The sequence below is a fragment of the Triticum urartu genome, chromosome 6 (assembly GCF_003073215.2).
Source record: "Triticum urartu cultivar G1812 chromosome 6, Tu2.1, whole genome shotgun sequence".
NCBI lineage: Eukaryota > Viridiplantae > Streptophyta > Magnoliopsida > Poales > Poaceae > Triticum > Triticum urartu.
Genome location: NC_053027.1, coordinates 79657091 through 79729179, shown reverse-complemented (window position 1 = coordinate 79729179; position 72089 = coordinate 79657091). Strand labels below are relative to the sequence as shown.

The following is a 72089-nucleotide window of genomic DNA, read 5'->3' as shown; positions in this document are numbered from 1 at the left end:
CATTAGTTGCAATGCTTGCAAGGCTTATAGTGATGTGCATTACCGAGTGGGCCCAGAGATACCTCTCCAACAATCGGAGTGACAAATCCTAATCTCGAAATATGCCAACCCAACAAGTACCTTCGGAGACACCTGTAGAACACCTTTATAATCACCCAGTTACGTTGTGACGTTTGGTGGCACACAAAGTGTTCCTCCGGTAAACGGGAGTTGTATAATCTCATAGTCATAGGAACATGTATAAGTCATGAAGAAAGCAATAGCAACAAACTAAACGATCAAGTGCTAAGCTAACGGAATGGGTCAAGTCAATCACATCATTCTCCTAATGATGTGATCCCGTTAATCAAATGACAACTCATGTCTATGGTTAGGAAACATAACCATCTTTGATCAACGAGCTAGTCAAGTAGAGGCATACTAGTGACACTCTGTTTGTCTATGTATTCACACATGTATTATGTTTCCGGTTAATACAATTCTAGCATGAATAATAAACATTTATCATGATATATGGAAATAAATAATAACTTTTATTATTGCCTCTAGGGCATATTTCCTTCATCTAGATCTTTGTGCTTGCTGCCGCAAGTGTGGGAGTGGAGGGAGGGGAGAGTAAGCGGGGAGAGAGAGTGACGGGAGTTATGACGACGCTTCGGGAAGCAATGCGACGTCTGAGCGTGGCTCCTCGCGTGCGACCTTGTACGTCCACGTGCCTCGAGTTGCATTGCTCGGGCCTGGCTGTGAAAAAATGGCCGATTCAAGCATTCCTACTCAGCCAGGTTTGGAGGTGCTTTAAATATCGTGCGACTGAGATTTAGGCTCAACACAAACAACTAAACGGGCCGAAACACCCACAATCCTTTTTCCTCATATTCACAACCATGTCGGATGGTTGTATATGCAAGAACACCTCGAGATTGATGTCGTCAATACATTTTCGAAAGTGAACTTAACATAGCTCAGATGGTTAGATTCTTTGTGGTGGATCCAACTCATCAGGGTTCAATTACTAGACTTGGCACTTATGCTCGTATTTTTCTAGATTTATTTCAAACTTTTCGGCGGTGTTCGTTTGGTGGGAGTATACATTCCATCGACTACGGAGGGGCATGTGGTGACTACGTCAATCCCAAGGTGATGTATCGGTTCAGTCTCTCGGAGATGCTCATAAGGATAGGATATGCGTGCGTGCATGCATTCATAGGAGTGAGTGTATGTGCGTATATATGAGCATCCACGTCTGTAACGTGTTAAAAAACTTTGTATTAGATTTTTTTGTGCAAAAAAATAACTTTAGATTTTTTTGAGCAAAAAATAACTTTAGATTTTTTGAGCAAAAAAACTTTAGATTTTTTTTAGGCAAAAAAACTTTTGATGAAGGAAAGCAACAGGGCTGGATATGGGGTGGCCTTTGGGCTTGGCCACTAATCTATGTCGGCGCACCGGCCCAACCGTTCGGCCGGTCGCGTCGTAGCCATTGGACTTGAGTCGGGTGGGCCGTTGGATCTGGCGAAAAAAGCGGTTGGCCCGCTGCTTCTTCTTCCGCACGCTGAATCGCATCTCCCGCTCGGTGCGCACCTCCTCTCCCCTGCGGTAGCCATCCTCGTCGCCGCCCTTCCCCCTCCCCAGTCGCCGGCCACCATCCCTCGCCACCGTCCCTCGCCACTGGACGTCGCACCTCGCCGGCGTCGTCTTTTGCATTTCTCGCTGGCTACGTGATACGTCTCCAACGTATCTATAATTTTTTATTGCTCCATGCTATATTATTTACTGTTTTGAATGTTTATGGGCTTTATTATGCACTTTTATATCATTTTTTGGGACTAACCTATTAATCCAGAGCCCAGTGTCAGTTTCTGTTTTTACCCTGTTTTAGGGTTTCGAAGAAAAGGAAAATCAAACGGAGTCCAATTGACCTGAAACTTCATGGAACTCATTTTTGTAAGGAAAGAAGCCCAGAAGACTTGGAGTGCATGTCGGGGAACCTACGAGGAGGTCATGAGGCAGGCCCCCCTGGGCGTGCCCTCCACCCTCGTGAGCCCCTCGTGGCCCCCCTGACGTATTTCTTCCGCCTATATATCCCCATATACCCTAAAACATCCGTGAGCACAATAGATCGGGAGTTCCGCCGCCAGAAGCCTCCGTAGCCACCGAATACCAATCTAGACCCATTCCGGCACCCTGCCGGAGGGGGAATCTTTCTCCGGTGGCCATCTTCATCATCCCGGTGCTCTCCATGACGAGGAGGGACTAGTTCTACCTCGGGGCTGAGGGTATGTACCGGTAGCTATGTGTTTGATCTCTCTCTCTCTCTCTCGTGTTCTTGATTTAGCATAATCTTGATGTATCGCGAGCTTTGCTATTATAGTTGGATCTTATGTTTCTCCTCCCCCTCTACTCTCTTGTAATGAATTGAGTTTCCCCTTTGAAGTTATCTTATCGGATTGAGTCTTTAAAGATTTGAGAACACTTGATGTATGTCTTGCCGTGGATATCTGTGGTGACAATGGGATATCACGTGATTCACTTGATGTATGTTTTGGTGATCAACTTGCGGGTTTCGCCCATGAACCTATGCACCCTGTTCAAGAATTCATCCGATTAACCAGTTAACTTGCCGATTAATCCCTACTTGTAGGGTCACCGAGTAGCCGATAAGCTGTAAAATCGCCCGATTAATTGATTAAATGGCCGATTAACTTGCCGATTCACCGATTAATCCCGTACTTGCCAGCCAACCGAGCAGCTACCAGTTAACGATTTCCTCAACAATGCCTATGCATATGGGTTGGCACACGTTTTCGTCATGATTCTCCGGTAGAACTTTGGGGCACTCTTTGAGGTCCTTTGTGTTGGTTGAATAGATGAATCTGAGATTGTGTGATGCATATCGTATAATCGTACCCACGGATACTTGAGGTGACATTGGAGTATCTAGGTGACATTAGGGTTTTGGTTGATCTGTGTCTTAAGGTGTTATTCTAGTACGAACTCTAGGGCTGTTTGTGACACTTATAGGAATAGCCCAACGGATTGATTGGAAAGAATAACTTTGAGGTGGTTTCGTACCCTACCATAATCTCTTCGTTTGTTCTCCGCTATTAGTGACTTTGGAGTGACTCTTTGTTGCATGTTGAGGGATAGTTATGTGATCCAATTATGTTAGTATTGTTGAGGGAACTTGCACTAGCGAAAGTATGAACCCTAGGCCTTGTTTCAACGCATTGCAATACCGTTTACGCTCACTTTTATCATTAGTTACCTTGCTGTTTTTATATTTTCAGATTATAAAAACCTTTATCTACTATCCATATACCACTTGTATCACCATCTCTTCGCCGAACTAGTGCACCTATACAATTTACCATTGTATTGGGTGTGTTGGGGACACAAGAGACTCTTTGTTATTTGGTTGCAGGGTTGCTTGAGAGAGACCATCTTCATCCTACGCCTCCTACGGATTGATAAACCTTAGGTCATCCACTTGAGGGAAATTTTCTACTGTCCTACAAACCTCTGCACTTGGAGGCCCAACAACGTCTACAAGAAGAAGGTTGTGTAGTAGACATCAAGCTCTTTTCTGGCGCCGTTGCTGGGGAGGTGAGTGCTTGAAGGTATATCTTCAGATCTTGCAATCGAGTCTTTTAGTTTCTTTTTTTATCACTAGTTTAGTTTATAAAATAAAATTACAAAAAATGGAATTAAGTTTTCCTCATACGCTTCATCTTTTTAATATCTTTCGTGAGTATGATGGAAAGGATAATTGTGCTCAAGTACTAGAAGAAGAAATCTATAAAATGTTTGGCACTAAATATTTGAATGATGAGCATTATTGCAATGTTGTTAGTACGAATTCTTTGAATATCCATGATGCTAATGATATGCAAAGCCACAAGCTTGGGGAAGCTATGTTTGATGAAGATGATATTTTTTGTCCCCCAAGTTTTGATGAGAAAATTTATTATGATGAAAGCATGCCTCCTATCTATGATGATTATTGTGATGACACGTATGCTTTAAAGAATAATAATAACAATGAACCTTGTCATCTTGATCTTAATTTTCAATCACATGATAGTTATTTTGTTGAGTTTGCTCCCACTATTATTCATGAGAAGAATTTTGCTTATGTGGAGAGTAGTAAATTTTCTATGCTTGTAGATCATGAAAAGAATGCTTTAAGTGCTGGTTATATTGTTGAATTCATTCATGATGCTACTAAAAATTATTATGAGGGAGGAACATATGCTTGTAGGAATTGCAATAATTTCAAGTTTCCTCTCTATGTGCTTAAAATCTTGAAGTTATGCTTGCTTTACCTTCCTATGCAAGTTGATTCTTGTTCCCCTAAGTTGTTTGCTCACAAAATCCATATGCATAGGAAGTATGTTAGACTTACATGTGCTAGTCATATTCTTCATGATGCTCTCTTTATGTTTCAATTCTTATCCTTTATGTGAGCATCATTGAAATCATCATGCCTAGCTAGGGGCGTTAAACGATAGCGCTTGTTGGGAGGCAACCCAACTTTATTTTTGTTCCTTACTTTTTGTTCCTGTTTAGTAATAAATAATTCATATACCCTCTTTTTAGATGTGGTTTTATGCTTTTAATTAGTGTTTGTGCCAAGTAGAACCTTTGGGAAGACTTGGGTGAAGTCTTGTTGATCATGCTGTAAAAAACAGAAACTTTAGCGCTCACGAATTGCTGCCATTTTTATTTGGAGAGTGCTATTTAGTTAATTCTTTTTGCAGATGATTAATAGATAAATTCCTCAGGTCTGGCAATTTATTTGAGAATTTTATGAGTTCCAGAAGTATACGTTTGATCCAGATTACTACAGACTGTTCTGTTTTTGACAGATTCTGTTTTTCATGTGTTGTTTACTTATTTTGATGAATCTATGGCTAGTAAAATAGTTTATAAACCATAGAGGAGTTGTAATACAGTAGGTTTAACACCAATATAAATAAAGAATGAGTTCATTACAGTACCTTGAAGTTCTACCTCGGGGCTGGGGGTATGTACCAGTAGCTATGTGTTTGATCTCTCTCTCTCTCTTGTGTTCTTGATTTAGCACGATCTTGATGTATCGCGAGCTTTGCTATTATAGTTGGATCTTATGTTTCTCCTCCCCCTCTACTCTCTTGTAATGAATTGAGTTTCCCCTTTTAAGTTGTTGGAAATATGCCCTAGAGGCAATAATAAATTAGTTATTATTATATTTCCTTGTTCATGATAATCGTTTATTATCCATGCTAGAATTGTATTGATAGGAAACTCAGATACATGTGTGGATACATAGACAACACCATGTCCCTAGTAAGCCTCTAGTTGACTAGCTCGTTGATCAATAGATGGTTACGGTTTCCTGACCATGGACATTGGATGTCATTGATAACGGGATCACATCATTAGGAGAATGATGTGATGGACAAGACCCAATCCTAAGCCTAGCACAAGATCATGTAGTTCGTATGCTAAAGCTTTTCTAATGTCAAGCATCATTTCCTTAGACCATGAGATTGTGCAACTCCCGGATACCGTAGGAGTGCTTTGGGTGTGCCAAACGTCACAACGTAACTGGGTGACTATAAAGGTGCACTACGGGTATCTCCGAAAGTGTCTGTTGGGTTGGCACGAATCGAGACTGGGATTTGTCACTCCGTGTGACGGAGAGGTATCTCTGGGCCCACTCGGTAGGACATCATCATAATGTGCACAATGTGATCAAGGAGTTGATCACGGGATGATGTGTTACAAAACGAGTAAAGAGACTTGCCGGTAACGAGATTGAACAAGGTATCGGGATACCGACGATCGAATCTCGGGCAAGTATCGTACCGCTAGACAAAGGGAATTGTATACGGGATTGATTATGTCCTTCACATCGTGGTTCATCTGATGAGATCATCATGGAACATGTGGGAACCAACATGGGTATCCAGATCCCGCTGTTGGTTATTGACCGGAGAGTCATCTCGGTCATGTCTGCATGTCTCCCGAACCCGTAGGGTCTACACACTTAAGGTTCGGTGACGCTAGGGTTATAGAGATATTAGTATGCGGTAACCCGAAAGTTGTTCGGAGTCCCGGATGAGATCCCGGACGTCATGAGGAGTTCTGGAATGGTCTGGAGGTAAAGAATTATATATAGGAAGTGCTATTTCGGCCATCGGGACAAGTTTCGGGGTCACCGGTATTGTACCGGGACCACCGGAAGGGTCCCGGGGGTCCACCGGGTGGGGCCACCTGCCTCGGGGGGCCACATGGGCTGTAGGGGTGTGCGCCTTGGCCTACATGGGCCAAGGGCACCAGCCCGAAGAGGCCCATGCGCCAAGAGAGCAAGAAAGGAAGAGTCCTAAAGGGGGAAGGCACCTCCGAGGTGCCTTGGGGAGGATGGACTCCTCCCTGGCCGCACCCTTCCTTGGAGGAAGGGCCAAGGCTGCGCCCCCTCTCTCCCTTGGCCCTATATATAGTGGGGGGAAGGGAGGTGTAACGCCCGGATAATCAAGCTACAGTGAACCTCTGCTAATGATGCCACGTCACCTCGGTTACTGTTCCTAATCTCGTGTTAGTCCGAAACTGATTCAAATTCAAATTCAAAATCAACCAAAGAATAAAAACTTTTCAAAATTTAAGACAAAATGTTCGGGGTGTGCAAATAAATGCCTAGGAATTTATGGTGTGGGATCCATGCCTTTATAAAAGACCTAAATACTTAAAGTGAATTAAAACAGAAAAGAAAATAAATAAAGAAAAGAAATTGCAAAAACAGAAAACAAACAAAAAAAATATAAAAGGCCCCCCCCCCCACTGGGTCAGACGGCCCAGCCGGCCAGGCCACCACCCGGCCCAACTGGGCAAAGGCCCAGCCGGCCACCCCCCTTTCCCCTTATCCCCCCCGACCCAAACCCTAACCCACCCATCCCCACTCCCCCCCCCTCCCCCCCCCCGCCCCCCCTCCCTCCCCCGATCTGGATCGGGGGAACCCCCCGATCCCATCGGCCCGACGCCGCGTTCACCATCGCCACCGCCGCAGCTCCCTCCTCCTCGCCCCGTGCCGAGGCCGCCGTTCCAGCGCCGCGCCCCCCGACCTCGTCGCCCGCCGCCCTCGTCGCCGGACCGCCCCGTCGCCGCCGAACGCCTCCTCGTCCTCCTCCTCGCCGGTCTTCCCCGACCGCCCCCGAGCCCACTGCCCCGTTGCCCTACCCCCCCCCGTGAGCTCCCCCTTCGCCCTCCTCTCCCCCTAGGTCGCCTCGGCCGTCGCCGCTCGACGCGCTCCGGCGCCACCGTCGCCCGCGCCGGGCCGTCCCGCCCCCGGCCCCTCCCCGCTTCCCCGTGCGGCTCCCCTGCCGCGGCCGCCGCGCCCTCCCCCCCTGGTCGCCTCGGCCACGTGCACGGGCACCACCCCGCGCTCCGGCGCCCGCGCGTCCACCGCACAGCCCCGCCGCTCCCCCCCCACGCGCACACGCCGCACCGCAGCGCTGCTGCCGCTGCCGCACCTCCTCGCCGCATCGCGCACACGCCGCACCGCAGCGCTGCTGCCGCTGCCCACCACGGCTTCGCCCCGGCGCGCGCCTCCTCCCCTGCTGCCTGCCCCGCGCCGTCGCCTGGACCGTCTCGGGCGCCCGCCACCCATGCCCGTTCGGGCGGTGCCCGTGCTCGCACCGCCCTGTGCCCGTTAGGCCCTTGGGGCCACAGACATGTGGGGCCCGCCCCAGAACGTTTTAATAAAAAAAAGAGAATAAAATAAAATATAATAAATTAATTAATTAAGGAATTAATTAAGTTAATTAATTATAATTAGATTAACCTAATCACTAATTAACCTAATTAACTGTTAGTTAATTAAAACAGAGTATGACGAACGGGACCCACCTGTCAGGTTGACCTGGTCAACTGCTGACGTCATGCTGCATGTGACGTCATGATGACGTCAGCAGACACTATTCTGGATAATGTTGATTAAATTAATTAAATAAATCCTAAAAATGATTTAAATCTTTTAAATATATATAAAATAAACCGTAGCTCGGATGGAAAAACTTTGTACATGAAAGTTGCTCAGAACGACGAGACGAATTCTCGGATACGCAGCCCGTTCGTCCGCCACGCATCCCTACATAGCGAACTCGCAACTTTCCCCCTCCGGTTTTCCGAGCGAAAACGCGAAACACCGGGGATACTTTCCCGGATGTTTTCCCCCTTCACCGGTATCACCTCATACCGCGATAGGGCACCTCTAACGCCGTTACTTGTCATGTCATGCATCACTATGCATATGCTTGCATTATATTTATTGTTTCTTCCCCCTCTTCTCTCGCTAGACACCGAGACCGACGCCGCTGCTACCCAGTACGACTACGGTGTTGACGACCCCTCTCTCTTGCCAGAGCAACCAGGCAAGCCCCCCCTTTGATCACCAGATATCGCCTACTCTTCTCTATACTGCTTGCATTAGAGTAGCGTAGCATGTTACTGCTTCCCGTTAATCCTATACTGATGCATAGCCTGTCCTTGCTACTACTGTTGTTACCTTTACCTGCAATCCTAATGCTTAGTATAGGATGCTAGTATTTCCATCTGTGGCCCTACATTCTTGTCCGTCTGCCTTGCTATACTATCGGGCCGTGATCACTCGGGAGTTGATCACGGGTATATACTATATACTTTATACATGATACATGTGGTGACTAAAGACGGGTCGGCTTGAGGAGCACCCGCGAGTGGAGTTTTGAGGCGGAGCGGCAGGGCAGGTTCCGACCACCTAGGAGAGAGGTGGGCCTGGCCCTGGTCGGCGTTCGCGGATACTTAACACGCTTAACGAGATCTGGGTATTTGATCTAAGTCTGGCCATTTGGTCTATACGCACTAACCATCTACGCGGGAGTAGTTATGGGTATCCCGGCGTCGTGGTATCAGCCGAAGCCTTCGTGACGTCAGCGACCGAGTGGCGCGCGCCGGATTGGACTGGAAGGCCACTAGGCTAGGTCTGCTTTCGGCCGCGTTCGCAACGTGCAGGTGTGCTAAGGGCGATGGGCCCAGACCCCTGGGCGCTTAGGTTTAGACCGGCGTGCTGACCTCTCTGTTGGTAGAGGTGGGGCTGCGACGTGTTGATCTTCCGAGGCCGGGCATGACCCAGGAAAGTGTGTCCGGCCAAATGGGATCGAGCGTGTTGGGGTATGTGGTGCACCCCTGCAGGGAAGTTAATCTATTCGAATAGCCGTGATCTTCGGTAACAGGACGACTTGGAGTTGTACCTTGACCTTATGACAACTAGAACCGGATACTTAATAAAACACACCCTTCCAAGTGCCAGATACAACCGGTGGTCGCTCTCTCACAGGGCGACGAGGGGAGGATCATCGGTTAGGATTATGCTATGCGATGCTACTTGGAGGTCTTCAGTCTACTCTCTTCTACATGCTGCAAGACGGAGGCTGCCAGAAGCGTAGTCTTCGAAAGGATTAGCTATCCCCCTCTTATTCTGGCATTCTGCAGTTCAGTCCACATATGATACCCTTATTCCATTTGATACCCATGCATATGTAGTGTAGCTCCTTGCTTGCGAGTACTTTGGATGAGTACTCACGGTTGCTTTCTCCCTCCTTTCCCCCTTTCCTTCTTCCTGGTTGTCGCAACCAGATGTTTGAGCCCAGGATCCAGACGCCACCGTCGACGACGACTCCTACTACACCGGAGGTGCCTACTACTACGTGATGCCCGCTGACGACGACCAGGAGTAGTTAGGAGGATCCCAGGCAGGAGGCCTGCGCCTCTTTCGATCTGTATCCCAGTTTGTGCTAGCCTTCTTAAGGCAAACTTGTTTAACTTATGTCTGTACTCAGATATTGTTGCTTCCGCTGACTCGTCTATGATCGAGCTCTTGTATTCGAGCCCTCGAGGCCCCTGGCTTGTAATATGATGCTTGTATGACTTATTTTATTTGTAGAGTTGTGTTGTGATATCTTCCCGTGAGTCCTTGATCTTGATCGTACACATTTGCGTGCATGATTAGTGTACGGTCAAATCGGGGGCGTCACAAGTTGGTATCAGAGCCGACTGCCTGTAGGAATTCCCCTTCCACACTCCTTGGCCGAAGTCGAGTCTAGACATTGCAAAAACTTTTACTAACTTGGCTGTGTGCCTTATGGGCCCACGTCGCCATCGGGTGGTACTAGGATCTTTTACTCCTCGACCTTTACTCTGGGACTCTGAACTCTCTTCTACTTGGGTTAAACGAAATTACTAACTCTGACACTAGGATCCCGTTACGACATTCACCCTAAAGTTGGATAAGCCCTAGTTATTCTTTAGAGTAGTATTTGAACATTACCCACATTGTCATTTGACTCCTGTGAAAACATCTTTGTTTTCAGATGGAACCCACGAGGCAGGTCGTGCGCCACACGACGGCCATTGGTGCCTCAGGGTCACCTGCTGTGTTGGTTGAGATGATGACCTATCTGGGTTATCGCTGGCACCCTGAGTACACCGTCTATGAGGAGTATCAGGACTTCAACCAGGAGCAGTACCGTGCCATCGTCCACCTCTACTCTCGGGAATATGACTCCACTACCGTGCTGCACACTGCTCATGGTGTTGGAGTGACTATCGATATGGCGGTCCACGATGCTGCTTATGCTGCTCTGACACGTCTTCGTGGAGAGTATCAGGAGTTGGGCACCTCCCCCTTCAGGCACATTGCTATCGCATCCGATGTTGGTGCGGAGGGATACTAAACTGCTGCCTACTCCACTGTCACCCGAGAGCCCTTCTACCATCAGAACCAGGTTCTGCATGCTGATGGGCTGGATAGAGCTAACCGAGCTCTTCGCCACGAGTTGTACACCACCCGTCAGCACCTGTATCGTGCTCTGACGATGTTGCACCCCTCTGTCCGATCTGGTGATCTGTCGCGTTCTGCGGTCTACCCTGCCAGGACCGTGATGCCTCAGGGCACCGGCTGGCCAAATGTGGGAGGCTACTCTCCTGCACTTGGTCCTCTTCTGCCACTTGAGCGTCAGGTTCTGCACCAGAGTACCCGCGGACCCCAGGTTGCCGACGTGGTGTACCCGATGCCACACTACCAGCTTTCAGGCTACAGCTACCTCCGCAGTACCGCGTGGGACTGACGTAGACTTGCTTATTAGTGTTAGCTGCATTCGCCGCGAGCCTGCGTGCCGCCTATGATGTCTTAGTCTATGTACCAAACTCTGTGTAACGAACTCCATGCATGATCTCTTTTGTAAGATATGCCGACTACTATGTAGTATCTATCGTGCTACGTTCGTTGTGCATGTTTCATCATGAATGATTCTTGTTTTTACAATTCCTCAATGCTGAACTACCCCTGTTAAATATTAGCAGGATGGTTAGACCAGGTGGTCGTGGTCATGGTGGCAACGCCCCACCACCGCCTGAGTACATGGCTGGGATGATGCAACAGTTTGAGCTGAATCGTCAGTTCATGGAGAATATTATGGCTCAGTTTCCTCGCCCCAATATGAACCAGCAGCCAACCCCAGTAACTCTGCAGGATTTCATGCGCCTGAACCCAACTGTGTATCGCAGCTCAACTCAGCCTCTGGATGCTGATGACTGGCTCCGAGACATCACCTATGAGATGGAGTCTGCTGATGTAGCCCCTGCCAGCTATGTCACTTTTGCTTCCTTCTTCCTGAAGGGACCCGCAGCTCAATGGTGGGACAGCCACAGGCGTACTCTGCCAGCTGGAACAATCATCACCTGGCCAGACTTCCAAGCTGCCTTCCGTGCTCGCTTCATCCCTCAGGGAGTTATGGACCGGAAGAAGCGTGAGTTCCGCAACCTCACCCAAGGCAACAAAACTGTGGAAGCTTATCAGCGGGAGTTTCTGGACTTGTCCCGCTATGCTGAAGAGGACATTGCAACTGATGCACGCAGACAGGAGAAGTTCCGGGATGGCCTTCAAGCTGACATCAAACTCGCACTTCTAGTGCATGATTTTGCTGATTTCGCCACTCTGGTGAACAAAGCCATCAATGTCGAAACTGGTCTGCAGGAATACCAGAGCTCTCACAAGCGCAGCCGTGACACGGGCTCATCTTCGGGCCCGTCCTCGCAGAAGCGCAAGATATGGATTCCCAACAGCATGTACCAGCCAAGTGCACCTGCCCCAAGGCAGTCCTATGCTGCACCTCGTCTGCCTACGGCTCCAACTAGGCAGCCAAGGCTTCCAGCTCCACCACCCCAAGCTCCTGTTCCTACTCCCGAGAATGGTTTGTGCTTCAGGTGTGGACAACCAGGGCACCGTGCTAGGGAATGCAACCAGAAACAGAATCAACTGGCCCTTCCAGCAACTGGCCGTGGAAGCAACCAGCCTCGCAACAATAGTGCCAAGTCTTATGGTCGTGTTCATGCCAACCATGTTGATCTCAATGAAGTTCTAGACCAGCCTGCTACCGTGATGGGTACACTCCTCGTAAATTCAGTACCAGCATCTGTTTTATTTGATACAGGAGCATCACATTCTTTCATATCAGCTGAGTTTGCATTCATGCATGGCATCAAATACGAAGAGATGAACACTGCGATTGTGGTACACACCCCTGCGGGCCAGTGTCAAACCTCTATGGTTAGTCACAACGTTCCCGTTGAAATTGAAGGACTGGAGTTCCTTGCCTCCCCCATCGTACTAAAGTCCTGTAGCATCGACCTCATTCTGGGAATGGATTGGTTGAAAGCGCATACTGCTTCTATAGTTTGCGCCACTAAGGTCGTCCATCTGCTACACCCTTCTGACGAAATAATAGCTTACCAAGCTCATCTAGTTCAGAACGCCGAGGCACGACTTTATGCCTTGAACGCGTTGAACGCTGCACCACTCGAGGGCATTGAAAACATTCCCGTCGTTCGTGAATTCCAAGACGTCTTCCCAGAAGAACTTCCAGGGATTCCTCCTGCTAGAGCTGTCGAATTCATCATCGACTTGAAACCCGGCACTACCCCTATAGCTAAACAACCCTACAAGATGCCGCCGCATGAACTCATTGAGCTTAAGGAGGAAATCGACAAATCTCTTGTCAAAGGTTTCATTCGCCCAAGTTGCTCTCCTTGGGGAGCACCTTCTCTTTTTGTTAAGAAGAAGGATGGGACAAACCGATTAGTCCAAGACTACCGTCCTATAAACCAAGCTACCATTCAGAATAAATATCCTCTTCCTTGAATCAATGATCTTTATGATCAACTGGCTGGCTCATCAGTGTTCTCCAAACTCGACTTGAGGTTGGGTTACCACCAGATCCGTGTTCGTGAGGAGGACATCCCAAAAACCGCCTTTGTGACTCGGTATGGATCATACGAGTACACCGTCATGTCATTCGGCTTAACGAATGCTCCAGCCACCTTCTCTCGTCTGATGAATTATATATTCATGGATTACCTCGACAAGTTCGTCGTGGTTTATCTGGACGATATCCTTGTATTTTCCAAGAACGAGGAAGAACATGCTGGACATCTGCGTCTTGTGCTAGAGAAGCTTCGAGAACATCAACTGTATGCTAAGTATTCCAAGTGTGAATTCTGGCTCCCCGAAGTAACCTATCTTGGGCATGTCATCTCCAAGGATGGTATTGCCGTCAACCCTGAACGAGTTCAGGCTATTCTCGATTGGACTCCTCCGAAGAATGTGAAGCAAGTCCGAAGTTTTCTCGGTCTCGCCAGCTATTGCCGTCGATTCGTCGAGAACTTCTCCAAGATTGCCAGGCCTCTGACTAATCTGTTGCATAAGGGCGTCGAGTTCGAATGGACAGACAAGTGTCAGGAAAGTTTCCAGGCGCTCAAAGACAAGTTGACCTCTGCCCCCGTGCTTGCTCCACCTGATACTAAGAAGGACTTCGTCATTTACTGCGACGCTTCCCGTCAAGGATTAGGCTGTGTCCTAATGCAAGAGCGCAGAGTGATTGCTTATGCCTCTCGTCAATTGCGCCCTCACGAAGAAAACTACCCAGTTCACGACCTCGAGCTTGCTGCTGTCATTCATGCACTGAAGCAGTGGCGACATTACCTTCTCGGTAATCGTTGCGAGATCTTCTCCGACCATCAAAGTCTGAAGTATCTGTTTACTCAGCCAGATTTGAACCTACGCCAGCAAAGATGGATGGAGACTGTTGCAGACTTTGACGTGGGTATATCCTATACCCCCGGCAAGGCTAATGTAATGGCTGATGCCTTAAGCCGCAAGTCTTACTGCAACCACCTCCAGGTCCACAAAGTTCAGCCCTCGCTTACCGAAGAATTTAGAAGGCTGAACCTCCATATTGTTCCCCCGGGATCACTCGCTCCCCCTCCCGAAGGTTTCCCCAAACAGAACCTCCATGTTGTTTCCAAGGGTTCTCTCAATACCCTGGTTGCGAAACCAGATCTTGTGGACACCATCAAATGGATACAGAGGTGTGACGATGAAGTCCTCAAGATTAAGCGCGACCTCAAAAGGGGAAAGCCCTCATTCTTCTCTATCGCCGACGATGGCGCCTTGTATTTCAAAGGCCGCCTAGTGGTACCATGTTCGAAGAAAAACCTGGATAAGACTAAAAGGGTTATGCAAGAAGCTCATGATACGCCTCTGTCCATCCATCCTGGTAGTACGAAGATGTACCAGGATATTCGTCAAAGATTCTGGTGGTCTAATATGAAGCAGGACATTGCTCGTTATGTTGCTGAGTGTGACGTTTGTCGCCGAATCAAAGCAGAGCATCAAAGGCCTGCTGGAACTCTGCAACCTATCTCTATTCCTGAATGAAAATGGGACCATGTTGAAATGGACTTCGTCACTGGATTTCCCAAATCGCAGAAAGGTAATGATGCTATTCTTGTCGTCATTGACCGGCTTTCCAAAGTTGCCCATTTTCTGGCGGTCAAAGAGACAATCACGGCTAGTCAGCTTGCTACTCTCTACATGGCCAGAATTGTTTCACTTCACGGTATTCCACTGGTTATCAGTTCAGACCGTGGCAGCTTATTCACTTCAAGGTTTTGGGCGAGTTTCCAAGAAGCTATGGGGACTCATCTGTCGTTCAGTACTGCGTTCCATCCTCAGTCGCAAGGGGAAGTTGAACGTGTCAACCAAGTTCTCGAAGACATGCTTCGAGCTTGTGTAATCTCATTCTGCAAGAAATGGGAGGAATCTCTTCCATATGCCGAGTTCTCTTATAATAATAGCTATCAAGCTAGTCTGAAGATGTCCCCCTTCGAAGTGTTATATGGACGAAAGTGTCGAACCCCTCTGAACTGGTCAGAAACTGGGGAACGTCCACTCTTTGGTCCGGATATTATCCAACAGGCCGAAGAACAAGTTCGCATTATTCGCGAGAATCTCAAGACTGCTCAGTCACGTCAGAAAAGTCAGTATGACCGTCATCACCAAGACATGGTCTATTAACCTGGCGAAAAGGCTTATCTTCGAGTTACACCAATGAAGGGTGCTCACCGCTTCGGGATCAAGGGCAAGCTAGCTCCTCGCTATATCGGTCCCTTCACTATTCTCGAAAGGCGTGGAAAAGTGGCATATCAACTGGAGCTTCCGCCGAACCTTTCTCAGGTTCACGATGTGTTCCACGTGTCACAACTCCGACGCTGCTTCAAGGACCCCATCCGAGCAGTGGACCATGAAGTGCTCGAATTGCAACAGGACCTCTCCTATAAAGAGCATCCGGTCCGCATTCTCGACCAAGCTGAACGCCGCACCCGTCAGAAGGCGATCAAATTCCTCAAAGTCCAGTGGTCGAATCACTCTGAAGACGAAGCCACTTGGGAACGCGAGGATCGCCTGCGTGATGAATACCCCGCGTTGTTTCCTTCTACCTCCTAAATCTCGGGACGAGATTTCTTGTAGTGGAGGAGATTTGTAACGCCCGGATAATCAAGCTACAGTGAACCTCTGCTAATGATGCCACGTCACCTCGGTTACTATTCCTAATCTCGTGTTAGTCCGAAACTGATTCAAATTCAAATTCAAAATCAACCAAAGAATAAAAACTTTTCAAAATTTAAGACAAAATGTTCGGGGTGTGCAAATAAATGCCTAGGAATTTATGGTGTGGGATCCATGCCTTTATAAAAGACCTAAATACTTAAAGTGAATTAAAACAGAAAAGAAAATAAATAAAGGAAATAAATTGCAAAAACAGAAAACAAACAAAAAAAATATAAAAGGACCCCCCCCCACTGGGCCAGACGGCCCAGCCGGCCAGGCCACCACCCGGCCCAACTGGGCAAAGGCCCAGCCGGCCACCCCCCTTTCCCCTTATCCCCCCCGCGACCCAAACCCTAACCCCCCCCCCCCCCCCACTCGCCCCACCCCGCTCGCCCCCCCTCCGCTCCCTCCCCCGATCTGGATCGGGGCGAACCCCCCGATCCCATCGGCCCCGACCGCCGCCGCCGTTCACCATGCCACTCGCCGCCCAGCTCCCTCCTCCTCGCCCCGTGCCGAGGCCGCCGTTCCAGCGCCGCCCCCCCGACCTCGTCGCCCGCCGCCCTCGTCGCCGGACCGCCCCGTCGCCGCCGAACGCCTCCTCGTCCTCCTCCTCGCCGGTCTTCCCCGACCGCCCCCGAGCCCACTGCCCCGTTGCCCTCCTCCCCCCCCCCCGTGAGCTCCCCCCCTTTCGCCCTCCTCTCCCCCTAGGTTGCCTCGGCCGTCGCCGCTCGACGCGCTCCGGCGCCACCGTCGCCCGCGCCAGACCGTCCCGCCCCCGGCCCCTCCCCGCTCCCCGTGCGGCTCCCCTGCCGCGGCCGCCGCGCCCTCCCCCCTGGTCGCCTCGGCCACGTGCACGGGCACCACGCCCGCGCCTCGCCGGCGCCCGCGCGCGCCCGCGCGGCCACCGCAGCGGCCCCGCCGCTCCTCGCCGCATCGCGCACACGCCGCACCGCAGCGCTGCTGCCGCTGCCCACCACGGCTTCGCCCCGGCGCGCGCCTCCCCCTGCTGCCTGCCCCGCGCCGTCGCCTGACCGTCTCGGGCGCCCGCACCCATGCCCGTTCGGGCGGTGCCCGTGCTCGCACCGCCCTGTGCCCGTTAGGCCCTTGGGGCCACAGACATGTGGGGCCCGCCCCAGAACGTTTAATAAAAAAAGAATTAAAAAATATATATATATAATAATAAATTAATTAATTAATTAATTAGGAATTAATTAAGTTAATTAATTATAATTAGATTAACCTAATCACTAATTAACCTAATTAACTGTTAGTTAATTAAAACAGAGTATGACGAACGGGACCCACCTGTCAGGTTGACCTGGTCAACTGCTGACGTCATGCTGACGTCATGATGACGTCATGATGACGTCAGCAGACACTATTCTGGATAATGTTGATTAAATTAATTAAATAAATCCTAAAAATGATTTAAATCTTTTAAAATTATATAAAATAAACCGTAGCTCGGATGGAAAAACTTTGTACATGAAAGTTGCTCAGAACGACGAGACGAATTCGGATACGCAGCCCGTTCGTCCGCCACGCATCCCTAACCTATCGAACTCGCAACTTTCCCCTCCGGTTCACCGTGCGAAAACGCGAAACACCGGGGATACTTTCCCGGATGTTATCCCCCTTCACCGGTATCACCTACTACCGCGTTAGGGCACCTCTAACGCCGTTACTTGTCATGTCATGCATCACTATGCATATGCTTGCATTATATTTATTGTTTCTTCCCCCTCTTCTCTCGCTAGACACCGAGACCGACGCCGCTGCTACCCAGTACGACTACGGTGTTGACGACCCTCTCTCTTGCCAGAGCAACCAGGCAAGCCCCCCCTTTGATCACCAGATATCGCCTACTCTTCTCTATACTGCTTGCATTAGAGTAGTGTAGCATGTTACTGCTTCCCGTTAATCCTATCCTGATGCATAGCCTGTCCTTGCTACTACTGTTGTTACCTTTACCTGCAATCCTAATGCTTAGTATAGGATGCTAGTTTATCATCAGTGGCCCTACATCCTTGTCCGTCTGCCATGCTATACTATCGGGCCGTGATCACTCGGGAGTTGATCACGGGTATATACTATATACTTTATACATGATACATGTGGTGACTAAAGACGGGTCGGCTTGAGGAGCACCCGCGAGTGGAGTTTTGAGGCGGAGCGACGGCAGGTTCCGACCACCTAGGAGAGAGGTGGGCCTGGCCCTGGTCGGCGTTCGCGGATACTTAACACGCTTAACGAGATCTGGGTATTTGATCTGAGTCTGGCCATTTGGTCTATACGCACTAACCATCTACGCGGGAGTAGTTATGGGTATCCCGGCGTCGTGGTATCAGCCGAAGCCTTCGTGACGTCAGCGACTGAGTGGCGCGCGCCGGATTGGACTGGAAGGCCACTAGGCTAGGTCTGCTTTCGGCCGCGTTCGCAACGTGCAGGTGTGCTAAGGGCGATGGGCCCAGACCCCTGGGCGCTTAGGTTTAGACCGGCGTGCTGACCTCTCTGTTGGTCTAGGTGGGGCTGCGACGTGTTGATCTTCCGAGGCCGGGCATGACCCAGGAAAGTGTGTCCGGCCAAATGGGATCGAGCGTGTTGGGGTATGTGGTGCACCCCTGCAGGGAAGTTAATCTATTCGAATAGCCGTGATCTTCGGTAACAGGACGACTTGGAGTTGTACCTTGACCTTATGACAACTAGAACCGGATACTTAATAAAACACACCCTTCCAAGTGCCAGATACAACCGGTGGTCGCTCTCTCACAGGGCGACGAGGGGAGGATCATCGGTTAGGATTATGCTATGCGATGCTACTTGGAGGTCTTCAGTCTACTCTCTTCTACATGCTGCAAGACGGAGGCTGCCAGAAGCGTAGTCTTCGAAAGGATTAGTTATCCCCCTCTTATTCTGGCATTCTGCAGTTCAGTCCACATATGATACCCTTACTCCATTTGATACCCATGCATATGTAGTGTAGCTCCTTGCTTGCGAGTACTTTGGATGAGTACTCACGGTTGCTTTCTCCCCCTTTTCCCCCTTTTCCTTTCATTCTGGTTGTCGCAACCAGATGCTGGAGTCCAGGAGCCAGACGCCACCGTCGACGATGACTCCTACTACACCGGAGGTGCCTACTACTACGTGATGCCCGCTGACGACGACCAGGAGTTAGTTAGGAGGATCCCAGGCAGGAGGCCTGCGCCTCTTTCGATCTGTATCCCAGTTTGTGCTAGCCTTCTTAAGGCAAACTTGTTTAACTTATATCTGTACTCAGATATTGTTGCTTCCGCTGACTCGTCTATGATCGAGCTCTTGTATTCGAGCCCTCGAGGCCCCTGGCTTGTAATATGATGCTTGTATGACTTATTTTATTTGTAGAGTTGTGTTGTGATATCTTCCCGTGAGTCCTTGATCTTGATCGTACACATTTGCGTGCATGATTAGTGTACGGTCAAATCGGGGGCGTCACAGGAGGGCAACCATACCTAAGCCCTGGCGCCTCCCTCTCCCTCCCATGACACATCTCCCTCCTCCCGCAGCGCTCGGCGAAGCCCTGTTGGAATCCCGCTACTTCCACCACCACGCCGTCGTGCTGCTGGATCTCCATCAACCTCTCCTTCCCCCTTGCTGGATCAAGAAGGAGGAGACGTCGCTGCTCCATACGTGTGTTGAACGCGGAGGTGCCGTCCGTTCGGCGCTAGGATCATTGGTGATTTGGATCACGACGAGTACGACTCCATCAACCCCGTTCTCTTGAACGCTTCCGCGCGCAATCTACAAGGGTATGTAGATCCACTCCTCCCTCGTTGCTAGATGACTCCATAGATAGATCTTGGTGACACGTAGGAAAATTTTGAATTTATGGTACGTTCCCTAACAGTGGCATCATGAGCCAGGTTTATGCGTAGTTTCTATGCACGAGTAGAACACAAAGTAGTTGTGGGCGTTGATTTTGTTCAATATGCTTACTGTTACTAGTCCAATCTTGATTCGGCGGCATTGTGGGATGAAGCGGCCCGGACCAACCTTACACGTACGCTTACGTGAGACTGGTTCCACCGACTGACATGCACTAGTTGCATAAGGTGGCTAGCGGGTGTCTGTCTCTCCCACTTTAGTCGGATCGGATTCGATGAAAAGGGTCCTTATGAAGGGTAAATAGCAATTGGCATATCACGTTGTGGTTCTTGCGTAGGTAAGAAACATTCTTGCTAGAAACCCATAGCAGCCACGTAAAACATGCAAACAACAATTAGAGGACGTCTAACTTGTTTTTGCAGGGTATGCTATGTGATGTGATATGGCCAAGAAGAATGTGATGAATGATATATGTGATGTATGAGATTGATCATGTTCTTGTGATAGGAATCATGGCTTGCATGTCGATGAGTATGACAACCGGCAGGAGCCATAGGAGTTGTCTTTATTTATTTATGACCTGCGTGTCAACATAAACGTCATGTAATTACTTTACTTTATTGCTAACCGTTAGCTGTAGAAGTAGAAGTAATAGTTGGCGAGACAACTTCATGAAGACACGATGATGGAGATCATGATGATGGAGATCATGGTGTCATGCCGGTGACGATGATGATCACGGAGCCCCGAAGATGGAGATCAAAAGGAGCAATATGATATTGGCCATATCATGTCACTATTTGATTGCATGTGATGTTTATCATGTTTATACTTCTTATTTGCTTAGAACGACGGTAGTAAATAAGATGACCCCTCATTAAAATTTCAAGAAAGTGTTCCCCCTAACTGTGCACCGTTGCGAAAGTTCGTCATTTCGAAGCACCACGTGATGATCGGGTGTGATAGATTCTTACGTTCGAATACAATGGGTGTTGACGAGCCTGGCATGTACAGACATGGCCTCGGAACACATGCGAAACACTTAGGTTAACTTGACGAGCCTAGCATGTACAGACATGGCCTCGGAACACAAGAGACCGAAAGGTCGAGCATGAGTCGTATGGTAGATACGATCAACATGAAGATGTTCACCGATGATGACTAGTCCATCTCACGTGATGATCGGACACGACCTAGTTGACTCGGATCATGTAATCACTTAGATGACTAGAGGGATGTCTATCTGAGTGGGAGTTCATAAGATGAACTTAATTATCTTGAACATAGTCAGAAGGTCTTCGCAAATTATGTCGTAGCTCGCGCTTCAGTTCTACTGTTTAGTTATGTTCCTAGAGAAATTTAGTTGAAAGTTGATAGTAGCAATTATGCGGACTAGGTCCGTAAACTGAGGATTGTCCTCATTGCTTCATAGAAGGCTTATGTCCTTAATGCACCGCTCAGTGTGCTGAACCTTGAACGTCGTCTGTGGATGTTGCGAACATCTGACATACACGTTTTGATGACTACATGATAGTTCAGTGCGTAATGCTAAATGGTTTAGAATTGAGGCACCAAAGACGTTTTTGAAACATTGTAGAACATATGAGATGTTCCAAGGACTGAAATTGGGATTTCAGGCTCGTGCCCACGTCAAGAGGTATAAGACCTCCGACGATTTTCTTAGCCTACAAACTAAGGAGAAAAGCTCAATTGTTGAGCTTGTGCTCAGATTGTCTGAGTACGACAATCATTTGAATCGAGTGGGAGTTGATCTTCCAGATGAGAAAGTGATGTTTCTCCGAAGTCATTACCACCAAGCTGCTAGAGCTTCATGATGAACTATAATATATCAGGGACATATATGATGATCCTTGAGATATTCGCGATGTTTGACACCACAAAAGTAGAAATCAAGGAGCATCAATTGTTGATGGTTGGTGAAACCACTAGTTTCAAGAAGGGCAAGGGCAGGAAGGGATACTTCATGAAACGGCAATTCAGCTGCTGCTCTAGTGAAGAAACCCAAGGTTGAACCCAAACCCGAGACTAAGTGCTTCTGTAATACGGGGAACAGCCACTGGAGCAGAATTACCCTAGATACTTGGTAGATGAGAAGGCTGGCAAGGTCGATAGAAGTATATTGGATATACATTGTGTTGATGTGTACTTTACTAGTACTCCTAGTAGCACCAGGGTATTAGATACCGTTCGGTTGCTAAGTGTTAGTAACTCGAAATAAAAGCTACGGAATAAACGGAGACTAGCTAAAGGTGAGATGACGATATGTGTTGGAAGTATTTCCAAGGTTGATCAAATATCGTACGCTCCCTCTACCATCGAGATTGGTGTTTGCGTTGAGCATAGACATGATTGGATTATGTCTATCGCAATACGGTTATTCATTTAAAGAGAATAATGGTTACTCTGTTTATTTGAATAATACCTTCAATGGTCTTACACCTGAAATGAATGGTTTATTGAATCTCGATCGTAGTGATACACATGTTCATGCCAAAAGATAGTAATGATAGTACCACCTACTTGTGGCACTGCCACGTAAGTCATATCGGTATAAAACGCATGTAGAAGCTCCATGTTGATGGATCTTTGGACTCACTCATTTTTGAAAGGTTTGAGACATGCGAACCATGTCTATTGGTGTATATGCATGAAGAAACTCCATACAAATGGACCGTTTGGACTCACTTGATTTTGAATCACTTGAGACATGCAAATCATACCACATGGGCAAGATGACTAAAAGCCTCGTTTTCAGTAAAATGGAACTAGAAAGCAACTTGTTGGAAGTAATACATTTTGATGTGTGCAATCCAATGAGTGCTGAGGCATGTAGTGGATATCGTTATGTTCTTGCTTCACAGATGATTTGAGTAGATGTTGAGTATATTTACTTGATGAATCACGAGTCTGAATTATTGAAAGGTTCAAGTAATTTCAGGGTGAAGTTGAAAGATCGTCGTGACAAGAGGATAAAATATCTATGATATGATCATAGAGATGAATATCTGAATTACGAGTTTGGCACAGAATTAAGACATTGTGGAAATTGTTTCACAACTAATACAGCCTGGAACACCATAGTGTGATGGTGTGTCCGAACATCATAACTGCACCCTATTGGACATGATGCATACCATGATGTCTCTTATCGAATTACCACGATAGTTTATGGGTTAGGCATTAGAGACAACCACATTCACTTTAAATAGGGCACCACGTAATTCCGATGAGATGACACCGTATGAAATATGGTTTAGAGAAACCTAAGCTGTCATTTCTTAGAAGTTTGGGGCTGCGACGCTTATGTGAAAAAGTTTCAGGCTGATAAGCTCGAACCCAAAGCGGATAAATGCATCTTCATAGGACACCCAAAACAGTTGGGTATACCTCCTGTCTCAGATCCGAAAGCAATAAGGGATTGTTTCTAGAATCGGGTCCTTTCTCGAGGAAAAGTTTCTCTCGAAAAGTTTGAGTGGGAGGATGGTGGAGACTTGATGAGGTTATTGAACCGTCTCTTCCACTAGTGTGTGGCAGGGCACAGGGAGTTGTTCCTGTGGCACCTACACCAATTGAAGTGGAAGCTTATGATAGTGATCATGAAACTTCAGATCAAGTCACTACCAAACCTCGTGGGATGACAAGGATGCGTACTACTACAGAGTGGTACGTAATCCTGTCTTGGAAGTCATGTTGCTAGACAACAATGAACCTACGAGCTATGGAGAAGCGATGGTGGGCCTGGATTCCAAAATGGCTCGAGGCCATATAATCCGAGAGAGGATCCATGTATGAAAACAAAGTGTAGACTTTGGAAGAGCTACTTGATGGTCGTAAGGCTGTTAGGTACATATGGAATTGTAAAAGGAAGACGGAAAATGATGGTAGGTATCACCATTAAGAAAGCTTGACTTGTTGTTAAGATGTTTTTCGACAAGTTCAAGGAGTTGACTGCGATGAGACTTTCTCACTCGTAGCGATGCTAAGAGTCTGTTGGAATTATATTAGCAATTACTGCATTATTTGTGAAATCTTGCAGATAGGATCCAAAAACCATTGTTTCCTCGACGATTTTTGAGGAAAGGTTGTATGTGATACAACCGGAAGGTTTTGTCAATCCTGAAAGATGCTAATAAGTGTGCAAAGCTCCAGCAATCCTTCTAGGGACTCGAGTAAGCATCTCTGAGTTGGAATGTATGCTTTGATGATGATCAAAGATTTTGGGCTTATACAAAGTTTATGAGAAACTTGTATTTCCAAAGAAGTGAGTGGGAGCACTATAGAATTTCTGATAAATATATGTTGACATACTGTTGATCAGAAATGACGTAGAATTTCTGGAAAGCATATAGGGTTATTTGGAAAGTGTTTTTCAATGGAAAGCCTGGATTAAGCTACTTGAACATTGAGCATCAAGATCTATAAGGATAGATCAAAACGCTTAATGGTACTTTCAAATGAGCACATACCTTGACATGATCTTGAAGGTGTTCAAGATGGATCAGCCAAAGAAGGAGTTCTTGCTTGAGTTGTAAGGTATGAAGTTAAGACTTAAAGCTCGACCACGGCAGAAGAAGGAGAAATGACGAATGTCGTCCCCTATGCTTTTGTCATAGGCTCTATACGGTATGCCATGCTGAGTACCGCACCTGATGTGTGCCTTGCCACAAATCTGGCAAGAGGGTACAAAGGTAATCTAGGAGTAGATCACCAGATAGCGGTCTAAATTATCCTTAGAGGAATAAGGATATGTTTCTCGGTTATGGAGGTGATAAAGAGTTCGACGTAAAGAGTTACGTCGATGCAAGATTAACACCTATCCGGATAGCTCTAAGTAGAGATACCGGATACGTATAATGGAGCAACAATTTAAAATAGCTCCAAGTAGAACAGTTATTTGGAATAGCTCCATATGTAGCGTAGTAGTTGCATCTACAAGATGACATAGAAATTTGCGAAGTACATACGGATCTGAAAGATTCAGACCCGTTAACTATAACATCTCTCACAAGCATAACATGATCAAACCAGAACTCATCGAGTGTTAATCACATGGTAATGTGAACTAGATTATTGACTCTAGTAAACTCTTGGGTGTTAGTCACATGGGGATGTGACCTTGAGTGTTAATCACATATCGATGTGAACTGGATTATTGACTCTAGTGCAAGTGGGAGACTGTTGGAAATATGCCCTAGAGGCAATAATAAATTAGTTATTATTATATTTCCTTGTTCATGATAATCGTTTATTATCCATGCTAGAATTGTATTGATAGGAAACTCAGATACATGTGTGGATACATAGACAACACCATGTCCCTAGTAAGCCTCTAGTTGACTAGCTCGTTGATCAATAGATGGTTACGGTTTCCTGACCATGGACATTGGATGTCATTGATAACGGGATCACATCATTAGGAGAATGATGTGATGGACAAGACCCAATCCTAAGCCTAGCACAAGATCATGTAGTTCGTATGCTAAAGCTTTTCTAATGTCAAGGTATCATTTCCTTAGACCATGAGATTGTGCAACTCCCGGATACCGTAGGAGTGCTTTGGGTGTGCCAAACGTCACAACGTAACTGGGTGGCTATAAAGGTACACTACGGTATCTCCGAAAGTGTCTGTTGGGTTGGCACGAATCGAGACTGGGATTTGTCACTCCGTGTGACGGAGAGGTATCTCTGGGCCCACTCGGTAGGACATCATCATAATGTGCACAATGTGACAAGGAGTTGATCACGGGATGATGTGTTACAAAACGAGTAAAGAGACTTGCCGGTAACGAGATTGAACAAGGTATCGGGATACCGACGATCGAATCTCGGGCAAGTATCGTACCGCATAGACAAAGGGAATTGTATACGGGATTGATTAAGTCCTTGACATCGTGGTTCATCCGATGAGATCATCGTGGAACATGTGGGAGCCAACATGGGTATCCAGATCCCGCTGTTGGTTATTGACCGGAGAGTCATCTCGGTCATGTCTGCATGTCTCCCGAACCCGTAGGGTCTACACACTTAAGGTTCGGTGACGCTAGGGTTATAGAGATATTAGTATGCGGTAACCCGAAAGTTGTTCGGAGTCCCGGATGAGATCCCGGACGTCATGAGGAGTTCTGGAATGGTCTGGAGGTAAAGAATTATATATAGGAAGTGCTATTTCGGCCATCGGGACAAGTTTCGGGGTCACCGGTATTGTACCGGGACCACCGGAAGGGTCCCGGGGGTCCACCGGGTGGGGCCACCTGCCTCGGGGGGCCACATGGGCTGTAGGGGTGTGCGCCTTGGCCTACATGGGCCAAGGGCACCAGCCCGAAGAGGCCCATGCGCCAAGAGAGCAAGAAAGGAAGAGTCCTAAAGGGGGAAGGCACCTCCGAGGTGCCTTGGGGAGGATGGACTCCTCCCTGGCCGCACCCTTCCTTGGAGGAAGGGCCAAGGCTGCGCCCCCCCCCCTCTCCCTTGGCCCTATATATAGTGGGGGGAAGGGAGGGCAACCATACCTAAGCCCTGGCGCCTCCCTCTCCATCCCATGACACATCTCCCTCCTCCCGCAGCGCTCGGCGAAGCCCTGTTGGAATCCCGCTACTTCCACCACCACGCCGTCGTGCTGCTGGATCTCCATCAACCTCTCCTTCCCCCTTGCTGGATCAAGAAGGAGGAGACGTCGCTGCTCCGTACGTGTGTTGAATGCGGAGGTGCCGTCCGTCCGGCGTTAGGATCATCGGTGATTTGGATCACGACGAGTACGACTCCATCAACCCCGTTCTCTTGAACGCTTCCGCGCGCGATCTACAAGGGTATGTAGATCCACTCCTCCCTCATTGCTAGATGACTCCATAGATAGATCTTGGTGACACGTAGGAAAATTTTGAATTTATGCTACGTTCCCCAACAGAAGTTATCTTATCGGATTGAGTCTTTAAATATTTGAGAACACTTGATGTATGTCTTGCCGTGGATATCTGTGGTGACAATGGGATATCACGTGATTCACTTGATGTATGTTTTGGTGATCAAATTGCGGGTTCCGCCCATGAACCTATGCATAGGGGTTGGCACACATTTTCATCGTGATTCTCCGGTAGAACTTTGGGGCACTCTTCGAGGTCCTTTGTGTTGGTTGAATAGATGAATCTGAGATTGTGTGATGCATATCGTATAATCATACCCACAGATACTTGAGGTGACATTGGAGTATCTAGGTGACATTAGGGTTTTGGTTGATTTGTGCCTTAAGGTGTTATTCTAGTATGAACTCTAGGGCTGTTTGTGACACCTATAGGAATAGCCCAACGGATTGATTGGAAAGAATAACTTTGAGGTGGTTTCGTACCCTACCATAATCTCTTCGTTTGTTCTCCTCTATTAGTGACTTTGGAGTGACTCTTTGTTGTATGTTGAGGGATAGTTATGTGATCCAATTATGTTAGTATTGTTAAGGGAATTTGCACTAGCGAAAGTATGAACCCTAGGCCTTGTTTCAACGCATTGCAATACCGTTTACGCTCACTTTTATTATTAGTTATCTTGCTATTTTTATATTTTCAGATTATAAAAACCTTTATCTACTATCCATATACCACTTGTATCACCATCTCTTCGCCGAACTAGTGCACCTATACAATTTACCATTCTATTGGGTGTGTTGGGAACACAAGAGACTCTTTGTTATTTGGTTGTAGGGTTGTGTAACGCCCTTGATGCGGCTATATCTCCCACGTGTCGAGGCACGACTTAGAGGCATAACCGCATTGAAAGCAATGTCGCAAGTTAGGCAATCTTCACAACATCCCATGTAATATATAGATAATAAAAGGGGAGATACATAGTTGGCTTACACTCGCCACGTCAATCAAAGTACATAAATAGCATAACATCATCCAAACACTCATGGCCCGACTACGGCGCCAAAATAAAAGATCAACCCAACATGCGACACGGTCCCGATCGCCCCAACTGGGCACCACTACTGATCATCAGGGAAAGAAACATAGTAACGGCGTGAGTCCTCATCGAACTCCCACTTGAGCTCAAGCGCGTCATCTGGAATGGAGTCATCAGGCCCTGCATCTGGTTTAATAGTAATCCGTGAGCCACAGGGACTCAGCAATCTCGCACCCTCGCGATCAAGACTATTTAAGCTTATAGGTAAGGCAAGGTAAAATATGTGGAGCTGCAGCAAGTGACTAGCATATATGGTTGCTAACCTGTTCGCAAAAGAGAGCGGGAAGAGAGGGCAAGGCGCGAACGAGTAACTAGAGAGCAACCTGCGGCAAGCATTACTCCAACACCGTGTTCACTTCCCGGACTGCGCCGAGAAGAGACCATCACGGTAACTCACACAGTTGATTCATTTTAATTAAGTTAAGGTTCAAGTTATCTACAATCGGACATTAACAAATTCCCATCTGCCCATAACCGCGGGCACGGCTTTCGAAAGTTCAAATCCCTGCAGGGGAGTCCCAACTTAGCCCATGACAAGCTCTCACGGTCAACGAAGGAATAGACCTCCTCCCGAGACATTCCGATCAGACTCGGTATCCCGGTTCTACAAGACACTTCGACAAGTTAAAACAAATCCAGCAACACCGCCCGAATGTGCCGAAAAATCCCGATAGGAGCTGCACATATCTCGTTCTCAGGGCACACTCAGATTGTCCAAACTTTCGGTAGGCCAGCCCAGAGTTGCCCCTGGTGGCCACCGGCGGCTGACGAGGTGAACCAACACTCAGAGGAGCACTAGCCCGGGGGGTTTAAAATAAGATGACCCTCGGGCTCCGGAAACCCAAGGGAAAAGAGGCTAGGTGGAAAATGGTAAAACCAAGGTTGGGCATTGCTGGAAAAGCTTTACTCAAGGCGAACTATCAAGGGGTTCCCATTATAACCCAACCGCGCAAGGAACGCAAAATCCGGGAACATAACACCGATATGACGGAAACTAGGGCGGCAAGAGTGGAACAAAACACTAGGCGAGAGGCCGAGCCTTCCACCCTTTACCCAGTGTATAGATGCATTAAGATAACAAGGCAATATAATGATATCCCAACAAGTAAATAATGTTCCAACAAGGAACGGTCTCCAATCTTCACCTGCAACTAGCAACGCTATAAGAGGGGCTGAGCAAAGCGGTAACATAGCCAATCAACGGTTTGCTAGGACATGGTGGGTTAGAGGTTTGACATGGCAATTTGGGAGGCATGATAAGCAAGTGGTAGGCATCGTAGCATAGGCATAGCAAAAGAGCGAGCATCTAGCAAAGCAAAGATAGTAGTGATTTCGAGGGTATGATCATCTTGCCTGCAAAGTTGTCAGAGTTGACTGGATCCTCGAAAGCAAACTCAACGGGCTCCTCATTAGCGAACTCGTCTCCCGGCTCTACCCAAACAAGACAAACAAGCAACAAAGACACAATCAACCACGTGCAAAGCTCAAACAATATGATGCAAACATGGTATGCTATGCGGGATGCGATATGTGATGCATATGCAAGATTTGACAAGGAATGAATGAACCTGGCCTCAACTTGGAATATCCAAGTGTGCCACTGGAAAGATGAGATGAAATCGCTTGAAAACGATATAAAGATCACCAGAATCGGAGTTACGGTTTGGAAATGGCAAGCAATTCAAATATGACACCGGTCTGCGATTTACAGCAAGTAGTCATCTAAATGCAACAAGATGAACATGCTACAGCACTCAAACATGGCAACAAAATACATGGCAGGGATCCATTCATGATGCTTAACAAAAGATGAACACTGAGCTATGGCCAATTCATCCATGAACAGGTTCAAACAAGCATAGCAAAAAGGCATTTGGTAAACAGATTTCAGACTTAGTGAAATTAACACTTGTCTGGAATTTCAGATCAGATAGCACAATTTGGAGCATGAAAACTATATGCTACAGGACCTGAACATGGCAAAGTAAAGCATGGCATGGAGATACTCAAAGAGCTTAACAAAAGTCCCTTAGTGACCTTGAGCCAAAAGGGATCAGAAAATACATTTGCAAGCATGTGAACATGGCAATTACATAATCAGTTCTCAGACTTAGTGAAAAACTGGAGCATGCAAATCAGATATCAAGTAGGCATGTTTACGAGCTCGATGCACTCACTACAGAGCAAGTCATGACAATCTAAGCATACACCCATCAAGAATACACAAAATACAAGCTACACATGGCAAGAACAATAACATAGCATGCACGTATCAACTACAACATCCTCGGTAAAATCGCTAACAAGTAGACAATCTGCCCAGATTCACGAAATAGCAAAAGTAGAGCTCGATTGACTCAAGCTAGGGTGCTCCATAATTGCAAAAAAAGGCATGGATGGATAGAGCACTACAAGATTAAGAAAACATCCTTACTGATCATCCTCAAAAGAGGCACGGATCACTAGGAAACAACATGAACATATGGCATAATGAGATAAACAGTCCAAGGACTTAGTGGAAATGCTAAGTCCCTGAAATCAACCTTAACGAATGCACCACTTTGCAAGCTTGTGCTAGTCACCACAAACATCACAAAAATACATGGGTTGCACCTCTGGATAGATGGCAAAACATATAACAAAACTCATGAAGAGCTTAGGGGCATATCATGCACACAATAATCATGGCAAAAATGACAAATATCTAATTGGAGCAGCATATCTGACAAATATCTCAAATAGCATTCTTGTAACAGCATTTCGGGCATCAAGATGAACTCAAATGAAATGATGCAATGAGATGAAATGATGTACTCTCTGAGATGAACATTTTGATATGCTATATGTCCAAAACGGAGCTACGGATGCAAAGTTACGATGCGATGAACATAGCCAAATAATTAGGGTTTCGGGCAAAAAGTCAACCCGAGACAAATCTCAGATCTAGATCCGGTCGGGCGCGGTTTACGAGGATCGCCGGAAGGAATTTTCACCGGGGGCGAGGACGACGCAGGAGCTCGTTGGAGGCCGCCGGAGGAGGAGAAGACGACCGGGGTGGCGGTGGCGATGGCGGTGGCCAGCGAGGCAGGTCCGGCCACCGAAGGAGGAGCGGGCGGCGCCGGCTTCCGGCGAAGTGACGGCCGTCGGCGGATGGCGGCGGGCGAGGCGAGCCGGGAGGCGGCGGGGCGCGCGGGCCCCGTACGGGCCTCGCGGGTCGACGGATGGCGGCGGTGATGTGGGGCGCGCGGGAGCTGACTTGGCGGCGTAGGATTGGCGGCGCCGGGTGGCGGACGCGTCCGGCGCCGTCCGGACGTGTCCGGCGGCGGGCGGAGGTGATTTTTTTAGGGTTAGAAGGAGGGGATCCGGAATTTGGAGGAGGGGGCCTATATATAGAGGTAGAGGGAGTTAGGAGTGTCCAAATGAGGTGCGGTTTTCGGCCACGCGATCGTGATCGAACGCTCTAGATGATGGAGAGGGTTTTGGTGGGTTTTGGGCCAACTTGGAGGGGTGTTGGGCTGCAACACACATGAGGCCTTTTCGGTCCCTCGGTTAACCGTTGGAGCATCAAACGAAGTCCAAATGGTACGAAACTTGACAGGCGGTCTACCGGTAGTAAACCAAGGCCGCTTGGAAAGTCTCGGTCCAATCCGGAAATGTTTAATCCACACACACGAAAGAAAGGTAGAAATTACCACCGGAGGAGAACGGAGCGCCGGAATGCAAAACGGACAACGGGGAAAATGCTCGAATGCATGAGATGAACACGTATGCAAATGCAATGCACGTGATGGCATGATATGAGATGCATGACAACGACAACAACACACGGAGACAAAAACCCGAACCCGAGAAAATAAAAAATAACTTAACGCCGGAAACGGCAAGAGTTGGATTGCATATTAGGTAAATCATATCCGGGGTGTTACAGGTTGCTTGAGAGAGACCATCTTCATCCTACGCCTCCTACGTATTGATAAATTTTAGGTCATCCACTTGAGGGAAATTTGCTACTGTCCTACAAACCTCTGCACTTGGAGGCCCAACAACGTCTACAAGAAGAAGGTTGTGTAGTAGACATCACTATGCGCGTGCAGCAGCGTGCGCTCGTGGTTGTAGCTCCCCATGGTGACAGTCGCAGCTCCGGTGGTGTTCGTCGCCGATCGCGGCACCTTGCCGACGAACTCGCCGGTGCTGCCTCCCCCGCCGATCGTACCAAAAAATGCTCACCGCTTAGTAGCTTTTGCGGTTGCCGGTTGAAGCAAAAAACTGTCGTGGTTGTAGCACCTGATCGACGCCAGTGATGGCTAGTAGCAATACGAGGCGCTGGTTGTAGCAGAAAAGCGACATGGTTGTAGCAAAATGTTTCAACACCGGGTGGTGGGTTAGCAGCAAAAAAAGAGGCTGGTTGTAGCACAAAAGCAACGTGGTTTGTAGCAAAAAGAACACCGGTGGTAGCAAAAAAAAAGTCGTCGTTGCCGCCTCGACTACATCGTATCTCTGTCCATGAATGGATGTAGCAAATTTTCTAGCCGTCTCACGCTGCTCCCCTCTGGTGGACGTCCTTGTCGCTCCTGGTCGCCGCCTGTTGTAGCAAAAACGCGTCGCCGTCCTCGTCGCCGGTTGTAGCTCGCCGTGAAGGGTCCCTACAAATTGAATCGCCGGTTGTAGCAAACGACGTCGTGGTTCCAGCAAAAATGGCATCGTCGCAGGTTCCAGCATTTTGGTTGAAGCTTTCTCGGTCTCTGGTAGAAGCTTTTTCATCTGCAAGATGAAGCTTTTTTTTAAACGGTTGCAACTTTTCATGTGTACCTAAAAAGCGATTGAAACTTTTGCGATGGCTGGCTAAAGATTTTCAATCTCTGGTTGAAGCTTTTTCATCTGCGGGATGAAGCTTTTGTTAAAACAGTTGCAGCTCTTCATGTGTTCCGAGTCTGGTTTGAAACTTTTTTATCTACTAGATGTAGCTTTTTGCATTCATGGTTGTAGCACGAGCATTGTTGTTTGCAGCTGCAGTACCAGTACGTCCGCGCGGCCGCCCGTTACTGGTTCTAGCAAAACCAGTGCGCGATTGCAGCTCCCTCCCCAGTCGGTTGTAGCTTTTGTCTGCTCCACCGCCATGGCTGCCGTTCGAGGTAGTGGCTCGTCCCGTTGATTCTCGCCGTCAGCGCTCTGAGTAGCTGGAAAAACAGTGGTGGATGGGGTCGAGATCCAACGGTGGCGGCGCCCTCCGGCGACCGGCCGGCGAGGCGGCGGGGCGCAGGGCGACGGAGCTCGGGGGCGCGGCTCGCGGGTGCGCGCAGCCCTCCGGCGACCGGCCGGCGAGGCGGCGGGGCGACGGAGCTCGGGGGCGCGGCTCATGGGCGCGCGCAGACTGCGTGGGCACGACAGGAGAGAGGATGGATAAAATGCACGGGTCCACATAGGGAAAAAGTTGCTATATATACGTGTTGTGTTCCGCGTGACGAGGCGGAATTTCCTAACGGACGCTCGCTGCATTAAATTGTCGAGGCTTCGCACAGAGGTGACCGAACTAGCGATCAAGACGGGCTAGCCCAATTACGAAATATGCACGCGCTACAGCTTCTGTTTTTGGGACCTTCTGGTGGGTTCCCTAACGGTTTTGGGAACATTCTAGAAGGTTCTTGAACCGGGTTTTCACTGGTTTTTCTGTTTGTTTTCTTCTTTTTCTTTTTCTTTATTTGTTTTTCTTTTTCTTTATTTCATTTTCAATTCCTTTTTCTTCTCTATTTATTTCTTTTTGTTCTCAAGAATTTCAAATTCTTTTCCAAATTCTAAGAATGTTCCGAAGTTCAAAAATGTTCTTGTTATTAATTTTTGTTTACAAATTCAAAAAATGTTCTTCATTTTCTAAAAAATGTTCCCATCTTATATAAAATGTTCGCTTTTCAAAAAATGTCTGTAAGTTCAAAAAATGTTCATGTTTTCAAATTATGTTTGGGAGCTTCAAACGATCTTCCAATTTCAAAATTTGTTCAACAATTTCAAAAAATGTTCATGTTTTCAAATTTTGTTGGGAGTTTCCATAAATGTTTCTGTTTAGAGAATTGTTCACAAATTCAAAAAAATGTTCATGTTTCAATTTTTGTTCGGAAGTTTCAAAAAATGTACGCAAGTTTTAAAAACTTTTCATGTGTTCAAGTTTTGTTCAGGAGTTTCGAAAAATGTTCCCAATTTTAAAAATTGTTCGAGTATCGAAAAACTATTTTAAAATTTGAAAAATGTTCGGGTTTTCACAGAAAACTTTCACGTTTTCTCTTTTTGGGAGATTTTACAAAAATGTTCCCGTTTTCAAAAATGTTTGCATTTTTTGAATTTATGAGTTTTTCAAATTCTATTCAGAATTTCTAGAAGTGTTCGCTGTTTCATACAACCTTCACGTCTTTTTCTCAAAAATAACATTTTGCGTACAAAATTTAAAAGACGTTCGGATATGCACTCGGTTTTATTCTTAATATGTTGTGCTGCGTTAAAACCAGGAATCTCTCTAGCTGAACTGGCTAGCTGTATATCTTTGAAGCGTCTGGTCTCAGGTTCGAACCCTGCTTAGAGCATATTTCTTCTCGAGCGGTGCATTTTTTCGTTCCGTGCTGGTCGCTATGGGCCGGCCCAGTCGGGAGACCCGCCTGTGCGTCCGGTCGACATTCTGCCGCAAAGAGCGGCAGATAGGAGCTCTCTGACGAGGCAGGAGCCGGCCGAAGTTTCAGCCGGTGCGCCGGATCTAAAGACTTCCCTTTGGGCTTTGGCCACTCAAACGTGCGCGTCAAGTTGGTCGGCCTGGCTCAAACCCAAGTTACCAGCGACCGTCGTCGAATCGAGCCATTAGGCAGCCAGCTCTCGCTTCATCGCCAACACGTCGGCCCAACGCCCCATTGCCTAGCGCGGTCGCTCCACGGCACTGGAGCAGGGCGGCGCCCCAGCAGCAGCGGCGGCGCGCGCCGCGCTCGCCGGCCCGGCCCTTCTCCCCGCGCTCCGCTTCCCCGCGTCGCCCGCCTCTGGTCGGCAGCGCCTCGCCCGCAGCCTCCTCTGCTCGGTTCCTCCCAGCCGGCGCCGAATTCCCTGCTCTAGGTGAGCAATCTCGTCCGTCATCTCTCCTCCAGTTCCGCCGTTAGTTCGGTTCGCCGTATCCGTTTGTGCTCGACGTATCGGGATGGACCTGGGGCCCTATGCTGCTACTTCTGGTTGATTCAGCGAGACGAGTTTAGACTTAAGATTAGATTAAAAATCCTCTGTGGCGCTTGTTTCTCTGTTTTGTTTCCAGGTTGTAGTTGATTTTTTTTAGGAAGAAAAAGGGAAAACTATGCCAGTGTTTGTAGTGATTGTCATGGCCCGTTGTTGATTATTTTGTTGGTGACCTAATAATACCTGAAGGCAGATAAGTAGGCATCATCCTCTTTGCTTTTCAGTTTTAGATACCTGTTGATTTGCCATCCTGAGCATTGCTTCCTTCTCATTGTGAACCGAGGCCAATCATGTGAAATTGTGAATACATTCACATTCATTGGGCTATTTACCCAAGGATGGTGACATGGGTAAGATGTATGACTGCCTGTGTACTAGCCTATTAGTTTGTACTTGAGTAGTTCAGTATCTTTATTTGAGTGTTGATAAAAGAATACCTGGCGATCAATCAAAATTTGGGAGTTGCACTTGCGGTTAAATGTCCTTTGCACGTTGCTACTTGCTAGTGGATTTGCTTCTGCATTGCATCTTTCTATAGTTTGCACGGAACCATTGGTAATTTCTAGGCACTATCTGATTTGGTTTTTATACTGACCACACCTTTGCTGTATGGAAAGTTGTTGATTTTGCAGTTGGTGCCATATAGATTGATAGTGTAATCCCGTGTTCCCTTTCTGGCAAATACCTTTGGCTGAATTGTTTTTTTCAGTCTTACCTTGTATGCAGAACCGCTAATGCATGATGTTTGACTTGTTTTAATCTATAGGTGTCAGAATCTCTTCGCTACAGCTTTAGGGATGTCGTCCTCTTCCACAATAGAGGGCAAGGATGGCGAGTTCACCGAGGTTGTGGTAGTGCGGCATGGCGAGACTTCCTGGAACGCCTCGCGCATCATACAGGTGATCACAATTGCTGAATACTCCCGTATGTTTTTTCATTGAATTTAGAGCTTGGTACTATGTACTGTTAAAAGATAGGCGAGCCAGCCGGCTGATCTGGCCTGCGGATCAGCCGGTTCGTGGGACATTGGATCAACCCCCTTCTAAAGGCCAGGATGCAGCTTATATATGTCGTATTGTTTCTTCTGTTACAGTCCATGCTCAGTTGCATGCATACATTTTTTGACTTTTTTCGTCCTCTTTGGCCTGGAACCCTGGTTCTATACGGGTGCCCCTTTGCAACATGAAAACTACACACGAAAAGCTTGCATAGGATGGAACAGGGTTTGTCTTTGTCTCTACGAGCATGCCATTGAGCTCTTGGCTATTTCTTGTAAATTCAGAGCATGTCCAACTCTAGACGTTTACATAGATGATAGAAAACAAAATAAATATTGTATAATAAAAAATTCACCGAAACACTCTATTTCTATATTGAGCCCTAATTACATGCTTTCAGTAACGGTAAAACCGGTCGGAAAACCAGTCCCTGCACACAATATTTTAACTTGTGCGGAAAAGTGCTCGACACCACTTTTTGCGTCGATGCCACGTGCGACGCTAGGATTGGTTGGCCCAACTATCCATCGGCCAGGATATCACTCCCAGCGCCCTCTCCTAGCACCCGTGTCGGGCATGCTCTTCCAAGTTGGTCACTAGCAAGCATGATTTTGCCCCTCAAGCGTCATGACTTTGGCTTACAACATTGGTAGCATGGCTTCCTAGCATCACAATTCCGGCTTTGCTGCAGCAGCATCGTCCATCCTTGTAGCGGTGCGCGTTATTGCAGCATTGTTGGTCCATCTTTGCAGCATTCCGTGATTCGGCTTGTAGCATCGCTAGTTCAGCCTTGCAATGTCACAATTTCACCTTGCAGCAGCGGTGGCCCCACCTTGCAGCGTCGTGTGTCTCGACTTGCAGCATCGCCGATCCGGTCTTGCAATGCCATGATTTCGGTTTTGCAGCATCGATGGCACCGTTTTGCACCGTCATGTGTCTTGATCTGCAACATCGCTGGTCTGGCCTTGCAACGTCACTATTCCAGCTTTGCAACAACAGCTGCCCACCATGCAACGCCAAGCGTCTCGATTTTCAGCATCACCCGCTAGGCATTTCAGCATCGCTATTCCAACTTGCAGTAGCGACAATTGTCCTTGAAGCGGCGTGTGTCCGGCTTGCAACGTCGTGCAACATCAATGCACGGTGGCCCGGCTTAGAAAATGAAACAATGATCAGCCTTGCATGTCGAGCGCTTGCAACATCACGTGATCGGCGAGAAATTGGATGATGAGGACGTTGTCTCCCAACTGCCTAAACGCGAATTTGATTCGGTAGTCTCGGCGACGTGCTCGCTTGTGGAGCTTATATTGGTTAGTGAGCTGTACGATCAACTTGTTAGTTTTGAGACGCCATATCCATGCGTGGCAGAAGGTCGCAGCCCTCTGCAAACGCCGCTGCCCGCGGCGGCCTGACAAACCACAAGTCTGAAGGACCACCACAAGCACGCAGTGGTGGTAATGGAAACAACAACCACCACCACGACAACTTTAGCAACAACTTTGTCGGCTCCCATGGCAACTCTAGAGGAGGTGATCACCCTGACGGTACAATACACGGTGTGGCCTCTGGAAGAGAGCCCGGCAACATGCCTGCCTCGGGGCCCATGAAGCTTGGTGAAGGTCCAACTACAAGAGGGGATACCGAAAGCCCGTACGCGCTGCTATGGATCATCTTGGCGTGCAAGCCAAGATGGCGGCAACTTAGATCAGATCGATCTCCTGTAAAACCCTAGCCCCCGTCATCTATATAAGGTGGGGTCTAGGGGTAGTCATTCCCATCTACATTGGTAGAACCATAGTCTCATACTTCATCCTCCATGGTAATTCTCGCACGAGGTACCCCATCATGAATACAAACCAAAAGTAGAACGTAGGGTGTACTCCGTCCCGGAGTCCCGAACCTGGGTAACTTCTTCGTGTGATCTCCAATCTGATACTTCCGGCGACGTTCGCCACGGTACTGACCGGTTTATGTATCGTCAGTTGGCGCTAGGCACGGTGACAAAAGTGGCCGGAAGTACCAGATCGGATGTCACACGAGGAAGTTACCCAGGTTCGGTCCTCCGGGGAGGAGTAACACCTTACGTCCTGCTTTTGGTTTGTATTCATGGTGGAGTACCAAAGTAGATGGGAACGATTGCCCCTAGCCCCCACCTTATATAGATGACGGGGGCTAGTGTTTTACAGGAGATCAATCTGATCTAAGTTGTTGCCATCTTGGCTTGCATGCCAAGATGATTCATCGCAACGGGCTTCCGCGATCCCCTTTTATAGTTGGACCTTTATCAAGCATCATGGGCCTCAAGGCAGGCCTGCTGCCATCCCCCCTTCCCGGAGGACACCTCCGGTGTATTGCATTGACAACAGGGCCAAGGAAACAAGGACGATAACTTTAACAACAACTCTGTCGGCTCCCACGGCCACTCTGGAGGCGGTGATCACCCAAAGGAAGAACAACGGGGCCAAGGCTATGCCAACAATTACCTTGTCTCAATTCGCCAAAGTTTAGTGACAAATTTGTCGCTAGGGCCACCCTACATGGAAGTGTTGAGGAGGTATGGTTGCTCCTATGGTGGATAAAAAAAGAACATGGGGCAACCACAACATTGTACGCTATTGACATGAATTGGTAAGTGGACACGGGAGACACATTCCACATCACCGCCAATCTCAACCAATTAAACACTCGTGACCGCTACAATGACAATGAACAAGTCCAAGCCGCCAGGTATGGGCATTAGTCATATCGATTATTCATCAATTCAAACACCAGACCGTCCTCTCCACCTCAAAGATATTCTTCATGTTTCTCAAGATAGTAGAAAGCCTTGTATCCGCTAGCAGACTTGCACGTGATAACAATGGCTTTCTTGAGATTTAGGGGCTGTTTGGATTAGAGCCCCGAGCCGCCGTGCCAAAAAATAGGCGTTGATTGAGCAGTTAGTTGCGCGTTTGGTTGGATGCCGATAAATTGGCGTGCCCCCGCTCGCTTGGCTTCTCAGTTCAATTTCACGCCAACGTTTTGGCGAGAAGCGGGCGCCCAATTCCTTCGCCAATTATTTGGCACACCCGTGAATTGGCAGGGCTCGCCCCGGCGGCAACCAAGAGCCCCTTATCCTTGCTCTTTTTTATCAAGGATTAGGAAACAAGAACTTTGCTTCATGGCAGGGGTACGAGAAGATTATACCCCCTCCAGGCCACTTCGTTAACTCAAGGAAAAGCGTGTTTAGTGTCATCAAACCATCTTTGGAGAGATGACATTGTCGTCTAGATCATCTACCGTCATCTATAGTTACGCAAGTTGTTAGTCGCAATAATCTTCCATGTGCTAGCGAGTCGAATAAAAACACCATGCGTGATACGTGTCAAAAAGCCAAGAGTCATAAATTACCATATTGTAATTCGATTAGTGAACTAAGTGCTCCTTTAGAGCTTATATTTTCTGATGTTTGGCGCCCTGCGCTTGAGTCTTTTGGATGGAAGAAATACCATGCTAGTTTTATTGATGATAGCAAGTTCACATGGATTTATCTAATCAAACACAAATCTGAAGTATTCCAAATATTCCATGATTTTCAAGCTCTCGTGGAACTACAATTTAGTAAGAAAAATCTTGCTATTCAGTCTGACTTGGGAGTAGAGTATGAAAAACTCTCTCTCTCTTTTTTTTTTTACCAAAATTGGTGTCTCTCTCATCCACACACTCATCAAAAAAATGGCTCTGCTGAGCGAAAACACCGTCACATTATTGAAACAAAATTGTCTCTTTTAGCTCAAGCTTCCATGTCCCTTGAGTTTTGGATGAAGCTTTCAATTGCCGCCACATATCTTATAAATCATGTACCTAGTAAACTCAACAATTTTGAGACTCCACTAGAACGTCTGTATTATCACAAACCTGATTTATTCATGCATAGATGCTTCAGCTAACAGTGGTCTATTTGAACAATGTGGCGTTTTCGCGCATCAGAGCCATTTTGTTGATGTGCGTGTGGACAAGAAACATGATGGGAGATGCCAATTTTGGTAAAAGGAAGTGTGAGCAAGGGCCCAATCAGTTTTTCATACTCTCCTCCCCAATCAGATTGAAGAACAAGAATTTTCTTGCTAAATTGTCGCTCAATGAGAGCTTGGAAATCGTTGAATTTTTCTAACACTTCAGATTTTTGTTTGATTAGATAAATCCGTGTGAGCTTGCTAAATCATCAATAACATAATATTTCATTTGTCCAACAGACTCATGCAAGGGCCCAAACATCGAAAAATATAAGCTCTAAAGGAGCACTGGATTCACTAATCACTCGGATATGGCAATTGATGGCTCTTGCCTTTTTGACATGCATCATACATAGTGGTTTTATTCTGACTCACTAGCACATGGAAAGATTATTATGACTGACAACTTGCTTAACTATAGATGACGACGGATGACCTAGAAGGCAATGCCATCTCTTGAAAAAAGGTTTGGTGGCATTGAACAAGCTTTTTCTTGAGTTTCTCTCGGGGGTGGGCTGTGTGGCATGACGAGCTGCGAGGCCATCCCCTGATTTGCTTGAGGCTGGTTATTGCTGCATGACTCATATAACTGGCGAGGAGCTGGTTCATAGGTGCTTGGCCTGCGGGGCTCTCGATTGTGGTTGCTTGACCTGTGGCTCTGATGGGAGGCCGTGCTGACCAAGTCACCAGACGCCCTGGCGTGGCTCTTGGATAGCTTGTAAAATTGTTTCCGGAGCTTGTAAAATCTCTGAGGTCACCAGTTCGGGTCCGGGAAGATCCAAGTGCTCCCTGGACACTATGTCCGACCCTGAGTTCGGGGCGCGCGGAGTCCCACCCAAAGGAAGGGTATCCGACTCAAGGGATTCGGAGGTCCGAACATAGCTAGTCCTTAATTCAGGAGAAGAAGTGTCTTCGGCTCGTTCCTCGACGACCGCTACCAGGTGGGTGATTGGCGGGAGATTGATTTCCCTCTGGTCAGGTTTAAGCCTGATCCGATCATAGGCCGTTGAAAGCCCCAGGGCGGCGATGCAATCTAGCAGCTCGTTTAAGGACGAGATGTCCGCTGGATCCATCTTTTCGGAGTATTCGAGACCGATGCAGGGGTGGTGTTTGGCGATCGCGGGGGACACTGTCGGCTTGATGGCCATGCGGGCACCCACGGTGAAACCGCCGAGCTAGAGGACCTGTCCTGAAGCTAGGCTCCTTCCAGAAGTGATATCGCCGTTGATGACAAGGCGAGACATAGATCGCTTTTCGTGACCACACAACGGAGCTCTCAATGAAAGCACCATTGTCGGTGTCTAAAACCGGCAGATCTTGGGTAGGGGGGCCCAAGCTGTGAGTCTAAGGATCAATGGTAACAAGGGACAATGGGGACACGGTGTTTACCCAGGTTCGGGCCCTCTCAAAGGAGGTAAAACCCTACGTCCTGCTTGATTGTATTCGATGAGTATAGGGGTTACAAGAGTTGATCTACCTCGAGATCGTAATGGCCAAACCCTAGCTGTCTAGCCTATGATTATTCTGATGCCCTCTGTGGACTAAACCCTCCGGTTTATATACACAACGGAGGGGCCTACGGTTGTACAAAGTCAGTTTACTGAGGAAAGGAGTATTACACCCGGACACCAAACTTGCCGTTCTACGCACATAGGAGTCCTACCCGGGCACGGGAGGTGGTCTTCTACCTCGCCTTCACCACCCATCAGTCCGGCCCATTTCAAAGAAACCGGACACCTAGGGACCCCCTAATCCAGGACTCCCTCAGGCATAATTATCTTGCATGATCACTGTTGTGTTGAGAGGCTCCATCCCTAGCTCAGATATCTCCTTGTCCGGATATCCGTTGGGGAACCTCACATTAGTGAGGGCCCTTGCCGCTGCCTGCATATTCTTTGCCGGCGTGTGATAGGACACGGGCTTGGATCTACGGCGTTCTCGAGTGCTTGATCCATCCTTCTACTTTGGAGAGCTAGGGCGGTTGTATCTGCTGTTGGCATGGTCTTTCGATTTTTCTGGCCGAGACTGGAACTGCTCCTCAGACCTCTGCAACTCGGCTGCACTGTCACGACCCATCAGTCCGGCCCATTTCAAATAAACCGGACACCCGGGGACCCCCTAATCTAGGACTCCCTTAGGCATAATTATCTTGCATGATCATTGTTGTGTTGAGAGGTTCCATCCTAGCTCAGATATCTCCTTGTCCGGATATCCGTTGGGGAACCTCACATTAATGAGGGCCCTTGCCGCTGCCTGCGTATTCTTTGTCGGCGTGCAATAGGACATGGGCTTGGATCTACGGCATTCTCGAGTGCTTGATCCATCCTTCTGCTTCGGAGAGCTAGGGCGGCTGTATCTGCCGTCGGCATGGTCTTTCGATTTTTGTGGCGAGACTGGAATTGCTCCTCAGACCTCTGCAACTCGGCTGCACTCCTTTCCAAGCGTCTCTTTTCCTTTAACCTTGTTGAGGGTCGCCAAGATTTCACCCGGCTAGACTCTTGGGCCTCGTTGTCCAAGATCGGCTCGTCAATCGCTTCGATGTCATCATCATTGATTTCTTCCGCCTCACCGCTTTCCTCCTGGTTCGTATCCGATGTGCCTGCCATGTAGCAGGCCTTGATTGAGGCCGCCTTCCATGGTCTGTGAAGTGCCGCAGTTGGCGGGTGGCTATTGGCTTAGTCACCCATCTCCTCATACTTGTACCTGAATAAGGAGAGAATGTCAAAATTTATGTTCTGTTGCTCCTCGGTGTAGATTTAGATTGCCTGGTAGCTACAAACACATATTGGCCTTATCTTAATTGGGCAAGCTATAGTAACTTAGTATTTCCAGCTTTCTCTTGCAAATGACCATGAATTTGTGATGGTGCTGAGCCAATTAGCAGTTTTGTAGTGTGTGTGAGCAAATGCCAACAAATAATAGCGTCCTAGGGCCATTTTCCCTTATCCGATTTTATAATCCGAATAAATAGGTAGGAGCAATAAATTTAACGGCATGATATGATTTTCACCTCTGGTGCGTATTTGCACATTACCCAACCCTCAACTGATCTGATATGTTATCCTACTCTTGTGTTAGGGGCACTTGGATGCAGAGCTGAATGAGATTGGGAGGCAGCAAGCTGTTGCGGTATTGTATGGCTTACTTATATTACTACTCCCTCGGTTCCTAAATATAAGTCTTTTTAGAGATTCCACTACGGACTACATACGGAGTAAAAGAATCTCTAAAAAGACTTATATTTAGGAACAGAGGTAGTACACGACATCTGGAGTAGCATTTTTTATGTGGAACTTGTGTGACTCTAATGCCCAGGTTGCTCATCGGCTGTCTAAAGAAGCCAAACCAGCTGCCATATACTCGTCAGATTTGAAGCGGGCGGCAGAGACTGCAAGAACAATAGCAAAAATCTGCAATTTACCAAATGTTTGTTCATTCACCTTGACCCTTTCTGTTATTCAAATATCTCGAGTGTACACCATGTTGTTGCCACGTAATTTGTGCAGTCTCTGCATCTCCGCACACCTTGACAAATTGCTTGATATAATATTAATGAGCAAACAATTTGCATTATAGGTTGTGTTTGATCCTGCACTTAGAGAAAGGCACATAGGAGATGTGCAGGGCCTGACGCTTCAAGATGCTGTCAAAGAAAAGCCAGAGGCTTACAAAGCTTTTATGTCCCACAAGAGAAACCAGCAAATTCCTGTAAGCATTCACATTTTTCTACTTTTGAGAAAATGTTTTATCAGTTGATTTTATTTTTTTGAGCTAAAAGTTGATAGTAGTTCACTGACCAGTGGAGAATGCTGTACTTAGAAATATTGCAAATACATGGTTGGTTGTAACCGTAGTCTTAAAGATGTCACAAGTAGATATGCATCGACACTGCACCATTCAATGGCCTGCATGTAGTCAACCATTTTGTAGGCTTGAACATGTTGAACATGGATTTTTCTTCCAGTGGCAAGAACATTGTTCACTTAATATGACGTGCTCCTGAAATCCTAATGAATTGAGGTGTTAATGCAAGTCACTGTTTTTGGTACCCTGCCGTAGACTTGCAGCTGTTTCTGAGGGCAACTTAACAGACAAAGAACTCTGCCATATCAAACTGTCATTTCTTATGAACTTACACACACAACAGGTTCATATAGGTTTGTACATGAAAGACGGTTTTGTATTCTAGGTCGATTTTTATCATACAGGATGCTCATACAGCTTTTCCCTAACCAGCCGTATGCTTGTATCAGCCGCATGCGTTAGCTTGTCTTGAAAGATTTATTGTTCTGAATTTTTTGGGGCTTGTCCTTTCAGGGTGGTGGAGAGAGTCTTGATCAACTATCAGAGCGATGTGTCTCATGCCTGTATAAAATAGTCGAGAAACATAGAGGTAAACTCCGGGCTTCAGACTTTTCCCTGCAAAAAAGCAAAACGAAACAAAACTGTGAGCTTCAATTTTTTTCTTTGACTTATAACTGGTAGTAAATCAGGCTATTATTTTGTAAACTTGTCAACCTGGATAAAAAATATATTTCAATCTCGAAAAAGAAAACCCTGAGAGTTTGCTCACCACCAATCAAAAGGAATGCTGTTCAAAGAAGGGGTTGGCTTATTGGCATCCTTTGGTTCTTGTGGGCTATGGCCTATGGGGGAAATACTGTGTTAATGTTTAAAACTTCAAATAACCGTTAAAGAGAAATATTTCTGACAAAAACTACCTGTTATTCATGAGATTGCTTACTTGGCTATGACCTTCTGAGCATTTCTGAACCTGCTTTTCTCATTTACTAACAGGGGAGCGAGTTATCCTGGTCTCTCATGGCGGAACCATCAGAGAGCTCTACAGGCACGCCAGTCCCATGCCGCTCCGCGGTAAGATACACAACACGTCGGTTACAGTCGTGCTCGTTTCTGGTGAGACTGGCCGCTGCATTGTTAAGATGTGTGGAGATGTTAGCCACCTTGAGGCCACCGGTGTTCTGGAGAATGCCTTTGGCGGCGACAAGTCTTCAGCCTAAGAGCACCCTACCTGCAGCAGTTCTTACATGTAGAGGATACAGATACAGTGCCATTTTTGTCTGTCATGATTTTGCTGTAACACATACGAATGCGATATATGGAGCGGATGCTACTTAAATACGGACACGAATCAGATGTTACCCAATTCGGAGCATATATGGATTTTAGAATTTAGTGATGTACTCCTCCATAAACTAATATAAGAGCGTTTAGATCACTAAACATTTATATTAGTTTACAGAGGGAGTATTATGTGGCACACTAAGTTAGCAACTGTGTGAAACAAAATTATCTACTCGTAACACTCCCTTCGTCCCATAATTTAAGATGTGTGTCAAAAAATGTCTTACATTATGGATGAAGGGAGCAGATGAATAAATAATACTCCTCCGTCAGGGAATAACTGTCGCTCAAACAGATTTAAACCCGAGGTGGGTAGGTTTTGCTACAAAGGAACCTAACCAACAATTTGCATAATATTTCCAAATGTAATCATACAAATACAAAAGTGAAATTTGACCACTTTTTATACTTTTATGTTGTACAATTGAGATTTGGGGCTAGAATTGCTTAAATTTGTAAGCATAATTTATCTTGAAATATGAATATCCACTTTCACATCCAGATTTTTTAAATTCTCTACTCCCTTTGTTCACTTTTATAAGGCTTTGTAGATGTTTCAGACACTGTGCAAAACAGCTCAATTTTACTTGTCTGAAACGATTTATAAAAATAAACGAAGGAAGTATCATATTTGTATTTATAAGATAAATTCAGATATTTTTCACATCAAGTTATATTTTTGTTCTTTTTTTTGCGGGCAGTTATATTTTTGTTTGGACAATGATGTCAAGCTGCTATACCGGTATTTCCCCGAAATACAACAATCGGGTATTCCAAATTATCTGGTGCTACTTCCACGCCTACAACTTGTTTTTTTATTTTATGATTTGATCATTTGAAGATTGTTTTTTATTTAGGGACATTTGAAGATTGTTAATCCGCGTGTCACATGATATATGCGGTCAGTTATATAGGAGTATTAGCAAAATACAGCAAATGATTTAAAAACAATTTGTTTATGCTCCCAATACAACGGCAATTATCCGGTAACTTATAAAAGAAAAAGACTGTTTCTAGCACCGGTCGGACTCTCGTGTTAGATTAGAAACCGTATCCATCACGAAATCCACCCGGCCGCCCGTCGACCGCTTCAAATAAAAGCCGCACGAACGCACGCCTCCGATCCTCTCCTCACATCGCCCGCCGCCATCGCCTGCAGCCTCCTGCTCGAGTTCCCCCCGCCGCTGCCGAACTCCCTGCCCTACCCTAGGTGAGTAACCTCGCTCTGTAGTTTTTAGGTCACGGTGGATTGAAAGTGCAACTATTCCTAAGTGGTTTTAGTAATTCATAACAATATATAGCTTATTGAGCTAATGCTATTTTAAGATGACTATTTCAGAAAAGCTCAATGATTGACATGGCATAGATGTGAAAATGAAACCCTCAAAATGCTAAGGACAAAGGGGCTCAAGCTTAAAAGCTCAAGACTCTTCATTTTATATTTTAGTGATCCAAGATCACATTGAGTCTTTAGGAAAAGCCAATACTATCAAGGAGGGATGAAGTGTTGCTTAATGAGCCTCTTGCTTCATGTGCTTAGTGATATGCTCCAAAACCCTCAACTACTTTTCCATATCCACATATGACCTAAACCCTAAGCCAAACTCGGTCCTACCGATTCTTTCTATCCGGCGCCATCGAGTTTCACTTGTCATAAGCCACTGCCAAACCCTAGCAATTCGGTTCTACCGATAGGGATCTCGGTCTCACCGAGATGAGATTGCAAACTCTCTGTTTCCCTTTCGTAACTTTTCGGTCTCACCGAAAGAGCGAATCGGTCCCACCGAGATTACAGTGTAAACTCTTTGTTTCCTTTTTGTAACTTTTCGGTCTCACCGAAAGAGCAAATCGGTCCCACCGAGTTTACCTGACCAACTCTCTGGTTAGCTTATTACCAAACTCGGGTTTGTGTAATCGGTCTCACCGAGATTACGTTATGCCCAAACCCTAACCATATCGGTCCTACCGAGTTGCATGTCAGTCCCACCGAAAATCTCTAACGGTCACTAGGTTTACCTTTTCGGTCCGACCGAGTTTGTTGATTCGGTCCCACCGAGATTGGAAAACTGTGTGTAACGATTGGATTTTGTGTGGAGGCTATATATACCCCTCCACCTCCTCTTCATTCGTGGAGAGAGCCATCAGAACACATACACAATTCCAACCCATATGTTCTGAGAGAGAACCACCTACTCATGTGTTGAGACCAAGATACTCCATTCCTACCATATGAATCTTGATCTCTAGCCTTCCCCAAGTTGCTTTCCACTCAAATCTTCTTTTCACAAAATCCAAATCCTATGAGAGAGAGTTGAGTGTTGGGGAGACTATCATTTGAAGTACAAAAGCAAGGAGTTCATCATCAACACATCATTTGTTACTTCTTGGAGAGTGGTGTCTCCTAGATTGGCTAGGTGTCACTTGGGAGCCTCCGACAAGATTGTGGAGTTGAATCAAGGAGTTTGTAAGGGCAAGGAGATCGCCTACTTCGTGAAGATCTACTGCTAGTGAGGCAAGTCTTTCGTGGGCGATGGCCATGGTGGGATAGACAAGGTTGCTTCTTCGTGGACCCTTCGTGGGTGGTTGCTTCTTCGTGGACCCTTCGTGGGTGGTTGCTTCTTCGTGGACCCTTCGTGGGTGGTTGCTTCTTCGTGGACCCTTTGTGGGTGGAGCTCTCCGTGGACTCGCGCAACCATTACCCTTCGTGGGTGGAGCCCTCCGTGGACTCGCGCAACCATTACCCTTCGTGGGTGGAGCCCTCCGTGGACTCGCGCAACCGTTACCCTTCGTGGGTTGAAGTCTTCATCAACGTGGATGTAGGATAGCACCACCTATCCGAACCACGGGAAAAACATCCGTGTCTCCAATTGCGTTTGAATTCTCCAAACCCTTCCCTTTACATTCTTGCAAATTGCATGCTTTACTTTCCGCTGCCAATATACTCTTTGCATGTTTGCTTGAATTGTGTGATGATTGCTTGACTTGTCCTACAATAGCTAAAATCTGCCAAGAACTAAAATTAGGAAAATGTTAAGTTTTTATTTGGTTAAGTAGTCTAATCACTCCTCCTCTAGACATACTTTCGATCCTACATGGATCCCAGCGGGATGGCCCTGCTACCTGGATATTTATTTATTTTTAATTAAATTTCGCGATTGTTGCTGTGGATTGGGCATGAGCTAGGGTTTGGTTGGGTGTCCTCATATAGAAAACAAATTATCTTAGTATCGTCGACTTCGGTATCAGTTGAGCGCGACCTGATCCGGCGTAGGTATTATTTGTTTTTCATGAGGAATAATTTGATCTCCACGGCTGTAGACCGGAAGCGATTCAGTGTTCGTGGCGTATTTGATTGCGTGCTGCTAGTTTTGGTTGATTGCGTCAGATCAAAGATTAAAAAAATATTGTGTGTGCTTGTTTCTCTATTTTCTTTCCAGCTTTTAGCTCTATTTTCCTTTGCTTTGTGCAATAAAGAGTACTACTAATGAATGCCTGCATGCTCTCATATCTAGTACTAGTAGCAGACTAGACCTATCTGGTTATTTAGGGACCTAGAGCTGAAGTGAAAGGTGCAGTTTTGTTCAGTCCAATACGCTATATTCAGTTATTTTTTTTCTTTCAATCTTACCTTGTATGCAAAATCGCTAATGCATGATCTTTGGCTTGTTTTAATGCAGGTAGCATATTCTCTTTGCTACAATCTGACAAAGTGGAGGGCTTGGAAGTCCGAGTTTCTTTCATGTCTGGACAACACTTGCTCTACTTCAGATCAATTGGATTGCCGGGAGAGTGTTCTCATACAACGAGAAAAAGGGATAAGCTTCTCTTCCATCACTTGCCACTGCTCAAGGTCAGCTCAAAGGCGGCTCTTGCTTCTGAATTTGGGCACGGCTGATAGGATCAGAAAGCTTGAGCCAAGATGGCGCTGCAGAACATTGGCGCTTCGAACAAGGATGACGCCTTCTATAGGTACAAGATGCCCAAAATGTTAACCAAAATAGAAGGCCATGGTAATGGCATCAAGACAAAAATCGTGAACATGGTTGGCATAGCAAAAGCGCTTGCCAGGCCTGCTTCCTACACAATGAAGTACTTTGGCTGTGAGCTTGGGGCACAGTCTAAATTTGATGACAAGACAGGGGTTTGCATAGTCAATGGTGCCCATGACACTGCAAAGCTGGCCGGTCTTCTTGAGAACTTCATCAACAAGTATGTTCAGTGTTATAAGTGTGGCAACCCTGAAACAGAGGTTGTCATCTCCAAGAAACAGACGCTATCTCTGAAATGTGCTGCATGTGGCTTCATCTCGGATGTTGACATGGACAAGGTCGCTACATTCATCATGAACAACCCGCCAGAACTGAAGAAGGGAGGCAAGGACAAGAAAGCTATGAGAAGAGCTGAGAAGGAGCGGCTCAAGGAAGGTGAGGCTGCTGATGAGGAGATGAAGAAACTCAGGAAGGATGGGAAGAAGAAAGGTGCTGCATCCAAGGACAGCACTGCAAAAGGTGTTGCTGCAAAGAAAAATGCTACTGCTGGTGGTTCTGATGAAGAACATGCAACCTCGTCAACTTACAGTCAAGCTGCGGACTTTGCAGCTGCTGCAGACGACGACTACGACGACGACGATGATGACGGTGTGGAGTGGCAGACTGACACGTCAGCAGAGGCTGCGAGAAAGCGCATGGAGGAGCAGCTGAGTGCGGCAACTGCCGAGATGGTTATGCTTGCCACTGAAGAGACAGAAAAGAAGAAGCATGCCAAAATGACTCCAGATGATGAACTGGTCGAGGAGATCAAGGCCAACGTGGGCAACGCTGCCACTGCAGCTCAGATCAAGGCAGTGCTGTCCTCCTCAACCCTCCCCGCCGCCAAGGACGCGATGGGCGCCCTCTTTGAGGCGCTCTTCCGCGGCGCAGGCAAGGGGTTTGCAAAGGATGTCAAGAAGAACAATGACTACCTTGCTGCTGCCGTGCCTGACGAAGGAGCCCAGATGCTGCTGCTCCAGGCCATCGAGGCGTTCTGCGGCAGGTGCAGCGCCGAGGCCCTGAAGGAGGTGCCGGTAGTCCTGAAATGCCTGTATGATGACGACGTCCTCGAGGAAGAAGCCATTGTCCAGTGGTACGATGAAGCTGTTGCTGCCGGCAAGGCCTCCCAGGTTGTGAAGAATGCCAGGCCGTTTGTGGAGTGGCTCCAGGTCGCCGAACCGGACGAGGAGTGAAGAGGCCGTGCCGCTTGATCCCGTTTATACGCTTTCTCTTTCTACCGCCAACTTGCTTTAGGTATCTTTTCATAGTGTTTGAAGTGTCCATTTTTTGGATCAGTATTTTAAGTGTCAGACGTTAAACACTTGAGTTGTTATGGTTGATTCTGTGTTGAGTCGGTTAAAATATTTCTTTATAACAAATTATGTCTTTTGATAGTGCTTGAAGTGTCCATTTTTGGACCAGTATTTGAAGTGTCAGAGGTATGCGTGGTTTGCTGCATCCGCTGTGTCCTGTTTTCAACTATTTCTTATAACAAATTATTCAGAATTTGTACTTACTCTCGTGTTCCAAAATCATGCTTGCATTTACAGTTGTAACAATGGTGCCGTTTACTCTGCTGTTGCTGAACATAAGTTGTTGAACATTTGTAAGCAGACCACGAGTGTTGTGTGGTGCTGTCACTTGTTAGTTCCAAGAGCAGGAAAGAGAAGTACTCCCTCCGTTCCATAATATAAGAGCGCTTTTGACACGACACTGTAAAAAATGCTTAATTATTTTCTCTTTATTCTTGAAGCATAACAAACTTCAAAATAATAAATAGACTTCTAACCAGTCTTTTAGATTTTGCCTTATGCGATTCCATGTTAACAGCCCACAAGTGGCAACTTTATGCTACGTTGTTCTAAAAAAACTTAAGGCTACGAGTGATACTCCTAGTCCCCGTTGGATTCTGCTGGTGGTTAAGCTGTCGCTCATGTTCAGTCAAGACGGACTTAGATTCAGTTAACGGACGGACTAGATCAAGTGCAATTATGAAGATCCAATGGCTCACATTTGCTCGCCTACTAACTATATCGTGTCACCGTCTCTCTTGTACTATATTTTTTCTACCATTGTCGGGCTATATAAAAGTCGGCACCGTGAGGTTGTATCCTCATTGAATTTTTTGGCAGATAGACTGTAAGGGATGCCCGTATAGTATATAATTGGTGTAACAAACCGAAATTACAAGTACCATGCCTTGAATCTAGCTAGGTGGGAAAGCATCAGCCCCTTTCAACCACAAAACTATGCCTTAATATGTTGTACCCCCCTCATTCCCCATTTCGGAGATAACTCTATTATACTTTAAACATACTCCGGTATAAATGTTTTCTTGATCTGGATCGAAACCCTAGTTCATGTTCATTCCCAAATCCCACGACCCACTGCTTTGGGGCATGGCGATTGGTATCATGAGCGCAATCTCTCATTGGTGGCGTTTGCGACTTGGGAGGTCGTAGAAATTTCCCGCCCTCCTCGCCCATTTTCTTGGTAGCGGCGGTGCCCGAGTTGATGGCGCTGGTGGCAGGGAGTTTTGAGGGGCGTTGGAGGCGGTAGACATGTGGAGTTGGCGATGGTAGACAAATTCGGTGGCACTTTGTAGGCATCAACTGGTTCGTCAAGCCCCTTGCTCCAGTGGTAAAAATCCTGGTCGATAGCAAGCGATGTTGCATCTAGAGGCGCTGGTGTTGGTGGCTGATGGTGTTGGGAACGTAGTAATTTCAAAAAAATTCCTATGCACACGGAAGATCATGGTGATGCATAGCAACGAGAGGGGAGAGTGTTGTCTACGTACCCTCGTAGACCGAAAGCGGAAGCGTTAGCACAACGCGGTTGATGTAGTCGTACGTCTTCACGATCCGACTGATCAAGTGCCGAACGTACGGCACCTCCGAGTTCAGCACACGTTCAGCCCGATGACGTCCCTCGAACTCCGATCCAGCCGAGTGTTGAGGGAGAGTTTCATCAGCACGACGGCGTGGTGACGATGTTGATGTTCTACCGACGCAGGATTCGCCTAAGCATCGCTACAGCAATATCGAGGTGGACTATGGTGGAGGGGGGCACCGCACACGGCTAAAAGATCAAACGATCAATTGTTGTGTCTATGGGGTGCCCCCTGCCCCCGTATATAAAGGAGCAAGGGGGGCTGTGGCCGGCCAGGGAGAGGGCGCGCCAGGAGGAATCGTACTCCCACCGGGAGTAGGACTCCCCCCCTTTTCCTAGTTGGAATAGGATTCGGGAGGGGGAAAGAGGAGGGAGAGAAGGAAAGGGGGGCGCCCCCCTCTCCTTGTCCTTTTCGGACTACGGGGGAGGGGCACGTGGCCCAGCCCTGGCCACCTCTCTTCTTCTCCGTAAAGGCCCACTAAGACCCATTTACCTCCCGGGGGGTTCCGGTAACCTCCCGGTACTCCGGAAAAATCCCGATTTCACCCGGAACACTTCCGATATCCAAACATAGGCTTCCAATATATCAATCTTCATGTCTCGACCATTTTGAGACTCATCGTCATGTCCGTGATCACATCCGGGACTCCGAACAACCTTCGGTACATCAAAACATATAAACTCATAATATAACTGTCATTGTAACGTTAAGCGTGCGGACCCTACGGGTTCGAGAACTATGTAGACATGACCGAGACACGTCTCCGGTGAATAGCCAATAGCGGAACCTGGATGCTCATATTGGCTCCTACATATTCTACGAAGATCTTTATCGGTCAAACCACATAACAACATACGTTTTCCCCTTTGTCATCGGTATGTTACTTGCCCGAGATTCGATCGTCGGTATCTCAATACCTAGTTCAATCTCGTTACCGGCAAGTCTCTTTACTCGTTATGTAATACATCATCCCGCAACTAACTCATTAGTAGCAATGCTTGCAAGGCTTAAGTGATGTACATTACCGAGAGGACCCAGAGACACCTCTCCGATATTCAGAGTGACAAATCCTAATCTAAAAATATGCCAACCCAACAAGTACCTTCGGAGACACTTGTAGAGCACTTTTATAATCACCTAGTTACGTTGTGACGTTTGGTAGCACACAAAGTGTTCCTCCGGTAAACGGGAGTTTCATAATCTCATAGTCATAGGAACATGTATAAGTTATGAAGAAAGCAATAGCAACATACTAAACGATCGGGTGCTAAGCTAACGGAATGGGTCATGTCAATCACATCATTCTCCTAATGATGTGACCCCGTTAATCAAATGACAACTCATGTCTATGGTTAGGAAACATAACCATCTTTGATCAACGAGCTAGTCAAGTAGAGGCATACTAGTGACAATCTGTTTGTCTATGTATTCACACATGTATTATGTTTCCGGTTAATACAATTCTAGCATGAATAATAAACATTTATCATGATATAAGGAAATAAATAATAACTATATTATTGCCTCTAGGGCATATTTCCTTCAGTCTCCCACTTGCACTAGAGTCAATAATCTAGATTACACAGTAATGATTCTAACACCCATGGAGCCTTGGTGCTGATCATGTTTTTCTCGTGGAAGAGGCTTAGTCAACGGGTCTGCAACATTCAGATCCGTATGTATCTTGCAAATTTCTATGTATCCCACCTGGACTAAATCCTGGATGGAACTGAAGCATCTCTTTTGTGCTTGGTTCTCTTGTGAAATCTGGATTCCTTCGCCAAGGCAATTGCACCAGTATTGTCACAAAAGATTTTCATTGGACCCGATGCACTAGTTATGACACCTAGATCGGATATGAACTCCTTCATCCAGAATCCTTCATTTGCTGCTTCCGAAGCAGCTATGTACTCCGCTTCACATGTAGATCCCGCCACAATGCTTTGTTTAGAACTGCACCAACTGACAGCTCCACCGTTCAATGTAAACACGTATCCGGTTTGCGATTTAGAATCGTCCGGATCAGTGTCAAAGCTTGCATCAACGTAACCGTTTACGATGAGCTCTTTGTCACCTCCATATACGAGAAACATATCCTTAGTCCTTTTCAGGTATTTCAGGATGTTCTTGACCGCTATCCAGTGATCCACTCCTGGATTACTTTGGTACCTCCCTGCTAGACTTATAGCAAGGCACACATTAGGTCTGGTACACAACATTGCATACATGATAGAGCCTATGGCTGAAGCATAGGGAACATCTTTCATTTTCTCTCTATCTTCTGCAGTGGTCGGGCATTGAGTCTTACTCAACTTCACACCTTGTAACACAGGCAAGAACCCTTTCTTTGCTTGATCCATTTTGAACTTCTTCAAAACTTTGTCAAGGTATGTGCTTTGTGAAAGTCCAATTAAGCGTCTTGACCTATCTCTATAGATCTTGATGCCCAATATATAAGCAGCTTCACCGAGGTCTTTCATTGAAAAACTCTTATTCAAGTATCCCTTTATGCTATCAAGAAATTCTATATCATTTCCAATCAACAATATGTCATCCACATATAATATTAGAAATGCTACAGAGCTCCCACTCACTTTCTTGTAAATACAGGCTTCTCCAAAAGTCTGTATAAAACCAAATGCTTTGATCACACTATCAAAGCGTTTATTCCAACTCCGAGAGGCTTGCACCAATTCATAAATGGATCGCTGGAGCTTGGACACTTTGTTAGCTCCCTTTGGATCGACAAAACCTTCTGGTTGCATCATATACAACTCTTCTTCTAGAAATCCATTTATTCTCAATTGCTTGCCGATCATCGGGCAAGTCAACCAAAGTCCACACTTTGTTCTCATACATGGATCCCATCTCAGATTTCATGGCCTCAAGCCATTTTGCGGAATCTGGGCTCACCATCGCTTCTTCATAGTTCGTACGTTCATCATGATCTAGTAGCATGACTTCCAGAACAGGATTACCGTACCACTCTGGTGCGGATCTTACTCTGGTTGATCTACGAGGTTCAATAGCAACTTGATATGAAGTTCCATGATCATCATCATTAACTTCCTCACTAATTGGTGTAGGAGTCACAGAAACCGGTTTCTGTGATGAACTACTTTCCAATAGAGGAGCAGGTATAGTTACCTCATCAAGTTCTACTTTCCTCCTACTCACTTCTTTCGAGAGAAACTCCTTCTCTAGAAAGGATCCATTCTTAGCAACGAATGTCTTGCCTTCGGATCTGTGATAGAAGGTGTACCCAACAGTTTCCTTTGGGTATCCTATGAAGACACATTTCTCCAATTTGGGTTCGAGCTTATCAGGTTGAAGCTTTTTCACATAAGCATCGCAGCCCCAAACTTTCAGAAACGACAACTTTGGTTTCTTGCCAACCACAGTTCATAAGGCGTCGTCTCAACGGATTTCGATGGTGCCCTATTTAATGTGAATGCGGCCGTCTCTAAAGCATAACCCCAAAATGATAGTGGTAAATCTGTAAGAGACATCATAGATCGCACCATATCTAGTAAAGTACGATTACGACGTTCGGACACACCATTACGCTGTGGTGTTCCGGGTGGCGTGATTTGCGAAACTATTCCGCATTGTTTCAAATGTAGACCAAACTCGTAACTCAAATATTCTCCTCCACGATCAGATCGTAGAAACTTTATTTTCTTATTACGATGATTTTCAACTTCACTCTGAAATTCTTTGAACTTTTCAAATGTTTCAGACTTAAGCTTCATTAAGTAGATATACCCATATCTGCTTAAATCATCTGTGAAGGTGAGAAAATAACGATATCCGCCACGAGTCTCAACATTCATCGGACCACATACATCTGTATGTATGATTTCCAACAAATCTGTTGCTCTCTCCATAGTTCCGAAGAACAGCGTTTTAGTCATCTTGCCCATGAGGCACGGTTCGCAAGTACCAAGTGATTCATAATCAAGTGGTTCCAAAAGTCCATCAGTATGGAGTTTCTTCATGTGCTTTACACCGATATGACCTAAACGGTAGTGCCACAAATAAGTTGCACTATCATTATCAACTCTGCATCTTTTGGCTTCAACATTATGAATATGTGTATCACTACTATCGAGATTCATCAAAAATAGACCACTCTTCAAGGGTGCATGACCATAAAAGATATTACTCATATAAATAGAACAACCATTATTCTCTGATTTAAATGAATAACCGTCTCGCATTAAACAATATCCAGATATAATGTTCATGCTCAACGCTGGCACCAAATAACAATTATTTAGGTCTAATACTAATCCCGAAGGTAGATGTAGAGGTAGCGTGCCGACCGCGATCACATCGACTTTGGAACCATTTCCAACACGCATCGTCACCTCGTCCTTTGCCAGTGTTCACTTAATCCGTAGTCCCTGTTTCGAGTTGCAAATATTAGCAACAGAACCAGTATCAAATACCCAGGTGCTACTGCGAGCTCTAGTAAGGTACACATTAATAACATGTATATCACATATACCTTTGTTCACCTTGCCATCCTTCTTATCCGCCAAATACTTGGGGTAGTTCCGCTTCCAGTGACCAGTCTGCTTGCAGTAGAAGCACTCAATCTCAGGCTTAGGTCCAGACTTGGGTTTCTTCTCCTGAGCAGCAACTTGCTTGTTGTTCTTCTTGAAGTTCCCCTTCTTCCCTTTGCCCTTCTTGAAACTGGTGGTCTTACTGACCATCAACACTTGACGCTCCTTCTTGATTTCTACCTCCGCCGCCTTTAGCATTGCGAAGAGCTCGGGAATTGTCTTATCCATCCCTTGCATATTATAGTTCATCACGAAGCTCTTGTAGCTTGGTGGCAGTGATTGAACAACTCTGTTAATGACACTATCAACTGGAAGATTAACTCCCAGCCGAGTCAAGTGATTATGGTACCCAGACATTCTGAGTATATGTTCACTGACAGAACTATTCTCCTCCATCTTGCAGCTATAGAACTTATTGGAGACTTCATATCTCTCAATCCGGGCATTCTTTTGAAATATTAACTTCAACTCCTGGAACATCTCATATGCTCCATGACGTTCAAAACGTCGTTGAAGTCCCGGTTCTAAGCCGTAAAGCATGGCACACTGAACTATCGAGTAGTCATCAACACGTGACTGCCAGGCATTCACAATGTCTGCAGTTGCTGGCGCAGGTGGTACACCTAGCAGTGCTTCCAGGACGTAATTCTTCTGAGCAGCAATGAGGATAATCCTCAAGTTACGGACCCAGTCCGTGTAATTGCTACCATCATCTTTCAACTATGCTTTCTCAAGGAACGCGTTAAAATTCAACGGAACAACAACACGGGCCATCTATCTACAATCAACCATAGATAAGCAAGATACTACCAGGTACTAAGTTCATGATAAATTTAAGTTCTATTAATCATATTACTTCAGAACTCCCACTTAGAAAGACATCCCTCTAATCTTCTAAGTGATCATGTGATCCAAATCAACTAAACCATAACCGATCATCACGTGAAATGGAGTAGTTTTTAATGGTGAACATCACTATGTATGTTGATCATATGATTCACGCTCGACCTTTCGGTCTCAGTGTTCCGAGGCCATATCTGCATATGCTAGGCTCGTCAAGCTTAACCTGAGTATTCTGCGTGTGCAAAACTGGCTTGCACCCGTTGTAGATGGACGTAGAGCTTATCACACCCGATCATCACGTGGTGTCTGGGCACGACGAACTTTGGCAACGGTGCATACTCAGGGAGAACACCTTTTATCTTGAAATTTAGTGAGAGATCATCTTATAATGCTACCGTCAATCAAAGCAAGAAAAGATGCATAAAAGATAAACATCACATGCAATCAATATAAGTGATATGATATGGCCATCATCATCTTGTGCTTGTGATCTCCATATCCGAAGCACCGTCATGATCACCATCGTCACCGGCGCGACACCTTGATCTCCATCGTAGCATTGTTGTCGTCTCGCCAAACTTATGCTTCTATGACTATCGCTACCGCTTAGTGATAAAGTAAAGCATTACAGGGCGATTGCATTGCATACAATAAAGCGACAACCATATGGCTCCTGCCAGTTGCCGACAACTCGGTTACAAAACATGATCATCTCATACAATAAAATTTAGCATCATGTCTTGACCATATCACATCACAACATACCCTGCAAAAACAAGTTAGACGTCCTCTACTTTGTTGTCGTGAGTTTTACGTGGCTGCTACAGGCTTAGCAAGAACCGTTCTTACCTACGCATCAAAACCACAACGATATTTTGTCAAGTTGGTGCTGTTTTAATCTTCACAAGGACCGGGCATAGCCACACTTGGTTCAACTAAAGTTGGAGAAACTGACACCCGCCAGCCACCTTTGTGAAAAGCACGTCGGTAGAACCAGTCTCGCATAAGCGTACGCGTAATGTCGGTCCGGGCCGCTTCATCCAACAATACAGTCGAACCAAAGTATGACATGCTGATAAGCAGTATGACTTATTGTAGGATCGAAAGTATGTTTAGAGGGGGGTGATTAGACTACTTGACCAATTAAAAATCTATCTTTTTCCCAATTTTAGTCTTTGGCAGATTTTAGCTATCTTAGCACAAGTCAAGCAATCTTAACACAATTCAAGCAAGCATGCAAAGAGTCTATGAGCAGCGGAAAGTATAGCATGCAAATTCCAAGAATGTAAAGGGAAGGGTTTGGAGAATTCAAACGCAATTGGAGACACGGATGTTTTTGTCGTGGTTCCGATAGGTGGTTCTATCGTACATCCACGTTGATGGAGACTTCAACCCACGAAGGGTAATAGTTGCGCGAGTCCACGGAGGGCTCCACCCACGAAGGGTCCACGAAAAAGCAACCTTGTCTATCCCATCATGGCCATCGCCCATGAAGGACTTGCCTCACTAGCGGTAGATCTTCACTAAGTAGGCGATCTCCTTGCCCTTACAAACTCCTTGGTTCAACTCCACAATCTTTGTCGGAGGCTCCCAAGTGACACCTAGCCAATCTAGGAGACACCACTCTCCAAGAAGTAACAAATGGTGTGTTGATGATGAACTCCTTGCTCTTGTGCTTCAAATGATAGTCTCCCCAACACTCAACTGTCTGTCACAGGATATGGATTTGGTGGAAAGAAGATTTGAGTGGAAAGCAACTTGGGGAAGGCTAGAGATCAAGATTCATATGGTGAGAATGGAATATCTTGGCCTCAAAACATGAGTAGGTGGTTCTCTCTCAGAAAATGTGTATTGGAAGTGTAGGTATGTTCTGATGGCTCTCTCCACGAATGAAGAGTGGGTGGAGGGGTATATATAGCCTCCACACAAAAACTAACCGTTACACACAATTTATCAATCTCGGTGAGACCGAATTGAGAAACTCGGTCAGACCGATTTAGCAAACCTAGTGACCGTTAGGATTTTCAGTGGGACTGAGATGCAACTCGGTAGGACCGATATGGTTGTTGGGGAACGTAGCAGAATTTCAAAATTTTCTACGCATCACCAAGATCGATCTATGGAGACATCTAGAAATGAGAGGGAGAGGAGTGCATCTACATACCCTTGTAGATCACAAGCGGAAGCGTACAAGAGAACGGGGTTGATGGAGTCATACTTGTCGTGATCCAAATCACCGATGACCGAGCGCCGAACGGACGGCACCTCCGCGTTCAACACACGTACGGTTGGGAGAGACGTCTCCTCCTTCTTAATCCAGCAAGGGAAGGAGAGGTTGATGGAGATCCAGTAGCACGATGGCGTGGTGGTGGAAGTAGCGGGATCCCGGCAGGGCTTCACCAAGCGCAAGCAGGGAGGAAGAGGTGTCACGGGAGGGAGGGAGGCGCCAGGGACTTGGGGTCGACTGCCGTCCCTCCCCTCCACTATATATAGGGGCCAGGGGGGCGCCGGCCCCCTTGTAGATCCCATCTAGGGAGGGGCAGCGGCCAAGGGGGGGGGACTTGCCCCCCAAGTTTGGGGGGGCGCCCCCACCCCCAGGGTTTCCAACCCTAGGCGCAGGAGGAGGCCCATGGGGGGGGGGGGCGCACCAACCCACTAGGGGCTGGTTCCCTTCCCACTTCAGCCCATGGGGCCCTCCGGGATAGGTGGCCCCACCCGGTGGACCCCCGGGACCCTTCCAGTGGTCTCGGTACAATACCGATGACTCCCGAAACTTTCCCGGTGGCCGAAACTGGACTTCCTATATACAAATCTTTACCTCCGGACCATTCCGGAACTCCTCGTGACGTCCGGGATCTCATCCGGGACTCCGAACAACTTTCGGGTTACCGCATACTAATATCTCTACAACCCTAGCATCACCGAACCTTAAGTGTGTAGACCCTACGGGTTCGGGAACCATGCAGACATGACCGAGACAACTCTTTGGCCAATAACCAACAGCGGGATCTGGATACCCATGTTGGCTCCCACATATTCCACGATTATCTCATCGGATGAACCACGATGTCGAGGATTCAATCAATCCCGTATTCAATTCCCTTTGTCAATCGGTACGTTACTTGCCCGAGATTCGATCGTCGGTATCCCAATACCTCGTTCAATCTCGTTACCGGCAAGTCACTTTACTCGTTCTGCAACACATCATCCCGTGACCAACCCTTAGTCACATTGAGCTCATTATGATGATGTCTTACCGAGTGGGCCCAGAGATACCTCTCCGTCATGTGGAGTGACAAATCCCAGTCTCGATTCATGCCAACCCAACAGACACTTTCGGAGATACCCGTAGTGCACCTTTATAGTCACCCAGTTACGTTGTGATGTTTGGCACACCCAAAGTATTCCTACAGTATCCGGGAGTTGCACAATCTCATGGTCTAAGGAAAGGATACTTGACATTAGAAAAGCTCTAGCAGACGAACTACACGATCTTGTGCTATGCTTAAGATTGGGTCTTGTCCATCACATCATTCTCCTAATGATGTGATCCCGTTATCAATGACATCTAATGTCCATAGTCAGGAAACCATGACTATCTGTTGATCAACGAGCTAGTCAACTAGAGGCTCACTAGGGACATGTTGTGGTCTATGTATTCACACATGTATTATGATTTCCGGATAACACAATTATAGCATGAACAATAGAAAATTATCATGAACAAGGAATATAATAATAACCATTTTATTATTGCCTCTAGTGCATATTTCCAACAGTCTCCCACTTGCACTAGAGTCAATAATCTAGCTACATAGTGATGAATCGAACACCCATAGAGTTCTGGTGTTGATCATGTTTTGCTCGAGGAAGAGGTTTAGTCAACGGATCTGCGACATTCAGGTCCGTATGCACTTTACAAATATCTATGTCTCCATTTTGAACATTTTCACGAATGGAGTTGAAGCGACGCTTGATATGCCTGGTCTTCCTGTGAAACCTGGGCTCCTTGGCAAGGGCAATAGCTCCAGTGTTGTCACAGAAGAGTCATTGGGCCCGACGCATTGGGAATAACTCCTAGGTCGGTAATGAACTCCTTCACCCAGATTGCTTCTTGTGCTGCCTCCGAGGCTGCCATGTACTCCGCTTCACATGTAGATCCCGCCACGATGCTTTGCTTGCAACTGCACCAGCTGACTGCCCCACCATTCAAAATATACACGTATCCAGTTTGTGACTTAGAGTCATCCAGATCTGTGTCGAAGCTAGCATCAACGTAACCCTTTACGACGAGCTCTTCGTCACCTCCATAGACGAGAAACATATCCTTAGTCCTTTTCAGGTACTTCAGGATATTCTTGACCGTTGTCCAGTGTTCCATGCCGGGATTACTTTGGTACCTTCCTACCAAACTTACGGCAAGGTTTATATCAGGTCTGGTACACAGCATAGCATACATGATAGACCCTATGGCCGAGGATATGGGACGACACTCATCTTTTCTCTATCTTCTGCCGTGGTCGGACATTGAGCCGTGCTCAATCTCATACCTTGCAATACATGCAAGAACCCCTTCTTGGACTGATCCATATTGAACTTCTTCAATATCTTGTCAAGGTACGTACTTTGTGAAAGACCAATGAGGCGTCTCAATCTATCTCTATAGATCTTGATGCCTAATATATAAGTAGCTTCTCCAAGGTCCTTCATTGAAAAACACTTGTTCAAGTAGGCCTTTATGCTTTCCAAGAATTCTATATCATTTCCCATCAATAGTATGTCATCCACATATAATATGAGAAATGCTACAGAGCTCCCACTCACTTTCTTGTAAACACAGGCTTCTCCATAAGTCTGCATAAACCCAAACGCTTTGATCATCTCATCAAATCGAATGTTCCAACTCTGAGATGCTTGCACCAGCTCATAGATTGAGTGTTGGAGCTTTCACACCTTGTCAGCATTCTTAGGATCGACAAAACCTTCTGGCTGCATCATATACAATTCTTCCTTAAGGAAACCATTAAGGAATGCCGTTTTGACGTCCATTTGCCATATCTCATAATCATAGAATGCGACAATTGCTAACATGATTCGGACGGACTTCAGCTTCGCTACGGGTGAGAAAGTCTCATCGTAGTCAACCCCATGAACTTGTCGATAACCCTTAGCGACAAGCCGAGCCTTATAGATGGTCACATTACCATCCGCGTCTGTCTTCTTCTTAAAGATCCTTTTATTTTATATGGCTCGCCGATCATCGGGAAAGTCAGTCAAAGTCCATACTTCGTTTTCATACATGGATCCTATCTCGGATTTCATGACTTCCAGCCATTTGTCGGAATCTGGGCCCACCATCGCTTCTTCATAGTTCGAAGGTTCACCATTGTCTAACAACATGATTTCCAGGACAGGGTTGCCGTACCACTCTGGTGCGGAATGTGTCCTTGTGGACCTTCGAAGTTCAGTAGCAACTTGATCTCAAGTTTCATGATCATCATCATTAACTTCCTCCCTAGTCGGTGCAGACACCTCAGGAACAATTTCTTGAGCTGCGCCACTCTCCGGTTCAAGAGGCAATACTTCATCAAGTTCTACTTTCCTCCCACTTACTTCTTTCGAGAGAAACTCTTTCTCTAGAAAGGATCCATTCTTGGCAACAAAGGTCTTGGCTTCGGATCTAAGATAGAAGTTATACCCAATAGTTTCTTTAAGGTATCCTATGAAGACGCATTTTTCCGATTTGGGTTCGAGCTTTTCAGGTTGAAGTTTCTTGACATAAGCATCGCATCCCCAAACTTTCAGAAACGACAGCTTAGGTTTCTTGCCAAACCATAATTCATACGGTGTCATCTCAACGGATTTTGACGGAGCCCTATTTAAAGTGAATGCGGCAGTCTCTATAGCACAACCCCAAAATGATAGCGGTAGATCGGTAAGAGACATCATAGATCGTACCATATCCAATAGGGTGCGATTACGACATTTGGACACACCATTACGCTGTGGTGTTCCAGACGGCGTGAGTTGTGAAACTATTGCACATTTCCTTAAGTGCGTACCAAATTCATGACTCAAATATTCTCCCCCATGATCTGATCGTAAGAACTTGATTTTCCTGTCACGTTGATTCTCAACCTCACTCTGAAATTCCTTGAACTTTTTAAAGGTCTCAGACTTGTGTTTCATTAAGTAGACATACCCATATCTACTTAAGTCATCAGTGAGGGTGAGGACATAAGGATAGCCACCGCGAGCCTCAACGCTCATTGGACCGCACACATCAGTATGTATGATTTCCAATAAGTTGGTTGCTCGCTCCATTGTTTCGGAGAACGGAGTCTTGGTCATTTTGCCCATGAGGCATGGTTCGCACGTGTCAAATGATTCATAATCAAGAGACTCCAAAAGTCCATCTGCATGGAGTTTCTTCATGCGCTTGACACCAATGTGACCAAGGCGGCAGTGCCACAAGTATGTGGGACTATCATTATCAACCTTACATCTTTTGGCATTCACACTATGAATGTGTGTAACATCATGTTCGAGATTAAATAAGAATAAACCATTGACCACCGGGGCATGACCATAAAACATGTCTCTCATATAAAGAGAACAACCATTATTCTCAGATTTAAATGAGTAGCCATCTCGCATTAAACGAGATCTAGATACAATGTTCATGCTCAAAGCTGGTACTAAATAACAATTATTGAGGTTTAAAATTAATCCCGTAGGTAAATGCAGAGGTAGCGTGCCGACGGCGATCACACCGACCTTGGAACCATTCCCGACGCACATCATCACCTCGTCCTTCGCCAGTCTCCGTTTATTCCGCAGTTCCTGTTTTGAGTTACAAATATGAGCAACTGCACCGGTATCAAATACCCAGGAGCTACTACGAGCGCTGGTAAGGTACACATCAATAACATGTATATCACATATACCTTTGGTATTGCCGGCCTTCTTTTTCGCTAAGTACTTGGGGCAGTTCCGCTTCCAGTGACCGTTTCCCTTGCAATAAAAGCACTTAGTCTCAGGCTTGGGTCCATTCTTTGACTTCTTTCCGGCAGCTTGCTTACCGGGCGCGGCAACTCCCTTGCTGTCCTTCTTGAAGTTCCTTTTACCCTTGCCTTTCTTGAACTTAGTGGTTTTATTCACCATCAACACTTGATGTTCCCTTTTGATTTCCACCTCCGCTGATTTCAGCATTGAATATACCTCGGAAATGGTCTTTTCTATCCCCTGCATATTGAAGTTCATCACAAAGCTCTTGTAGCTAGGTGGGAGCGACTGAAGGCTTCTGTCAACGACCGCATCATCCGGGAGATTAACTCCCAGCTGAGACAAGCGGTTATGCAGCCCAGATATTTTGAGTATGTGCTCGCTGACAGAACCGTTCTCCTCCATCTTACAACTGTAGAACTTGTCGGAGACTTCATATCTCTCGACCCGGGTGATGGTGTCCTGGACTAGGGGGTACTCACCACGTCATCCCCATCTGTTAGATTGGGCCGAGGACCCCCATGGCCGTATACTCATGGGCCAGTTCGGATAGCTGCCGCATACAAGGAAGATTCCACAAGACTTAGCGATCAAGACAAGGACTCCTCCCCACCGGCGTATTCGGCTAGGACTCTTGTTATCCTAGGCCTCTGGTGCATTATATAAACCGAGGCCAGGCTAGTCGATAGATCATATAAAACATACAATCATACCGTAGGCTAGCTTCTAGGGTTTAGCCTCTCCGATCTCGTGGTAGATCTACTCTTGTACTACCCATATCATCAATATCAATCAAGCAGGACGTAGGGTTTTACCACCATCAAGAGGGCCCGAACCTGGGTAAAACATCGTGTCCCCTGCCTCCTGTTACCATCCGCCTTAGACGCACAGTTCGGGACCCCCGTACCCGAGATCAGCTGGTTTTGACACCGACATTGGTGCTTTCATTGAGAGTTCCACTGTGTGTTCGACAAAAGGTTGATGGCTCGCTTGCAGATCAACTGCGACTTCGGCATCTTCGTCACCAGCTCGACTAGTCACCTTGGTTCGACAAAGGACTGCGCCCTACCTCCGGTCGTCATCTTCGGATGAGGACCTTTATAAACATCAACTCCGATCTCTATCAAGATCATGGAGGAATCATCCAGGGAGCCCGGGGGCTCAATGTCAACATTGCCCTCGGGCGACCGTGCTGTTTTTCTGGACAGCAAACTTGTGTCCGCCGCCACCGCCTCCTCAAGTGTCTTTTTAATGATTGCTTTGGTGGAATTATGCAAAATTGAGTCTACAACAACCCTGGAAAATTTCGTCGAGTTCCGATGGAGGAATCTCAGGCAATCCACGATATACCGGAGCCCTGTCAAATCTGGACGGGAATCTGGACGAGTTTATGGCGTGGTGTCCAGCTTCTAGCTCGGCCGTCCTTTGGAAGATCCAACCGTTGATCGGCTAAGGAATTCCTATATCTACCACCTATTAAAATTTCAGCTCGATCCGACCGTCCAAACTCCGGAAACCTTCCGATTAGTGCATCACTTTTCGGATCTATTTTCTGCGCGAAAACGAATCCGGCCCGAGTTCGTCTTTTTTATGAACGGGATTTCAGACATCCTTTTGAAGGGAGTTTTGTATGGAGTATTGTGTTTTGTTCCCGAACACATCCCACTAACTTTAAGATCTTTGGAACATGATCTTCAACATCATGCTGATGTCAAACCAGTCCGACAATATTGCTCCATGGCTGCCGACCTGTGCTAGACACGTCGTCACTTTGTTGAGCTAAGCTCAACTTCTTCGGATCATCATCTCGGCAAGACGAACAAGAGTCTGACATCGCGAAGGATAAATCATCACCAACATCGCCACCCTAGGATTACATGGAACGGGCATACAGGCATCGCCGCACGGTCGCTTCATCAAGCCGGCATCGACCATGTCACGACCTGCATCGGCAGGGCCGCACTATTGCTTCTTCAAGCCGGTGTCCATCACGCCGACCTACTTCGACTCATCGGCTGACATCGAGGCTTCGACGTCTCGCTGGACCGGGGGCTTCACCATCTCTTCATCAACCTACTCCGGACACTTCGGCGTCACTAGCCGACCAGCCCCGTCACGTTAGCTGGACCGAGGACTTTGCCTCGGCGAGCCTACCTTTGCCAGCATTGCCATGCCATCGTTTTATCGCCCATCAGGCAATGCGGATCGAGTCCCAATTTTGGGAATCACCTTCCTTCAGATTGCTACAACAAATAAAGTAGGTGCTATTAATCCCAGTATTTTTTGCTTGTTTGGGTTCATTTTTCCCAAGGAATTATTACTCTGGCTTGTCCATCATATGTACACAGGTCTATCAAATGGTGGCCGCATTAACGACGGTCGTGTGATGGTTCAGTCAGTTTCCGTACATAGTCCGGCGAATGCCGCATCCGGAACTTGGACCGACCTGTGAATTCAGGCTTTGCCACACCTTTACCGCATCACGCCGACGCCCTGCATCGACATTGACTTCGGCGCCAGGCCATATTTCTTTTATTACTCACTTTGCATAAAATTATTTATTATGCAACGTTTTTTAACTATTATTATTACTATTATCTCCGGTTTGCACTATTTTTTGTGCACAGGAAAATGATCCGGGGACTTCGGCGTCACTCTGCCGGTCTGCATTGACCGTGCTATGTCACCACTTCGGCGTGTCGAGCTCTCCGCTCCGCCACCTCGGGACCAGCTTGGGGGATGGAACCTTGTCCCGCATCAAGCTCGGACCACGTCATCAATGCCGAACACATTAACCAGCTAAGTCGCTTTCATGCTCAAAGTTTTAATTTTTAACTTGTGTTCGGTTCGACCAAGCATTATACTTTTTTGGAAAAAAGTTGCTTGTAAAAAATTTCCTTGTCCAAACTTTGTTTGTGACACACATATTCAAATACCCCGTTTATTTGGGGGCTTCCTTTATGAAGCTTTTCCTCTTGCATATGATTATATTTGTACGGCTTCGTTCCTTGTTCGTGTATTACACCACAATATGCACCATATTGACTTAAGCGATTTGCAAGCTGGGTTGCCTGGCTCCTGTGCTTACCCCTACGTTCCCGATTGTTCGGCTAGGGAGTAAAGGGAGCACCTCTGCGATTGTCACGACCGGGTCCTCCGAGCTCTGACCTCAGACTGGGTGAGGCCGAAAGCGAGCGCTCTTATTGTTTTCAATCATGGTCAGCACACAATGGAACTCATGAGTACAAAAAATCTATTGCACAAGTCTCATAGTAATAATGAGCACCGAAGAAAGGTATCGGTGGGGGTACTATTTTCTTCGAAGATGCTTCTTACACTTCGTCTGTAATATAGCATAAGTTCCCTGAGCGCGCTTTGTCTGTTACAGCCTTATGGCCCGGTTGCCTGGTTATCGGAAACACTGTTGATATTCTCGACAGGTGGAGTACATAACACTTTTTGGTCCTTGACCGAAGAGGGAGAAGCCGACGGTCAGTTAAGACGCGTTTAAAGTTCGGTTGAACAAAGATATGATATAAGTACTTCGATACATACAATCATTATACATAAAACCTTTTACCCAAGTCACTTGGGGGCTATTAAAATTTATATGAGCTATTTTATAGCAAATGTGTTTTCTTCTTGGTCGTTGCAAAGTCTTTTTCTATCGCTCCTTTTTCGACGTGAGTGTGTGGTCAATAGCCATTTAACCCATTTTCTCTCTAGTGACCGCTCGAGTTTAGTTCGCTAAACTGGTCTAACGAGAAGCACTCCGCCTTCGGGATAGGAGGCTGCAGCCGTAGGCTGACCCACTTGAAGTCTTGAGATCGGATGTGTAATGTTAAAGCATGACAAAAGCACTCTTTTTTCTAAGACCAATTTTCGGATTGACACCGAACACTTGATCTTGTTCGGACATCAAGTTTTTACTGATGTTTTTTGGTTTTCCAAGCTCATGGCACTTTTAAACTATTTGTGTGTTTTCAGCACAAGTCTCATAGTGCAATGCCAGACACCTTTATAGATTCGGCAAAAATATTCTCGGATGTTTCTATATATGCATCGGTTTCGAATTGTGTCTTTGGTCAATAGTTGGGTTGCCCGGCTCCTGCACTTGCTTCCTATGTTCCGCTTTGTTCGGCTAGGTGTGCAAAGGGAGAACCACTGTGATTGTGCTTCCAGCTCACACGGTTAAGCACCTCAGTGGAGAAAGCCGAAAACTGACTGTCACAATAAGCGTAAACTGGTCAGCGATCCGATGACTGTGTTAAAACGACGGGCCACTCATAACAATGGCCGAAGTGTTTACGGCTCGACCTCGACTGTCGCCGAACACTATCGGGGGCTATTAACTGGCCTCCCAAACTAAATCCTCGATATTTTGCTCTTACATTAGAGCTGAGGTTTCATGATCATGCTTAGCATGACAACCCAAAGAAAGGAACCGATAGCGGGACTATTTTCTTTGGAAGACATTTCTTATGTTAAACAGTAATATAACATATCTCTCTGCGTACCTTTGTTTATAAAACCGTATGGCCAGATTGCCTTGTTTGTTGTAAATATTTGCCCTCATAAAGCCTTTATAAAGTAGGACAAACACTCCTCGGCTATTGGCCGAGGAGGTGGAAGCCGATGGTCGGTCAACAAAGTTTTGTACAATGCGGATCCGAGCATTAATGACGTAAAGTTCTTGGATACACAGAGTCATTACACATAATTTGTGATTTTACTATGGATATTAATCCTTAATTCGGCCACCCGTGCCCGCATTAAGGCTCGGGGGCTACTGGGCTTCGGGCTTATTATTTACAAATATTAAAGGGGCACATCGATCCCCTGATCTGGTGTTGCCACCCGACCAGTGTCTCGGGGGCTACTGCATTGCCTGTCCAATGCAGAAAATTTTAAGTGTAATACAGTTTCCGAGGAGATTTTGATCCTCAGGTTGGTTGGCCGCACCCAACCTGAGTCTCGAGGACTGAGCACGCCGCTTTTTGTGTCCCGAAGTATTCTGCTGAGCTAGGACTTGATCCTCAGACCTATTTTGCAAATCAACCTGAGTCTCAGTGGCTACTGGGATCAGCGGTCTTATGTCATCCTTCATATGCATCTCGAGTTTTAGACCGATACCCACCTTGAGGGCTACTGGCTATATATCTCGGCAGAGAATAAATTGCACCTATCAAAAATATTGACAAAAATCGGCCCACATTCAGGGTGGTGCACCACCTCGGAAGCAGTCCGGCATAAAGCTCGGGCGCTAGTGGCTGGCTCCATAGAGGGCATTTCCGGCATTAAGCTCGGCTAAACTCCTTCAAACTTGTTTGAACCAAGGTGATTTACGACACCTCGGATACAGTCCGGCGTTGGAGCTCGGATATAGTCCGGCGTTGGAGCTCGGATACATAGTCCGGCGTTGGAGCTCGGATACATTCCGGCGTTAGAGCTGGGAAGCGGTCCGACGTTGGTGCTCGGCTGCAAAAGATACCTCGAATGCAGTCCGGCGTTGGAGCTCGGACACAAGAGGACGCTGTCGCCCGGGAACAACTTCAAACCCGACGTGTGGCATAAAAATAACAAGGCATTAATAAAGGCCGGAAACTTAAAAGGGATCATCGGATACCCGACGTGTAAATTCGTCGAATGCATTTCGGCAATCCTCAAGATCGAAGATGAGAAGATTTGTTGAACCAGTTTTCAAGACCGACGACCGAAGATGAAGAACGGTTCGGAAGAATCGAGGAGCGTCCCTAACTTGAAGACCAGTTTAGGGGGCTACTGATGGTGTCCTGGACTAGGGGGTACTCACCACGTTATCCCCCGATCTGTTAGATTGGGCCGAGGACCCCCATGGCCGTATACTCATGGGCCAGTTCGGACAGCTGCCGCATACAAGGAAGATTCCACAAGACTTAGCGATCAAGACAAGGACTCCTCCCCACCGGCGTATTCGGCTAGGACTCTTGTTATCCTAGGCCTCTGGTGCATTATATAAACCGAGGCCAGGCTAGTCGATAGATCATATACAACATACAATCATACCGTAGGCTAGCTTCTAGGGTTTAGCCTCTCCGATCTCGTGGTAGATCTACTCTTGTACTACCCATATCATCAATATCAATCAAGCAGGACGTAGGGTTTTACCACCATCAAGAGGGCCCGAACCTGGGTAAAACATCGTGTCCCCTGCCTCCTATTACCATCCGCCTTAGACGCACAATTCGGGACCCCCTAACCGAGATCCGCTGGTTATGACACCGACACCGGGTGTGAGCTTGGAAAACCATTTTGAGCTCTTGGAACATCTCATATGCTCCGTGTTGCTCAAAATGCTTTTGGAGCCCTGGTTCTAAGCTGTAAAGCATGCCGCATTGAACCATGGATTAATCATCACTACGCGTCTGCCAAGCGTTCATAACATCTTGTTCTGCAGGGAAATAGGTGCTTCACCTAGCGGTGCATCAAGGACATATGCTTTCCTGGCAGCTATGAGGATAATCCTCAGGTTACGGACCCAGTCCGTGTAGTTGCTACCATCGTCTTTCAGCTTGGTTTTCTCTAGGAACGCGTTGAAGTTGAGGGCAACATTAGCGTGGGCCATTTGATCTACAAGACATATTGGAAAGATTTTAGACTATGTTCATGATAATTAAGTTCATCTAATCAAATTATTTAATGAACTCCCACTCAGATAGACATCCCTCTAGTCATCTAAGTGATACATGATCCGAGTCAACTAGGCCGTGTCCGATCATCACGTGAGACAGACTAGTCATCATCGGTGAACATTTTCATGTTGATCGTATCTTCTATACGACTCATGTTTGACCTTTCGGTCTTCCGTGTTCCGAGGCCATGTCTGTACATGCTAGGCTCGTCAAGTCAACCTAAGTGTATTGCGTGTGTAAATCTGGCTTACACCCGTTGTATGCGAACCTTAGAACCTATCACACCCGATCATCACGTGGTGCTTCAGAACAACAGACCTTAGCAATGGTGCACAGTTAGGGGGAACACTTTCTTGAAATTATTGCGAGGGATCATCTTATTTATGCTACCGTCGTTCTAAGCAAATAAGATGTAAAACATGATAAACATCACATGCAACCAAATAGTGACATGATATGGCCAATATCATTTTGCTCCTTTTGATCTCCATCTTCGGGGCGCCATGATCATCGCCGTCACCGGCATGACACCATGATCTCCATCATCATGATCTCCATCATCGTGTCTTCATGAAGTTGTCTCGTCAACTATTACTTCTACTACTATGGCTAACGGTTAGCGATAAAGTAAAGTAATTACATGACATTTATGTTGACACGCAAGTCATAAATAAATTAAGACAACTCCTATGGCTCCTGTCGGTTGTCATACTCATCGACATGCAAGTCGTGATTCCTATTACAAGAACATGATCAATCTCATACATCACATATATCATTCATCACATCCTTTTGGCCATATCACATCACACGGCATATGCTGCAAAAACAAGTTAGACGTCCTCTAATTGTTGTTGCAAGTTTTACGTGGCTGCTATAGGTTTCTATCAAGAACGTTTCTTACCTACGCCAAAACCACAACGTGATATGCCAATTTCTATTTACCCTTCATA

General features: G+C 46.6%; 2 protein-coding genes across 2 annotated transcripts; both read left to right on the top strand.

Annotated features, from left to right (window-relative positions):
* Positions 1–34601: 34601 nt before the first annotated feature.
* On the top strand, positions 34602–45186 carry LOC125513908 (phosphoglycerate mutase-like protein 4). The gene is made up of 7 exons (XM_048679119.1): positions 34602–34879; positions 35760–35892; positions 43065–43115; positions 43302–43412; positions 43563–43694; positions 44304–44379; positions 44784–45186. Exons 2-7 carry the CDS (start codon positions 35791–35793, stop codon positions 45005–45007), a joined length of 696 nt encoding a protein of 231 aa, XP_048535076.1. The 5' UTR covers positions 34602–34879; positions 35760–35790; the 3' UTR covers positions 45008–45186.
* Positions 45187–46187: 1001 nt separating this feature from the next.
* LOC125516198 (eukaryotic translation initiation factor 5-like) lies at positions 46188–50617 on the top strand. Its single transcript, XM_048681679.1, has 2 exons — positions 46188–46341; positions 48809–50617. Exon 2 carries the CDS (start codon positions 49051–49053, stop codon positions 50350–50352), a length of 1302 nt encoding a protein of 433 aa, XP_048537636.1. The 5' UTR covers positions 46188–46341; positions 48809–49050; the 3' UTR covers positions 50353–50617.
* Positions 50618–72089: the final 21472 nt, after the last annotated feature.

What these genes read in the sequence shown, in the direction of transcription:
- LOC125513908 (XM_048679119.1), top strand. Translation starts at nt 35,791, where the DNA reads ATGTCGTCCTCTTCCACAATAGAGGGCAAGGATGGCGAGTTCACCGAG. An exon ending in ACGCCTCGCGCATCATACAG is followed by an intron (nt 35,893 to 43,064) that starts GTGATCACAATT and finishes CTCTTGTGTTAG; the next exon opens with GGGCACTTGGATGCAGAGCT. An exon ending in AGAGAAACCAGCAAATTCCT is followed by an intron (nt 43,695 to 44,303) that starts GTAAGCATTCAC and finishes TTGTCCTTTCAG; the next exon opens with GGTGGTGGAGAGAGTCTTGA.
- LOC125516198 (XM_048681679.1), top strand. Translation starts at nt 49,051, where the DNA reads ATGGCGCTGCAGAACATTGGCGCTTCGAACAAGGATGACGCCTTCTAT.